The sequence below is a fragment of the Neoarius graeffei genome, chromosome 4 (genome assembly GCF_027579695.1).
Source record: "Neoarius graeffei isolate fNeoGra1 chromosome 4, fNeoGra1.pri, whole genome shotgun sequence".
Taxonomy (NCBI): domain Eukaryota; kingdom Metazoa; phylum Chordata; class Actinopteri; order Siluriformes; family Ariidae; genus Neoarius; species Neoarius graeffei.
In genome coordinates this window covers 40514301-40586389 of record NC_083572.1, presented here as the reverse complement: position 1 = coordinate 40586389, position 72089 = coordinate 40514301, and the positions used below count along the sequence as shown (strand labels likewise).

Sequence of the window (72089 nt, the reverse complement as noted above, 5' to 3'; positions counted from 1 at the left end):
TGCAGTTATATGGATCAATGCATAACACATGACCTGTCCTGGGTGCATGTTTTACAGTGAAATGCTTCGCCCCACTGAGCCCACCACAATTCTGCAGCACACACAATTTATCTCTCACTCACTCACACACACGTACGTACATTTCATTCTTCCAAGCCCACAGTGCTCTAAAGCAACAGGCACTAAAGTCCAAACAATGATTTCTCACTCAGGAGTGAAGGATCACTCCATACCAAAGTCAATATCTTATTGGATTTATCTCTGTGTCTAAATGCTACATCAATATAATTTTTTAACAGAAATACTGTACATATCCTGTAATTTAATTGGTATTATGTTGGTGAACAGCCAATCCAGTATTGAGTAACTAAGGAGAATATTTAAACCATAAATGTGCATGGCCCAAACCATGCTTTTTCTTTTTTTTTTATCACTATGCTCTGATAATTCCTCAAACTCCGCTACATCTCTCAAGTTGTTCATAACTGATCGCAGCTAAAGAGTTGGACAAATGCCGTTATTTGTGTTTGTACCAATCTGTGATATTTCCTCATAAATTGGTTCTATGACCCAAACAAACAATTAACCTTAACACCTACCCTGACCAGAGTTATCAATGTAATGCCCTTAACGATGCTGTAAACATAGTGTCTTGAAAAGTATCCATCCCCCTTGGTTTTTGTCTCATTACAAGCTGGAATTAAAGGGTTAGGACCATTTGATTTACACATGCCTACCACTGTAAAGGTACAAATTGTTGTTTATTGTGACAATAATTAAGATAAAAAAAAACAGAAATCTGGAGTGTGCATAGGTATTTACCCCCTTTCGGATGAAACCCCTAAATAAGAGCTGGTCCAACCAATTCACTTCATAAGTCACATAATGAGTTGATTAAGATCCACCTGTGTGCAATCAGTGTCACATGATCTGTCACATGATGTCTGTATAAATCAACCTGTTCTGGAAGGACCCTGACTCTGCAACACGACTAAGCAAGCAACATGAGAACCAAGGAGCCTCCAAACAGGTCAGAGACAAAGTTGTGGAGAAGTATAGATCAGGGTTGGGTCATGAATATCCCAGGGAGCACCATTAAATCCATTATAGCAAAATGGAAAGAATATGGTACCAATACAAACCTGACAAGAGAAGGCTGCCCACCAAAACTCACAGACTGGGCAAGGAGGGCATTAATCAGAGATGCAACAAAGACACCAAAGATAACACTGAAGGAGCTGCAAAGATCCACAGCGGAGATGGGAGAATCTGTCCATAGGACCACTTTTAAGCTGTACACTCCACAGAGCGGGGCTTTATGGAAGAGTGGCCAGAAAAGTCATCGCTTAAGAAAACATGTTTGGAGTTTGCCCAACAGCATGTGGCAGACTCCCCAAACACATACATGATTCTCTGGTCAGATGAGCCTAAAATTGAACTTTTTGGCCATCATGGGAAATGCCATGTGTGGCACAAACCCAACACCCTGAGAACACCATTCCTACAGTGAAGCATGGTGGTGGCAGCATCATGCTGTGGGGATATTTTTCATCTGCAGGGACAGGGAAGCTGGTCAGGACTGAAGGAAAGATGGATGGCACTAAATACAGGGCAATTCTGGAGGAAGACCTGTTTGAGTCGGCCAGAGGTTTGAGACTCGGACGAAGGTTCATGTTCCAGCAGGACAATGACCCTAAACATACTGCTAAAGCTACACTGGAGTGGTTTAAAGGAAAGAATTTAAATGTCTTGGAATGGCCTAATCAAAGCCCAGACCTCAATGCAATTGAGAATCTGTGGCATAACTTGATTGCTGTCCCCCAATGCAACCTATTTAACTTGAAGGAGTTGGAGCAGTTTTGCCTTGAGGAATGGGCAAAAATCCCAGTGGCTAGATGTGCTAAGCTAATAGAGACATACCCCAAGAGACTTTCAGATATAATTGCAGCAAAAGGTGGCTCTACAAAGTATTGACTTGGGGAGTGAATACCTATGCACACTCCAGATTTCTGGTTTTTTCACCTTTTAAAGTGGTCGGCATGTTGTGTAAATCAAATAGTGCTAAACCCCCCCCCCCCCCCCCCCCCAATCCATTTTAATTCCAGCTTGTCATGTGACAAAACGGGACAAACACCAAGGGGGATGAATACTTTTGCAAGATACGGTGTCTCACAGCAGGGCGGCACGGTGGTGAAGTGGTCACAGCAAGAAGGTTCTGGGTTCAAACCTCATTGCTGACGAAGACCTTTCTGTGTGGAGTTTGTATGTTCTCCCCGTGTCTGCGTGGGTCTCCTCTGGGTGTTCCGGTTTCCCCCACAGTTCAAAGACATGCAGATTAGGTAAAATATCCAGCCACTGGTGTTGCACAAACCAGTGCATTGTTGCACAAACCAGTGCATTGAAGGAGCTGCAAAGAGCCACAGCGGAGATGGGAGTATCTGTCCATAGGACCACTTTTAAGCTGTACACTCCACAGAGCGGGGCTTTATGGAAGAGTGCCGGTCCCAAGCCCGAATAGATTGGGGAGGGTTGCGTCAGGAAGGACATCTGGTGTAAAACCTATGCCAAATAAATATGCGGAACAGATCCGCTGTGGCGACCCCTAACGGGGGCAGCTGAAAGAAGAAGAAATGTATCTCTCAGCACTGTGCATTCATCAAAATGAACATGTTCTTTCTTTCTACACCCATTATCTGTTCATTCCTAATAATGTATTCATCATATTCAGTTACAGTTTTTAAATAGTGGAATTGCAAACTGTGACAAACTCTTGCACCTCGCTGCATTCATCAGTCATTTGCTTGAAATTCTGAATGGCATCATCAGGTGATGCCCTTGAGTTTACTACCAATAAAATGCACAAAGCGCCGTTCCATCGTGTATTCTGGCATGATGGAGTGCCAGAAGGTATCATTATGGACCAAGGACACCAACTTCACACTCCAGTTAAAAGACATCTGAGCTGCGCCTTAGGGCCAGGTTTCCATCCTGGACGTTTTCTCAGTAGAGCGTTTTCAGAGCTCTGTCTCTACTATCAGCTCATCACCTGAACTACTGTAGGACCCTGTAAATGCCTTACGTTTTTTCACAATACCTTCAAGTTGTGCTTATGCATACACCAGCTATTCGAATTCTCTCTTTGTGCTTTATTTTCCTTGTTTGTTTTATATAATCAAATTTGTTCTCACACCCTTATTTGTATATCCGCATTTCTCCTCATGCACTCACAGCCGATTTACTTATCATGTCAGAGTAAATATCTCAGGAAATTTCATGCAATTAATTTAAAGCATCTTAGTCTCATTTTTGTTCCTCGACTGAAACTGACTTTGATGAATTGCCATGTTTTATGAAACACAAACAGCTTTTTATCTCCTGTATAATGCTCAAATATGGCACAATCATGCAGAGAAGAGAACTCATGTAATTTACACCTTATTCCAAGGCTGAGGAAGAGGGAAACGTTTTTTTCAATGTAAAAAAAAAAGCGCCTTCCAGTGTCATTTTTCTCCAAAGAATGAATTTGATTATATTCTACCATTTCGTCAATCAGTTTTACTGTCAGGAAATGTAAATGTTTCCTGAGTGTAATCACCAACAGCACTGAAATCTCTTCTGAGATGGGAAAAAAAGCATGTTCTGTTCTGCTGTCTTTCTTATCTGCTCTTTTAACATTTGCTCTTCAGATGTACTGTACATTATCATTACAGCTGTAGAACTGAACATATCGAGACATTAAGACTCGAGATGCTTTCTGTGTTGTCTTTGTCTCTGAATTATTAGCATTTGAACTTGGACTTGTCTCGGTGTTGGGCGTTGGTCTTGTTAAATTTGGTCTTGACTAAGAATTTGTAAAAAAAAAAAAAACTTTAGTGTTGTCTTTTCTTTTCGCATGCACAAAGGTTGACGAGGTAATTCCTTCTTCGAGAAAACCTAGGCGCAGTTCACAAATGAAAGCCAACTCCGAGTTCAAGTAAAGGCTTGGCCTCGAAAAGGATTTGATGATATTCGATCTTGACTCAACTTTGCTTTCATTTGGACTCGAATTTTACTTGGTTTCAACCCCATTGCGGACTTGATCTTGATCTTGGCTAGTCCTTCTCTTGGAACTGGCTCGGACTTGATGGTAGTATTGTTGACTACAACTCCATTTTTCTTCTACATCCTTTTTGTAGGTTAATGGCGCAAGATTTATTTATTATTTATTTTTTTAAAAGGCTCTACTTGGAACAAAAAGGAAATTCTTTGCTGTAGTGGTCACAGGAAAAAAAAAAGTGATGGGGTGTATGTATTCTGATACTCTACACAGAATTTGACATTTGTTTTAAATGTATGTATAATATCCAGTAAAAGAAGGGTATTCGAGGTAAACCTTTCCCACTGATTTGAGACACATTTCAGAAACTCATTGCACTTCTTTTGACATTCAGAATTGATGCCTGAGGTTACCTGTTTGATCATGCTCTTAAACTAAATTGCTTTAATACCGCCATGAAAGGTTCACATCTAGTGCAAAAATGCCACTAAGCTTTCTATGAAAGCATGCTGCCTTGGTAGCCCTGGTAACCTCCTCCTCCCCTTTTTTCATCATTACCACTCGTCTTCCACACAACTCCATTTGTCCAAAACTCATTTTTCCCTCCTTACCTAATGCACTTTTGCTCTCCTTAGCCTTTCTCAGTCTTCAACTCTTCTGCTATTTAGTGCGGATTTACCACCCACATGTTCTTTTAAAGCCTCTCTCTCTTTCACTCACCTTAGTGAAGTCTTTGTTCATGGCATATTTAACACATTTAATTATCTGAGAAGATAATTATAAGGCATCTTGCTCTCGCGCACTACTGAGAATGAAGCCCAAGCGTCCAAGGAATTGGAGTGAAGAAAGGCATTGTTAGGGCACTTGCTTGTACCTGCCTGAGTGTGATGGAGACCAAGCGTGCTAGTTCTGTTTCAAGAAAGAGCAGGAGGGGGGAATGAAAGAGAGGGAGAGAAAAGTCCTCATTCACTGCGGTCACATGTTTAGTAGCTGAGTCGCCAGGGAGAGAAATAGTGTGTTTGGTTGATGGTGAGTGTACAAAGCTCTCTCTTTGGTTATTTTCAGACTAAACTTGGTAATTAATTAGCAAAATGAATCGGATGTCTTTAAGCAAGAAAATGAGCTAACTCTGGTAGACTCTGACCCTCAAGACTGGCGGTAAGCCTTTCCATAAATCAAATACACTCTCTCTCTCTCTCTCTCTCTCTCTCTCTCTCTCTCTCCAGGATTTCAGCAAATGCTATGCTCCAGCCCAGAATTTGTTCAACTCCAAGTAGAGAAATTGCCTCTGAGACACATTAGTCTCCACACTAATCAGTTAAATGGACTGCGTTCCATAGTACTGGATGAGATTCTATAGCATCATCCTGTCTCCACTTCTCCCATCCTTCTTTGCTGCAAAACCATTTCTATTTCTTTTATATTTCCTGCTCTCCAGAAGTGTAGCAGAACACTACAATGAAACTCAGTCCCTGTGCATGGCTTTTGTCAGCCCCAGATGGTTAAATATGCCAAACAAGAGTCTGTTCTGTACATTTTCTTCTTGCATAAAGCTTTGTGTATTCTTCCTGAGTGACGGCAGTTTTGTTAATGCCTGTAGGAAGCTGCTCAGCAAAACTGCAAAAGAAAAAAAAGAGCTGTTTGAAAGCGATGTTATTGAAAGTGAAGGTGGGGAGAACAAAACACTACTCGAAAGTGAGAGTTCGAGCTCTGGCAGCCAAAACACAGTATCTCATTTTCTTGTTTAAAGGTACAGTGTGCCTAGTTAACAAACCATGGGATTGGGTCACCCTGTCATGACATCTACAGACATGCTTGAACACATGCGCGTGCACGCGCACACTTCCACATGCTTACACACTCAGACATTCAGCTCCCGGGCCTTTGTTGAGAAATCTTTTGTGAAGGTTGCATTGAATCCAACAAAGCTCTGCACTACTGAATCACACTCCCGGTCGTCCTCTGTCTCTTGCATTCTTCCTCCCTGTCGGTCCGTTTCTGTCTATTGCTCTAAAATTCTTTTCATAACTTCTCCACTGCCTTTCTAAAGGGAGGTTCCCCCCGTCTTAGTCTGTCTCTGTCTTATTTTGCTCATTTTCCCACCAGCACCGAGACACTACACATGTACCACTAAGGAGGATAATCTGCCTTCCTGAAGCTCTTCCTGGAGCCTATCCATGCCTCGTCTTATCACCAAACACTCATCTGAACATAAGCAGCACTTAAGCTCATCCCAGCATATGATGGAGAAAGAGAGGGCTGCCTATCTAAACAGGAACGTACAGAGGCATTCCACGTGTGGAAAAGGAACCCGTGACCTCCATTCCCCCCCTCCTCCCCTCCCAGGATGCACGTGCGTGCACACACACGTCCGCTTATTCATGAAAATGCCACTCTAATTCAGTCCCAGAGGTCTTGGCCACAATTAAACCCCTACACACATCCATTTCCCTGTTAAACAGCTCAGAATTCTATCCAGCATAATGCACAGTGGCACCATAAATTGATATTAATGTAAATCCGAACAATAATGATGTAATACAATTTCACACCACTTTATAGACAAGGGCTTTCATTTCAAAATTGTAAATGTAACATGGCAAAGCAATTACGAATTGCTGTGGAGATGCATTAGATCATTAAAATGTCACATTTGGCTAGTTTTAAATATCTTTGCTAGAAAAGACTCAGACAATGTTTTATATTATTTTGATATTTGGTTATTTCCTGCATGTGAGTGGGTTTTCTTCTACAGACATGTCTTTACATGGGCAACTTTACATTGCCCCAGGTGTGACTGAGCATGCAAATGTGTGTGTGTGTGTGTATAAAGCCCTGCAATGGCCATGTACTTCTCCCTTGCACTCAGTCTTCTCTCCATCCATCCATTAGCTGTAGCTGCTTATCCTACTCTACAGGGTCACGGGCAAGCTGGAGCCTATCCCAGCTGACTATGGGCAAGAGGCAGGGTACACCCTGGACAAGTCGCCAGATCATGACAGGGCTGACACATAGAGACAAACAACCATTCACACTCACGGTCAATTTGAGCCACCAATGAACTTAACCTGCATGTCTTTGGACCGTGGGGGGAAACTGGAGCACCCAGAGGAAACCCACACAGACAACATGCAAACTCCACACAGAAATGCCCGTCAGCCACTGGGCTCGAACCCAGAACCTTCTTACTGTGAGGCGACAGTGCTAACCACTACACCACCATGCCACCAGAAAGCAACCTATATTGGAAACTTTAATCAGCTCTCCATCATCACCACAGCGCTGGGCTCGCACTGGTTTCCTATAACGTCCCAGATCACATTTACACCACCAGTGCTCACTTAGAAATTCTGAACCAGACCATCTCAAGCCCCTGTTCTGCACCATGCTCCATTTGAACCACTAGCACAGCTGAACTAGACCCACCATCCCTTAAGGTACAAGGAAGACATGCAGCAAGACTCTTCTCCAGACTGGCAACTCGCTGGTGGAATTTTCCCTGATTCTCTGAACTGCTGAGTCACTGGCTGTCTTCAAACAAAGACTGAAATTCAGACCTTATCTCCAAGCTCTTCATCTAAAGCTAGAGGGAAACAAAAAAGCTTGAGTCTGTACTTCAATTTAATTTGATGTAATTTGTACTCCTCTCTTCCAGAGCTTCTTAGTCCCGGACCTATTTGTGCTAGTATAAAGATATGGTTTATCTCCTGTATAGAGACTACAAACATCTTCTGTAAGTCGCTCTGAAAAAGGACATCTGTGAAATGCTGAAAAATGTTTAGATTTCCATTTAATCAGACAAGATGAAATGTACTGTTCCAACATTGTCGGTACAAGTAAAAAGTCCTCTCCGACCTTCTAACTTCCAATTCAACCCCTGTTTAGAGATTTAAACTTTAGAGAAAAACTATGGGATGAGGGTTGGGTAAAACTAACAAACCGAAGATAGCATTCATACTGTATCTCTGATGCTCAGGGCTCTAATGAATTAATTGGAACATATATATAATCCATTAGCTGTAGCCGCTTATCCTGCTCTACAGGGTCACAGCAAGCTGGAGCCTATCCCAGCTGACTATGGGTGAGAGGCGGGGTACACCCTGGACAAGTCGCCAGATTATCACAGGGCTGACATAGAGATAAACAACCTTTCACACCTACGGTCAATTTAGAGTCACCAGTTAGCCTAACCTGCATGTCTTTGGACTGTGAGGTAGAGGTCTGCGCGGGTCGGATTTTTCAGTCCCACTCCCACCCGCGCCCGCAAAGAATTATGATTTTCAGTCCCGCTCCCGCCCGCGCCCACAAAAAAATTATGATTTTCAGTCCCGCTCCCGCCTGCCATATTTTGTCCCGCTCCCGCCCCCGCCCGCAAATCCCGCATGATGCAGACGTTCGCGTTATTTCTCAGGAAAGTTCTTGTCTTGACACAGCGTGATGGTGCCCCGCCCCCTACTTTGAGTGGATTTCAGCATAAATATCTACAGCTCACGTTTGTTATTGTTTACCTTGTTTCTGAATTCAGCATGTAGTATCTCTGATAATAATAATTAGTGCTGTCAAACGATTAAAATATTTAATCGCAAATCACACATTTTTATCACATGAGAAACCATTGTAATTCTCTGATCAGCATAAAAAAGTGAATGGGCTTGCTTTGTACCAATGTTGTGGCTTTTTTTTTTTTACTAAAAGAAATGAATTGATTTACTGCTTGCGTTAGTCTACAACTTTAATCAGAGAGACAGGTTACACAGTGACGGTAGGCTTGACTCAATGCTATCCCAGAAATCCTTCCTGTAATATGCAAATTTGGCCGCCTCTGATTGGACAGCCAAATTTGCATATTACAGGAAGGATTTCTGGGATAGCATTGAGTTATGCCTACCGTCACTGTGTAACCTGTCTCTCTGATTAAAGTTGTAGACTAACGCAACAAGTAAATCAATTTACTCATGGTTCTCTTGCGAGCTGGGTGTGAACTGTGAGTCATTAGAGTGATCAAAGAATTTCCCCTTAGGGTGATCAATGACAAGTTTAAGATGCCATTTCTCACTCAATCTGACTTTCTCTGCAAATTTAGGTATCTTAAAATGTTTTTATTAATGCCAAATAAAATATCCAGCACAAATTATATATGGTAGACATAAATTAATAATTTATAAATTTTATTTCAAGCACATTTTTAGTTAGCGGGACTGCAGCTTAGCCCCGCTCCCACCCGCGCCGCATATGTGCACTCCCGCTCCCGACCGCGCGCGCATATGTGCACTTCCGGTCCCGCCCGCGCCCGCAATGAGCTTTCAAAATTTGTCCCGCGCCACACTGCTTTGCGGCGGGTCCCGCGAGTCCCGCGGGACTCCCGCGGGAGTGCAGGGCTCTACTGTGAGGGAAGCCAGAGCACCCGGAGGAAACCCATGCAGACATGGGGAGAACATGCAAACTCCACACAGAAAGGCCCTCGCCAACCGCTGGGCTCGGACCCAGAACCTTCTTGCTGTGAGGCGACAGTGCTAACCACGACACCACCGTGCCACCTCCTGTTTCAAAACCTGTAACATATGAACTGTATGAGCACACAATGCTGTACAGCGATAGAAAAATGTGAGTTTACCCCAAACCTGACAAGACAAAACATCTCCATTCTCAAGAAGGAAAGAAATAAGTTTAATCCTCAGGCAGGTACACACCCATATTTTTAACAAAAGATTTTACACAAGTTTATATTTGTAAACCACAAGAAAAAAAAAATCCTGTAACATGAACTGTCCTAACTCTCCCCATCTGGCCATTTTGAAACAGATCCTTAAATATTATCCCCAGAATTCATCCATCCATTATCTGTAGCTGCTTTATCCTGTCCTACAGGGTCGCAGGCAAGCTGGAGCCTATCCCAGCTGACTATGGGCGAAAGGCGGGGTACACCCTGGACAAGTCGCCAGGTCATCGCAGGGCTGACACATAGACACAGACAACCATTCACACTCACATTCACACCTACGGTCAATTTAGAGTCACCAGTTAACCTAACCTGCATGTCTTTGGACTGTGGGGGAAACCGGAGCACCCGGAGGAAACCCACGCGAACACGGGGAGAACATGCAAACTCCACACAGAAAGGCCCTCGCCGGCCACGGGGCTCGAACCCGGACCTTCTTGCTGTGAGGCAACAGTGCTAACCATGGCATCACCGTGCCGCCTCCCCAGAATTTAAGTTTAATAAATAATACTATATATGGTAACTCCAGGCTACAGACTTTAATTCCTAATAAAGCTCGAATTCACCAGTGTACATTACACCATAGAATGAAGGTGGAGGCGAAGTAGAAAATACAAGTTTTGATTCATAAAAATATTCAACTGCACAAACCTTACTGCAGTGTCCAGCTTCGTGGCTCCAAAGGAAGTCTGTTACTCTAAAGCCAGTATCTCACTGGGCTGCGACAGCTTGCGACAAATCGCGAACATCATTCGCGAGAGAGTTTCAAAAGTGTCTTGAAACATTCGCGGGGCTTCTCAATTTCCTCGCATGAGTCGCAAAGTGTCGCTCCTTCGTCGCTGAAATTTTGAACGTGTTCAAAAAATTCGTGTGACAAAATTTCTCTCAAAATAGCCGCAAATGCGTCGCTGGTGTCACAAAGCCGTCACGAACCCTTCTCAAGTCAGTTTCCGTGAGACAGGAAGTGAGAGTGTATCTCACTGGGCTGTGACAGCCTGCGACTAGTTGGAGACACAACAATTGCGATAAAATATGGGAATATCAATTCGGTGTGATTCCAAGTGAAATTGTTTCTAATTCGCATATTTTATCGCAATTGTTGTGTCTCCAACTAGTCGCAGACTGTCGCAGCCCAGTGAAATACTACCCTAAAGAGCAACATCTAACTAGTCTGGCTAACGTGACTTCAAAGCTCTGCGAGCATTTGGTCTGGCAAAGATATTAAGCCCAACCGTTTCCCAAAGGCGTGGTTGACCCGCCTCCCTGAAATGCCTCAGTTTGCTACTGGTCGAAGCCAGAAAAGGCTGTGACGAAGCTTAAACCAATCACATCACTCTTTCCTCTGACGTATGTGACGCGACGGAAACTGCTTGAGTAACAGGAAGAAGATAAATACCTCCAGGGCTGCTCTTTGCTCCGTCTTCAATGAGAACTTCCCGTTGAATGCTTTCAATACAGCATCTACCGCTGTGTCAAAGGCTTGCCGCTGCTCCATGTTCATAATGTTTCTAGTGAATGAAGCGCTTCTGGCATAGCTTCTGTAAACAATCTATGGCTTCCGGTCGCAGTTCTACTACGTCACTGCCTTGAACACACCTCTACCCAGGGCCGTTGGAGATGCTCAAAGTTGATTGGCTCCCGATTTTTCGGGAGCTTGGAAGAGCTGTAGATAGCTTGCCTTGCCAGACTAAGCTCGCAACAGGCCCTCGTGTTGCGTCACACTTAGGATGGGTGGGCCCAGGCAAACATCTAACTTCTGATGTCATCTAAAACCTGATTGGTTGAAATTAATTAATGGCAATACAAACTTTCCTAAGTCTCCCTTGTCCCAAGTCTCCCTGCTCTCCCCTACAGTGTGTTGAACCACAGCACTGTTGAATTCTCTATTCTGCCAAGGTGAAGGTGTTGATTAATTTCCTCTAATAGCAGCTCTGATAGTAATGCTGGCTGTAATTCAAATCACAGGGTTATATTAAAGTACTCATTCTAACACATCTATCATTTTCAATAGTAACAACTAATTCACAGGGACACATTATAGTGGACACGAAGTATAATCTCGGTCCACAGGGATTAAAAATCGGCTTTCTGTAGACATTTATGAAAGAAGTCTCCTTTTTTTTCCTCTCGTAGGAAAGCCTTCAGGAGGGAACACTGTAACACAGTTCCTCTGTAACATGACAAGCTGTATTTATAATGATTATTTATACAGTAGTTGCTATGACATAAGTGAGAACAGAAATCCATTACATTTCAACACTACGTTAAACCTAACTATATACTGATTATAGTTTGTGTTGTTTCTTAATTAATATTTATTTTTAATCGTTGGCAGATTGCTGTGGTTTCTGTGGAATAAAACAATTTCGACATGCTGTTACAGGAAAATAATCCACTTCAGGGTTTTAACAATAACTCAGCTTAGTGACAGGCTACATCGTACACCCCTGTCACTGATTACTTCCTATAAGTGCTCTCTCCAGTGTGTTTTCTTCCTTATATAGAAGAGTAATAGATAGTTCGAAGTCTTCAGATAGTTTATAATGTACTTTGCCAATAAGGAGAGAGAGAGACACTATGCATCACCGACTATCGCCTCTGTGTACTGATCAGTCCAAGCATCTTTGAAGTCTTACACACACACACACACACACACACACACACACACACACACACACACATACATGGTGTGTCAGCCAACAACAAGCAGTCCCTAGGGCAAGCAGCCAGATGTGTTTTATCTGCAGGGTGAAAGGTCAAGTAGAACAAATCACACAGAGTCATTACCAATAGCAAAACAACTCTCTTCAGCCCTGGAGGTACACAACTCATCGTTTATTTTGGATCTGATAATACACGTCCATAACTATCAAATCAAACTTTTCTGATTTGTTTTTATGATCACACAGATCATTAACAGCTACAGTATACGTGGAGTTGGTTTATTAGATAGCATGCATACCGGTATAACACAGTGGCAGATAACAGATGAAGGAGCACACCTTTTTTCCCCTTTTTTTTATACAGTAATTGGAGCAAGTGGAAAAAAAAAAAAAGGAAGAAGGTTAATGATCCGGCAATGCTGAAAAGCTCTTGACCTTTGCACCAGAAATAGAGCTTACTATACTGATTTTTTTTCATTCAGTCTTCCACCTCGACACCATGTAAAAAAAATTTTTCCTTCTGATAAAAGCATCATCTGAATGAATAAATAAATAATGAAAATAAATAGCTACCGTTTAAGGAAGCTAGATCAATGAACACGAGCGGAAAAAGAAACCGAGTCACGTCATTGAGAGGCCCACGTTATATAAGACTGTGTGCAGCGAGGTCTTTTCCTCTGTTATAGTATCCATTTCAGACACTAACAAGGTACTTCCTGTGGGTCCACAAGTAATAGCAGAAAGATCCTTTTGCCCTAAAATGTGGTGGTGTAATATACTGTATAGTCAGTAGATTATCTGGTGTAATGTATTAAACATTTTTACAGTAAAAAAAAATAAAGAAAAAAATTTGAATCATTGAGTGTTGAAATCACGATGCCTTTAATCTTCTTAAAGGCCCCTTAAGACTACTAGCTGCAAAAGAGCCCTCATTCATCAATGATTCACTGGATTTTGCATTTATATGGGTTGTTTCCTCTTACTTATACTATGCACGCTCTTTTTTTTTTTTCCAAACATATAAACTGTTTTTAGGCGGCACGGTGGTGTAGTGGTTAGCGCCTCACAGCAAGAAGGTCCTGGGTTCGAGCCCCGGGGCCGGCGAGGGCCTTTCTGTGCGGAGTTTGCATGTTCTCCCCGTGCCCGCGTGGGTTTCCTCCGGGTGCTCCGGTTTCCCCCACAGTCCAAAGACATGCAGGTTAGGTTAACTGGTGACTCTAAATTGACTGTAGGTGTGAATGTGAGTGTGAATGGTTGTCTGTGTCTACGTGTCAGCCCTGTGATGACCTGGCGACTTGTCCAGGGTGTACCCCGCCTTTCGCCCGTAGTCAGCTGGGATAGGCTCCAGCTTGCCTGCGACCCTGTAGAAGGATAAAGCGGCTAGAGATAATGTGATGTGTGATAAACTGTTTTTATAATCACTCAGTTTGAGTTTTGTCTCGCCTGACCAGAAAACACCATTGAATTGTATTTCCAGTGAGTCTTTCCAACATTAATAGTTGACTTTAAAACTTGAAAACACCAACAATCAACTAAACTGTGCCATTCTGAAATACATCCTGGTCAATTTTTAACTGTTCCAAACTCTTTTTGGAAAGTTTTATTATAGCCCTAAATGAGCTCAAAAGAGTTTAAGCCACTCACCAGCTGGCCACTTTTTTAGGAACGCCCATCCACCTGCTGGTTTATGCAGTTCTCGAATCAGCCAATCCCTTGACAGCAGCACAATGCATGAAATCATGCTGATACAAATCAAGAGTTTCAGTTATTAATGTCCACTTCAAACATCAGAATGGGAAAAATTGTGATCTCAAAGTGTGACTTTGACTGTGGCATGGGTGCTGGTTTAAGCCAGATGGACTGGTTTGAGTATTTCAGAAACTGCTGATCTCCTGGGGTTTTCACACACAACAGTCTCTCGACTTTACACAGAATGGGGCGAAAAACAAAACAAAAAACACTGAGTGAGTAACAGTTCTGTGGCTGGAAACATCTTGTTGATAAGAGAGGTCAGAGGAAAATGGCCAGATTGGTTCGAGCTGCCAGGAAGGATATAGTAAATCATATAATCACTCTTTACAACCGTGATGAGCAGAAAAGCATCTCAGCATGCGACAGCAGAAGAACATATTGGGTTCCACTCTTGCCAGCCAAGTTCCTTTTAAAGTGGCTGGTGTGTGTGTGTGTGTGTGTGTGTGTGTTCTCTCTCTCTCTCTCTCTCTCTCTCTCTCTCTCTCTCTCATGTAATCATTACATAATCATTTTTGCCCATTCTTTCAGTGGCTGTAACTGTATACCCTATATTTCCTGTGAAATTTGTCTCACTTTGGATCCAGAAAAAGTCCTTTGTTTTTGTAATTTTAAGAGGGAACATTTTCTGAACAATAGCTAAGTATATTTTCTTCTCTATCCATAGTAAATCCCTGCACCCTTATCTAATATGTGTCATAGAGAAAAATTCATGACTTTGAGTTTAGTAGGCACCTCAGGACACAGGCTAATTACAGAGTGACATTGTAATAATTAAACTAAGCACACATATCATCTCTAGCTCAAGTAAACTGCCTTGTTTTAGTATCATTAAACCAGTAAAGCTGATGTGAAGGAAAAAGTTGAGAAATTAGGCAATTTATTGATCAATGTTGATGCAGAGTTTAGTGAACACTTAATTTGTGGGCTGCTACTATTAGCTGTATAAGCAGGCTTCCTGTGAGTACACTATAGAGCCAAAAGTTTGTGGACACCTGACCAGCACAGCATGCTTTATGAGCATTCAATTCCAGATCTTGCACACCCCCTCCATCCATTGTTGTCTGCTTTTCTTGGAAGGATTTCTAGATTTTGGAGTGTGGCTGTAGGGATTTGTACTCATTCAGCCACAAGGGCATTAGTGAGGTCAGGCACTGATGTTGGACAAGAGGTCCTGGTGTGCTGTCAGTGTTCCAGTTCATCTCAAAGATGTTTAGTGGGGTTGAGGTCAGGGCTCTGTGCAGGCTATTTGAGTTCTTCAAGACTGACCTTAGCAAACCATGTCTTCAGACCTCGTTTTGTGCACAGGGGCATTGTTATACAGGAACACATTTGGGCCTCTTACTTAAAGTGAAGGGAAATTGTAATGCTACAGCAAACAAAGACATCCTATATAATGTGTGCTTCCAACTTTTTGGCAAAAGGTCTGCATATAGGTGTGATGGTCGGGTGTCCACAAACCTTTGGCCATATAGTGTATTACAATCCACTGTTACTGCTTTTCAACCAACAAGGAACGGGTATTTGAACTGGTTCTGTTCAGAATTCTTTGAACTTTGGAGCCAGCTAGTTTCTACCAGTTTTGAGTGGACGACTGTAATCAAGGATGAGGCATCAATGGAAGTCATTGCACAATGCATAACAGAAATAAATGGTGATAGTAAAATGGCAGCTCACACTGATTACCTGAGAGCTTTTGATCTGTTATTGCAGATAATTGTTTTCATCCAAAAAGCAAGCATGGACCAACTACTAATGAGAAGAAGATGTAGAAACTCTCCAAACTAATGACAGGCCCACCAATATCTTAAAAAGAGCTATCTTTTGGTTCCAGCTTGGAACCAATGTTTCAGATTCCAAAGCAATTTAATTTTTTTGGTCCAAGTGCTCCGAACGGTTCAAAATTTGGTGCAGGAACCAGAACAAAACCCCTTCGCTGTTGGTGGAAAAGGAGAATGTATGGCAACACGTACTGTACAATATCATTTGGGCACATATTTATAATTTTTCTTTAGATTCAGACTGGTGTTTCTAGGTGCCTCAACTACGAGCATCTATTTTTCATCCCCCTTGGTGTTTGTCCTGAAACATAGTGCTGAAGCTACACTGGAGTGGTTTAAAGGGAAACATTTAAGTGTCTTGGAATGGCCTAATCAAAGCCCAGACCCCAATCCAATTGAGAATCTGTGGCATAACTTGAAGATTGCTGTACACCAACGCAACCCATCTAACTTGAAGGAGTTGGAGCAGTTTTGCCTTGAGGAATGGGCAAAAATCCCAGTGGCTAGATGTGCTAAGCTAATAGAGACATGCCCCAAGAGACTTGCAGCTGTAGTTGTAGCAAAAGGTAGCTCTACAAAGTATTGACTTGGGGGGGGATACCTGTGCACACTCCAGATTTCTGTTTTTTCATCTTAAATGGTGTTTGTGCCACAATAAAACAACAATTTTGCATTTTTAAAGTCATAGACATGTTGTGTAAATCAAATGGTGCTAACCCACCAAAAATCAATTTTAATTCCAGCTTGTAATATGACAAAACAGGACAAACACCAAGGGGGATGAATACTTTTGCAAGACATTGTAATTGCAGTACAATCTGCAACTAATTATATACAAGTTCCTTAGGATTGTCTCTTCTCGTCTTCTTCCGCTTATCCGGGGCTGGGTCGCGGAGGCAGCAGTCTGAGCATGGAAGCCCAAACTTCCCTTTCCCCAGACACCTCGGCCAGCTCCTTGGGAAGAACACCGAGGCATTCCCAGGCCAGCCAAGAGACATAGTCCCTACAGCGTGGGCCTGGCTCCAGGGTGGGGCCCCGGCTGCGCCATACCGGGTGACGTCACGGTCCTTGATAGATTGTTATCCATAAGGGGTTTTGGTGAACTGCTCTTAGTCTGGCCTGTCACCTAGGACCTGTCTGCCTTGGGAGACCCTAACAGGGGCATAATGTCCCCGACAACATAGCTCCTAGGATCATTCAAGCACACAAACCCCTCCACCACAATAAGGTGGCAGTTCTAGGAGGGGTCCTTAGGATTGTGAGTCAGCAATTTTTTAACTAAATCATGGGATCCGTTCTCTAAACTGAACCAATAAAAGATGTGAAAGATGGAAAAGTCCTTGTCTTTTCTTGTTTTGAACAACATATTTGCCTGTTCAGCATGTCAGTGGATCCCCTCCTGGGGCAACAACCCCCTCCCCAGTTTCCCTCTGTTGACATACCTGGGTATGGAGGGGAAAAAAAGTCAAGGCTTTCTTCATTATCTTGTACACTGGGGACATGTATAGAGATTTTAGTTCAAGAATTTCTTATCATTTGGTCCCATATGATCTATGATTTCCCCTTTTATTAAAGCTCAGCTGTGACCATCACTGAAATAGTGATCTAATGCAGTTGAGTCTCATACTTTTGTGTCTTGGCTGCTCTCAAGATTTGTAACCTTTTACGACGTCAGGGAATTTTTCTTGCCACTTCCTCATTATGGGCACAGTTGTGCATTTCTCTAAAGACGCTTTGTGGCTATATCTATTATTAAAAGTGTTAAACAAACAGAGTTTAAATGAAATAGATTTAACTGAAAAAAAAATTATGGCACATGGCCAAAGTCAGCAGGTTCTGTGCATGTTGAGTTTCATGTTGGATCAAGCATGAAGAACAAAGGCAGCATCTGGGTTTGATGTGGGGAGAAGTCATCTTGAGCTCCTTTTTGCATTCTTTCAGTTTTTGATTGCAAGAATCATTTGAATCATCACTTCTAATTTGCCTTACGCCCACATGTATCACATTTTAAAAGGCAGGAAGATAAAGAAATTGGTAGCAGCAGTTTATCTGTAGGAACTTTTACAGTCAGAAATGTCACTGAGCTGATCATTAGTGTTATTTACTTGAACATCAAAGGTTTATCTCTTAAAGTAGAAAATTATTCTCTAAATAATTCTTAAATAACACTTCTGACCAACTCATGAATACACTTTTTGTTGAAGACAATCTTGAAGGTAAAGATGGAGATAAATAAAATGATTGGCAGTTTGGACATACCAGAGCATTTCATTTATCACTTACAAGGCATGACAGAGATGAGGGCAAATCGAATAACAATGATCCAGTGGTACATCCTCTTGTCAGCATGAAAGGATGGGCACAATGACATGTAAGTGACCAGAGCCTGACTAGTGAGACTGATGATTCACACTTCACATCCCCCACAGAGTGGCCCTTGTCTCTGACATCAGGACGCCTGTCAGAGTCATATGCTCTTGCCCCCTTACAGCTTTGCACTGGGGTGAATCAACAAGCGAGGAGTTGAGCTACTGGAAAAATAATGACATAAATGTGGTCAGCTTTAGCCCTGGACACCCACTGCCATGCCATGCACACATTAACGTATTTGAATCAATCCATCTAATTGTTCATAATCTGCGTGAGACAGGTGTGTTAGGGCAGAGAACACCATGTGCTGATGGAATACTTCAGGCATGTTCAACATCTAACACTTTTCAAGGATTTCAGCACCACCTTATGAGGCGTATATATGTGTGTGTGTATTGGAGTTCAATCCTGAGCTCAAGCAAGTTACAGGTTTTCATCCCATGAAAACGTGCCTGTATTGGACTTCTGTTAAATTCCTATTGAATGTGAGTGCTACTACTGAGGGTGTATTCCTGCCTTGCTCCCAATATTCCCAGAATCCCAGATCAGATTTTGATCCACCAGGTGAATGAGTGCACTCTGTGAGACTTTGAAGATAGATCTCATCTCATCTCATCTCTCATTATCTCTAGCCGCTTTATCCTTCTACAGGGTCGCAGGCAAGCTGGAGCCTATCCCAGCTGACTATGGGCGAAAGGCGGGGTACACCCTGGACAAGTCGCCAGGTCATCACAGGGCTGACACATAGACACAGACAACCATTCACACTCACATTCACACCTACGGTCAATTTAGAGTCACCAGTTAACCTAACCTGCATGTCTTTGGACTGTGGGGGAAACCGGAGCACCCGGAGGAAACCCACACGGACACGGGGAGAACATGCAAACTCCACACAGAAAGGCCCTCGCCGGCCCCGGGGCTCGAACCCAGGACCTTCTTGCTGTGAGGCAACAGCGCTAACCACTACACCACCGTGCCGCCCTGAAGATAGATCAAATGTGATATTTGATTTCATTTATTTGTCAAATAGATCACATAGTTTGTGACTGGAGAAGAATACAGGGCTTTCACCGTAATTAATTTTCAAACCCTTTGGTATAGATTTTTACACCAGATGCCCTTCCTGACACAACCCTCCCAGTCTTTCCACTGCCTGGGTATTTTTACCGAATCTGCATGTCTTTGAACCATGGGGGGGAACTGGAGCAAACCTACACAGACATGGGGAGAACATGCAAAGTTCACACAGAAAGGCCCCCGTCAGCTGTGGGACTCAAACCAGGAATCTTCTTGCTGTGAAGTGACAGTGCTAACCACTGCACCACCATGCTGCCTTCGGTGATTTGGTGATACATATCCATCCATCCATCCATCCATCCATCATCTGTAGCTGCTTTATCCTGTTCTACAGGATCACAGGCAAGCTGGAGCCTATCCCAATCAACCTGTTCTGGAAGGACTCTGACTCTGCAACACTACTAAGCAAGCAACATGAAAACCAAGGAGCACTCCAAACAGGTCAGAGACAAAGTTGTGAAGAAGTATACATCAGGGTTGGGTTATAAAAAATATCCCAAACTTTGAATATCCCATGGAGAACCATTAAATCCATAATAGCAAAATGTAAAGAATATGTCACCACTACAAACTTGACAAGAGAAGGCCACCCACCAAAACTCAGACTGGGCAAGGAGGGCATTAATCAGAGATGCAACAAAGACAACACTGAAGGAGCTGCAAAGATCTGGGCGAGAGGTGGGGTACACCCTGGACAAGTTGCCAGGTCATCGCAGGGCTGACACATAGACACAAACAACCATTCACACTCGCAGTCAATTTAGAGCCACCAATTAGCCTAACCTGCATGTCTTTGGGGGAAACCAGAGGAAACCCCCACAGAGACGGAGAGAACATGCAAACTCCACACAGAAAGGTGAACATCTTTGCTTCTGATCCCTCGTCGGCCACTGGGCTCAAACCCAGGACGTTCTTGCTGTGAGGCAACAGTGCTAACCACTACACCACCATGCCACCTTTGGTGACTTGCTGAGTTGGTGAAACGGTGATACATATCCTCTCTTACTTTTTCACTTTCTGTAACATCACTTTATCTGCATCATTGCTTCTGATCCCCAACCCTAAAGCCACACCTTGCTCAAGTATTTAGATGTTCATTGCATGGAAACCTTGTTCAACTGGCTCAGGTACATTACTGGGCATGACTCAGGTTTCAGAAGTGGTTGGAGCATGAGGAATAGAAAATGAGGATAACTGTCAAGTGTCAGCCCTGTGATGACCTGGTGACTTGTCCAGGGTGTACCTCGCCTCACGCCCATAGTCAGCTGGGATAGGCTCCAGCTTGCCTGCAACCCTGTAGATCAGGATAAGCGGCTACAGATAATGGATGGATGGATGGATGGATAACTGTCAGGTGTCAGCCCTGCGATGACCTGGTGACTTGTCCAGGGTGTACCCCGCCTCTTGCCCATAGTCAGCTGGGATAGGCTCCAGCTTGCCTGCGACCCTGTAGGACAGAATAAGTGGCTACAGATAATGGATGGATAACTGTCAGGTGTCAGCCCTGCGATGACCTGGTGACTTGTCCAGGGTGTACCCTGTCTCTCGCCCATAGTCAGCTGGGATAGGCTCCAGCTTGCCTGAGACCCTGTAGAACAGGATACGCGGCTACAGATAATGGATGGATGGATGGATGGATGGATAACTGTCAGGTGTCAGCCCTGCGATGACCTGGCAACTTGTCCAGGGTGTACCCCGCCTCTCGCCCATAGTCAGCTGGGATAGGTTCCAGCTTGCCTGCGACCCTGTAGAACAGGATAAGCGGCTACAGATAATGGATGGATGGATGGATGGATGGATAACTGTCAGGTGTCAGCCCTGCGATGACCTGGCGACTTGCCCAGGGTGTACCCCACCTCACGCCCATAGTCAGCTGGGATAGGCTCCAGCTTGCCTGCGCCTCTGTAGAACAGGATAAGTGGCTACAGATAATGGATGGATGGCTGGATGGCTGGATAACTGTCAGGTGTCAGCCCTGCGATGACCTGGCGACTTGTCCAGGGTGTACCCCGCCTCTCACCCATAGTCAGCTGGGATAGGCTCCAGCTTGCCTGCGACCCTGTAGAACAGGACAAGCGGCAACAGATAATGGATGGATGGATGGATAACTGTCAGGTGTCAGCCCTGCGATCACCTGGCGACTTGTCCGGGGTGTACCTCGCCTCATGCCCATAGTCAGCTGGGATAGGCTCCAGTTTGCCTGCGACCCTGTAGGACAGAATAAGCGGCTACAGATAATGGATGGATGGATAACTATCAGGTGTCAGCCCTGTGATGACCTGGCGACTTGTCCAGGGTGTACCCCGCCTCTCGCCCATTGTCAGCTGGGGTAGGCTCCAGCTTGCCTGTGACCCTGTAGAACAGGATACGCGGCTACAGATAATGGATGGATGGATGGATGGATGGATGGATAACTGTCAGGTGTCAGCCCTGCGATGACCTGGCGACTTGTCCAGGGTGTACCCCGCCTCTCGCCCATAGTCAGCTGGGATAGGCTCCAGCTTGCCTGCGACCCTGTAGGACAGAATAAGCGGCTACAGATAATGGATGGATAACTGTCAGGTGTCAGCCCTGCGATCACCTGGCGACTTGTCCAGGGTGTACCCCGCCTCTCGCCCATAGTCAGCTGGGATAGGCTCCAGCTTGCCTGCGACCCTGTAGGACAGGACAAGTGGCTACAGATAATAGATGGATAACTGTCAGGTGACAGCCCTGCGATCACCTGGTGACTTGTCCAGGGTGTACCTCGCCTCTCGCCCATAGTCAGCTGGGATAGGCTCCAGCTTGCCTGCGACCCTGTAGAACAGGACAAGTGGCTACAGATAATGGATGGATGAGACTGACTTGTGTTCCAGTGTATAGTGGCTCCAACCTGAACTTCTATCCTGCTCCTTTTAGCCCTTCCCTACTGACTGACAGCGAGTCTGCTGACTCTTACAAGGACTCTTAGAGGAAAACAGAAGAAGAAGAGGAAAAGTGGAGTTATTGCTGGATCTATTTTCAATTTCCTAGCGAGACTTTAAAGCGAAGGCGGCGCTGATTGGGCAGCGCGGAGTCACGCGGTGTTCACTCGCTTCGCCTCGCGCCCGTCTGCGAACGCGACTCTGCCTGATCGCCTGCCTGCCTTCCTGCGCGCGCGGCTTCTCGAGCTCTGTGGATTATTAATTACCGAACCGGTTTCTTCTTCAACACCGTTTTAAACCCGTTTTTCTTTCCGTGAGGCGGTTTCTCCCCATCATGGGCGACAAAAAGAGCCCGACCAGGTAAGAAACGCCACCGTTTGGACATCCTGTTGGTTCGGCTGCTGGGTTTTATTTTCTCTCTCTCTCTCTCTGTGTGTCTCTCTCTCTCTGTGTCTCTCTCTCTCTCTGTGTGTCTCTCTCTCTCTGTGTCTCTCTCTCTCTCTGTGTGTCTCTCTCTCTCTGTGTCTCTCTCTCTCTCTCTGTGTCTCTCTCTCTCTTGTGGCTCGCGCTGCGATTCAGACGCGTTTTTTTCCCCTCGCGCAGTGTTTGTGCTGCTCCTCGGTTCGTGAGAGAGAGAGAGAGAGACACACACAGAGAGAGAGAGAGAGAGGGGGGGAACAGTGCAGCTATGGCGGCTTCTCTTCTCTTCTTCTCTTCTACTCTTCTCTTCTCCGACTGACTCGAGCAGCTAGTCACTCACAGACAAAGGGAGATTTACAGGAGGACACACCGGGCCTCGTCAGCGGGGGAAAAAATGTATTCACTGCTTTTTCCGGCTGTGTCGCAATTTTTTAGCCAGAAAGGACGTTTTTGACGTTTAGTTGAACCCGTGATATCGTTAGCTTTAGCCTGGAAGCGCGCTAACGCTAGGGCACAGTCGGACGGGTAGTGTGTGTGTGTGTGTGTGTGTGAGAGAGAGAGAGTGTGTTGGTTGTATTGGAGGAAAAAAAAAGAGAGAGAGGGAGAGAGAAAACCTGTGCTAGTTAGCAAGCTAGTCCGGATTTCAACCAGTGTCGAGTTTGACATGTCACTTTATATTACTGTAATAATAATAATAAGCGTCCGTGAGTTGATGAAAGACGAGTGAAGTTGACCTGATAGAAATGTTTTTGTTTGTTTGTTTGTTTGTTTGTTTTCCAGGCCGAAAAGACAAGCCAAGCCGGCGGCGGAGGACGGCTACTGGGACTGTAGTGTGTGCACATTCAGGAACAGCGCCGAAGCGTTTAAATGCAGCATCTGCGATGTACGGAAGGGCACATCTACTAGGTAGGGCTTTAACCCTCTTTCTTTCTTTCTTTCTTTCTTTCTTTCTTTCTTTAATGCAATCCTGCTGCTGCTGTTGCACATCAACTTCTAACACAGCCTTGTGAAGCTCCTTTTTATGCACTTCTTCTTTTTTAATAGAGAAACCGCTTTGGGACCCAAAGGTTGCTGGTTGTTGGCTTGGATTAGAACTTTTATTGATCCCTTTGGGAGGGTTCCTTCAGGGAAATGAAAATTCCAGTCGCATCGTTATAGGATAAACAGGATAGGATAGAATCTCATCTCTAGCCGCTTTATCCTGTTCTACAGGGTCGCAGGCGAGCTGGAGCCTATCCCAGCTGACTACGGGCGAAAGGCGGGGTACACCCTGGACAAGTCGGCAGGTCATCACAGGGCTGACGCATAGACAACCATTCACATTCACACCTACGGTCAATTTAGAGTCACCAGTTAGGCTAACCTGCATGTCTTTGGACTGTGGGGGAAACCAGAGGAAACCCACGGGGAGAACATGCAAACTCCGCATAGAAAGGCCCTCGCTGGCTACAAGGCTCGAACCCAGAACCTTCTTGCTGTGAGGCGACAGCGCTAACCACTACACCGGCGTACCGCCTGAGAATAGAATAGAAAAAAAAGAGAACTTCTGGATAAATTAAGTCTTTAGGAAACTTCTAGATAAAGTATTTACATATACAAATATTAAAAAGATATGAAAAAAAGTCCAGCAGGAGAGGTATTGCACATTGTCCAGTGTTGCTTTTTTTCAGGTTAGATTAGAACTTTATTGATCCCTTTGGGAGGGTTCCTTCAAGGAAATGAAAATTCCAGTCGCATCATTATAGGATAAATGGGCGGCACGGTAGTGTAAGTGGTTAGTATGGTTGCCTCACAGCAAGAAGGTTCTGGGTTTGAACCCAGCGGCTGGCGAGGGCCTTTCTGTGTGGAGTTTGCATGTTCTTCCCGGACTCCGGTTTCCCCCACAGTCCAAAGACATGCAGTTAGGTTACTATGGGATGGCCTTGGGCTGAGGTGCCCTTGAGCGAGGCACCGAACTCCCAACTGCTCCCCGGGCGCTGTTAGCATGGCTGCCCACTGCTCTGTGTGTGTGCATGCTCGTGTGTGTTCACTGCTTCAGATGGGTTAAATGCAGAGAGGAATTTCACAAGTGTGTGATGAATACAGTTGTGCTTTCTTTCTTTAAATCAAGTCTTTAGAAAACTTCTAGATAAAGTATTTTACATATACAAATGTATTAAAAAGATGTATGAAAAAAGTCCAGCAGGAGAGGTATTGCACATTGTCCAGTATTGCTTTTTTTTTTTTTTTTTTGTCAAGCTAGATTAGATTAGATTAGACAGAACTTTATTGATCCCTTTGGGAGGGTTCCCTCAGGGAAATTAAGATTCCAGCAGCATCATTACAGGATAAACAGAGAATAGAAATAGAGAAAAAAACTTCTAGATAAATTAAGTATTTACATATACAAATATAAAAAGAATAAGATATGGGGAAGAGAGGAGAGAGAGCTGCTCCTTCCCATCCTCCTGTTAGAAGAAGAGGAGAAACCTTTTATTTGTCACATGCACAGTGAAATTCATCCTCTGCATTTAATGCATCTGAAGCAGTGAGCACGCGCACCCCAGAGCAGTAGGCAGCCACACCAGAGCGCCCGGGGAGCAGTCAGGGGTTAAGTACCTCGCTCAAGGGCACTTCAGCCCAAGGCCACCCCACGTTAACCGAACTGCATGTCTTTGGACTGTGGGGGAAACCGGAGCACCCGGAGGAAACCCATGCAGACACTGGGAGAACATGCAAACTCCGCACGGAAAGGCCCTCGCCGGCCGCTGGGTTCGAACCCAGAACCTTCTTGCTGTGAGGTGACTGTGCTAACCACTACACCACTGTGCCTCCCCGTGTTACCCCCCCAGAGAGGAGCTGTACAGTCTGATGGCGTGAGGGACGAAGGAGTTTTTAAGTCTGTTCGTCCTGCACTTGGGAAGGAACATTCGGTCACTGAACAGGCTCCTCTGGTTGCTGATGACTGGCATCATCCATGATGTTCAATAGTTTGTCCATAGTCCTCTTCTCTGTCACCGTCACCAGTCTCCAGCTTCATGCCGACCACAGAGCCAGCCCGCCTGATCAGTTTGTCCAGCCTGGATGTGTCCTCCTTGGATGTGCTGCCCCCCCCGGGACACTGGCGACCACAGACTGATAGAACATCCACAGGAGTGTTGTCTGATTAGCTAAAGAAAAACTGATGATGTGATTATCAGTTCAGGCAAGAAAGAAAGAAAAAGCACAAATTTTTAAATTCCTCTCTGCATTTAACCTATCTGAAGCAGTGAACACAGTATACCCAGAGCAGTGGGCAGCCATGCTTACAGTGCCTGGGGAGGGGTTCGGTGCCTCGCTCAGGCGCACCTCAGCCCAAGGCTGTCCCGTATTAACCTAATCTAACCTAATCACATATCTTTGGACTGTGGAGGAAACCCACACAGGCAACATGCAAACTCCACACAGAAAGGCTCCCGCCGGCTGCTGGGCTCAAACCCAGGACCGTCTTGCTGTGAGGCGACCGTGCTCACCACTGTACCGCCCAACTAACTGTTTTTGTTTTATCTGTAACCGCTTATCCCGTGCTGGAGCCTATCCCAGCTGACCATGGGCGAGAGGCGGGGTACACCAGCTCATCGCAGGGCTGACACAACCAACCATTCACACTCATGGTCAATTTAGAGCCACCAGTTAACCTAACCTGCATATCTTTGGACTGTGTGAGGAATGCAAACTCCACACAGAGAGGCCCTCGTCGGCCACTGAGTTTGAACCCAGAACCTTCTTGCCGTGAGGCGACAGTGTTAACCACTACACCGCCCCTGTAACTAACTAACTAATTTGTTTTTCAAGAGCGAGCAGAAGTGTATGGTGTAAAGTTGCACATCTTTCCATGTTCTGGAGAACACACACACACACACACACACACGCGCGCGCACAGCTTCTTGCATGTCTCTCGTCCAAAATCCACAGCTGTTTACAGTGTGATTATGAATGTGTATTCTCCAGATGTTTATTATTCCAGTGTATGGCCTGGAGTCCTCATACAAGGCATTAAAGTTGCCAGGTGTTCATTATATCCTGTTTTTACCTCCCTGACAAGTGCGAGACGAGTTGGTGTGACATGAGAGTTCTTGTCTGGTCGAATGCTGCTGTTAGGGAGTCTATTAACCGTTAGGAAATCTTGTGGTTCTCAGTCGCTTCCTCTGCTGTAAGTGATGCGTATTTGTCAGCGATGATAAAGTGCTTCTCTGGTACAACTCCTGTGTGACGCACAAGTGTGAAACCAGCCTGCCTGCCTGTGTTTGTTGTTAACTTGACGCAGAGTACCCTAATGGCAGCTGACAGTTTATCGGGGTGGTGAAATTTTTTTTTTTTTTTTTTTTCCCCTCTTCTTCTTCTTCCCTAAATTACTGTTAAAAGCCTAAATGCTGCTTTTTCAGAGAGGTTCGAGTTTGTATATTGTTTAGAGACTGTGGGACGATGTGAATTTCGTGAAACCCAGTCATCTTGTTGTTCTTGTAAATCGAATTAGCCCCGCGTGTCAGTGCGTCGCAGTGTTAATGTTGTTGTGTGAGTGTGAGAATCTGCCAACACTTCTCATCAGCTGACTGATGTGGTGTCTACAGCTATGAGTAAAGTGGAGCCCAGGTCAGGAATCCCCATGCGCTAACCTTTTCATCTGCGGTTTTACACTCTGTGCAGAACTGACATCTGAGGGGAAAGTTTGTGTGTGTGTGTGTGTGTGTGTGTGTACCTTGTGAAGGGGAATACAGCTGTCCTGCAACGTAAGTGTCGATAACAATAACATCTTCCTTCCAGAGTTGAATGAAGTTTTTTTTTAAAAAAAGGAAAAAAAAAAGTGATTTGCAGGAAGTAGATGAGTAGGATTTATGGTAATGGAAGAAAGTATTACCACGCACGTCAAAACACCAATCTGTCTCTCCCCAGCAACTGCCAAGCCCCTGTCAGCTTGGTGAATAAAAACCTTTAAATGTTTCAGAGAAAAGAGACACAGCCCTGTTTGATCGGAGACATTTAACCTTCGATGGCCGTGATTGTTTGCTGATGTAAGAAATCTGGCTCTCGGTTTAATGAGCACTAATTAGCCACCTTGTGCTTGTTTTGATGTGTTCCAGCAGCGTATCGGGGAGAGTGGCTTGCGCGTGCAGCAAAATGACACGCACTTGTGCTTGTTGGCAATTTATCTTCTACTCTCCTCGCCTTTTATCTAGGTTTCCCTTTCTGAATGAGCCTTTGTGTAGCTATAACACATTTCATTTGCCAATTATTTCACCTTTTGATGGTGTCGAGTTCAAAGAAAACCGTCCGCCCTCAACTGATGGAGCATGCGTTTGTGCTCTTTTATTGTCTGCGTTTCTTAATGGAGATGGGGTCTGAATGTTTAGTAGTTTTGCCTACTTTTTTTCTTTTAAAATTCATTGCAGTTCAATCGAGTTTAAGATGTTTGGTCTTGCCATGGTCTGAAATATCATACAAAGGTGATCAGTGATTTTAAAAAGGGTCATACACATTTACAGCACTCAAAGATTATACGGCAACACGTTTTAAGTACATCTAAGCTGACTTGCGACACATTTGGGTGACGTTTAATAACTAAATTTATGCTGTGTTCACACTTATACTGGTACAAAAGTGGTATAACTGTATCGATACAAAGTACACCGGTACAGTTTAGTGCATCTGTCCACACTAGCGAGAAATGTTTGCGGTTTTCTTTCACGGTAGTTGAAATGCGCGTGTGCGAAATGTTTCCGTGGTTACCGAGTAACTTCCTTCCGAGAATATGGCGGATGAAACAACGTGTGTGTGCTTTTTGTCGTCAGTGTACAGTCTGTATTTCTGGTGGTCATTTATTCAGTCGAATCGTATAAAACGTGCGAGGCAGTTGAGAAAGAAACAAACGAATCTCCGTTCTTCACTGTTTTATTCAGCGAAGACATCGATTGAGGTGTGTGACTTTGCGCATGCGCATTATATTTGTATCGATACAGAACCGCTTCGTCTGTCCACACTACGCGAAGCGCTACTGTACCGGTACGAAACCCATACATTTGTACCGCTACAGTACCGGTACAGTTGCTAGTGTGGACAGGTGTTGCGGTACGAAAGTAGTTTCGTATCGGTACAAAATCCCTAGTGTGGACAGGGTACAAGTCGATCGCACACTATGACTGAGGTGTCTTCAGCGGCCGGAGCACTTCGGAGACCGTCGCGGTGTGTTAGCGTTAGCCGAGGTCATAAGTCCTGCCACGTCACCGATGCCAAAGGCAGAGAGGTCGATTCCTGACGACTCCTCACGGAAGGCACACGGATAAGGATTCCGCAAAATGATACAGGTCGTTAAGAGACTCAAAAGTACAACTGAACCCGTTGTGACCTTTTTTAGAATTGCAGTCTCAATCAAGTTAACCAACCCCTAATCGTACTCGTTTATCACGTGCCGCCACTTCTTCTCGGTCTCCTGATTTTTATCGATTCCAGTGCGTTTTAATCATTCCTCAGCTTCCACATTTTACTCGTGCACCGTTTCCTAACCTCCTCACAGCTTGTATGGTTATAAGAGGGGCGTGTGAGACTATAACGACCAAATATCTATATCTGATTTGAAGTTTCGTGTTTTATCAATGCCGTGGGTTTACTAGCCTTGCTTCATATACCTACCGTATTTTCTGGACTATAGAGCGCACCTGTATATAAGCCGCATCCGCTCTATTTTAAAAAAAAAAATTAAAAAAGATATACAAGCCGCACCGGGCTATAAGCCGCAGATATCTATGTTGAAAAATTAGATATTTACTGCATGTACAGAACGATTTTGTACTGTAAATGTACATGTATGTACCTGAACAGATTCTTTCCGAACAGTGCCTTTTAACACGGCAGCAACTTTGCTGATTAAAACGGAACAGAACCAAGAGAAAATAACCGGTATTTATTTACCTTCATTTCTCCTGTGTTTGAAACCACAAGTCACTTTAATCATCTTCGCTGGATTTGAAAATAATTACCAGTTAGTAATTTGTCGTGCGTGTTCTATCTGCTAAAGATCTGCTAATTCTTCTTTGCATTGATTTTTCGTCTATCTTATTTTTGATTCTACTTCCGGTTAGAGCGCCCCTAGCGGTGGAAGAAAAATCCACAGAATAGCCGCACCTTTGTATAAGCCGCATGGTTCAAAACCTAGGAAAAAAGTAGCGGCTTATAGTCCAGAAAATACGGTAGTTGTTCATGCAAAATGGGGAAATGCAGCGTAGGATCCGCACCAAAAGTATACGAAGTGCATTCTCGCTGTTCCGGAGCAGAATAGATTTGCCGCCGCTGACAGAGAGGCTGTGTTATTCTGCATCCATACAACATCTATTAAAGCTACGACTCAAACACGGTAAAACGGAAGACGTGCCGTCTCTAAAGACTAAATGCGTAAAATATTAAAGTGCGTCATGAGTCATTTGCGTATTAAGTAATAGGACTTGTTCCATGCAGCAGTGTAGACTGAAACCTGAACCACAAAAAAGCAGCGCGCAAACACACTCCAGGCAGCCCTCAAAGAAAATTCAACTGTCCATTTGCATGTGCTGCCGAATTGAATTAGTTTTCCTGCGCACCAACCTCAGACGACCCCAAACCACCATGTTCTAACACTGCAGCGAAAAGCCTGAGAGCAGAGCCGCAGAACGCGACACCTCGTTTCTGTATCAGCTTTCACGCTGGCCGTTTCTCTGTACACGTATCAGCCTCTCGCAGGCTTCAGGAAGTGTCCATTAGGACTTTCTTAAGTTGATTGATGTGTGGGATCGGAGGGGAAGTGCCAGGCAGGCTTTGTGTTACCTTGATCTTCGGTGTGGGTGTATATTACTACTACTTCTCCTGCAGATTCCTGCTGGCCGGGCTGCTCTGCTCTGTACGTTTTGGAAGTTTTATGTTTGTTTCGTGCTCGAGGGGAGTGTTTGAAGTATCGCAGTAGTCGTTCTAGGGTTACGTTTTGGGTTTACTTTCTCCTCCCTTAAGACCTTGTACATTCTTGTATAATCTGAAGGTCAACTTTGCAGCGATAAATGATTGATGCAGATTTGAATAATAATCCGTGGAGGCAGTGTGAACTTGACCTTTATCTAATGTAGTGCTATCAGTTAATCACAGCAAAGCCTCCACGTTGGTTTATAAGCAGTAGGCTCTCCTTCAGCTTCCCTTTCGAAGCTGCCACACACACTTTCCAAGCAGGTCATTCGAATGCTATCAGTCTTTGACGAGTGTGATGTGTTAAGCTACAGCACGCAGTTGAACATAAGTCTGAAATTGCCATTTGTGGGCGACCTGCTTCATGTGTCAAGCCAACCAGATGGAATATTAAGTGTCTAATAGCGTGTGAATTTGTTGCAGTCTGCTCAGTTGAAGTGAAGGGTTCGTTTATAATTTGATGGGAAATTAAGGCTTTAAGTGCTTAATTCCGGATGGAGTATGCTAATATTGTGTTTAAACGCTACCTGCTCATGCAAACGGTAAGGCGACGGGCACAGATGGGGGGGTGGGGGTCTCTCTCTGCCCGTGTTTGATATAAAATGATTGGAGAGATTTTTATAATCCAGGGATTTTCCTCACTGTCACTTAAATTCAAGTTGTGCATAATGGAGTTACAGAAGCCGTTTGTGCTGCCTCCTTTTTATTTTTATTTTTTGGTCCGTGTCCCTCATCCCCTGCATCGTTAATCTGCCCTGATGTGGTAATTGGGGGGGATTAATTTGTTAATAAGTTGTGCAGATTTCTACGAGTGTATGAGCACAATAGCTCTTTCAAAATCTTGCTTGCTGGACTGTACAGTATGCGTACACAATTTTTGCAGCCTGTTTTGTAGTGTGACGCTACGCAAACTACAAGCAATCGCAGACGAGGCTAGCGATCTCTCGCTTGGAGAGATCCCTGCTGAAGTGTGCCTGATCGCCAAAACACGGGAGATGTCAATCATGTGACTTTTTTTTTTTTTTTTGGCTGTGGTGATTTGTTTCTGCACAGTTTTGTACAGAAAGAAAGGGGGAAGAAATGATCGGAAAAACATGGTGGAAGGAATAAGGATCGACTTTGTTGCCGAGCCCCAGAATTAGTCTGTGACGGGAAAATTGGGGCTGAAATTGTGTAGTGTGTGCGTTCAGCATTTTGAGAGGTTAACATGTACTTTGTTACTGCGCCTAAGGTTTTAACAATTTCCACAGATTCAAAGACCTCGGTTTCTGAATATTAAAGAAAGAAAAGTAGTTAAAGGGGTACCAAATATAATATACAGTTGCTGATGTGACAAAGTAACATATTCTTAAGTATTCTATCAAATTTATATACTAGAAAACAACGAAATATCTTGGTAATTGTAAATATAATACTTTATACGCTAAACCGCACAAGAGTCGCCATTTTTAAAAGACCGTGACGTCAGCGCTACCCACTGCACTAGCGGAACTCTCCGGAATAGAGGAGATAAGCGTGTAATCATGGCGTCGGGCGCATCAAGTGAAAGCGACAGCTCTGTCGAATCATACGAAGAGATCCCGCAAGACACACTGCAAGCAGGCTATGGCTTAGAAGGGTACCAGTTTGAACCTAGGAGAGGTACTCTCGACTCCGGTGATGAAATAAGAGAAGAAAGCTCGGATGATGGCGAGGATGAGACTGATGCTGACCATGGGCATGGCGAGCGTGGGGCAGAGCGTCTGCGTGCAGGTGACACGGCGTGGTGCTCGTGCAGAAAATGTAACGTGGAGTTGCTCACGAGTCCAGCAGAATTTATTTGCTGCAATGAGATAGGCGCCACCCGTGGACTTGCGAAATCGTCGCAAGAGGCAGAAACGGGTATTTCACACGTGCTATTCCCAACCTCATTGAGCCAACACAACTGGGCACATACATGCGTCATGAGTGTTACGCAGAGAAAATGAACGTGCATTCTGATTGGATAAAATTAATATCATGGCGGGCTGTTCAAACTGCGGAAATGGTTTGCTCGAGCTACTTTCAAAACACTAACTTTCCAACCTTAGAACAAAAAACTTTTGTAAGTCTTGAATAAGGTTCGTTAATGTGTGTGTTATTGTTATATTTACTCTATATATTGCCCTCTGTTCCCCTTTAAATTAAGGAACTGTTTTTTGAATCGACCTCTGGCGACTTGGAAGCACTATAGGGCAGCGTTTCTCAACCACTACTGGGCTGCAAATAATTTTTTTTTTTTAACAAGTTGAAGCTCATTTTTACTTGTACAAAAAGTCCTTCCCACGCCAAGTGGCGCACAGGGCGGTGCCGATCTCAGTTTCCGTAGCCCTCGGCTTCTCGCCTATTATATAGCTAGGGTTACAGTGGGGGGCTAGTCCTCTGGTAACCGCGAGAGTTTGACTCCCCACTCGCATCCGTATTGTAGTGTGCCTACACGCGGACCACTAGGCGGACACGCTAACCACTAGGCCACTCGCCGGTCAATTTTACTTGTAGTAGGGTACAATTGCTGGGTTGCATCTGACGTCCCATCCGTCTCATTAAGTTACGGTCACACTACAGGTCACGATGGGTTATTGATGAAAGTGAAGCATTTTGGTGGTGATGTAAAGGTGAACTAAAAGTCACACAACAGGTGAACACTTGACTGTCACGCCTTTGTGCACTCGAGTCTGGCACAGCTCGAGTGGCCGCACACGCTCGCGTAGCGCATTGTGCTTGGGACCCAGTCGTTACGGAAAATACCCGATACTGATTTGAGTGCAGTCAGCATGTGAAAACAGCTTTCGTATTTGCACAAAGACTTTGCGAAGTATTATCATTATCACTGTCACGTTTGTTTCTACCCAGGTTTATAATGCTGTTTAATTACTCTGCTTTCATTTGGGTTTTGTTTTTGTAAATATCACGCCTGCTAATAAACACTCTTCCTGCACTCAGGCCATTATTAAAAAATGTTCTGTTTCCGGTCCACCGGCCGGGTGAGTGCCGTTTGTGCGGGTGAAATTTTTTTTTTTTTTAACGCCGGTTTTTCGACATTTTTTCGGGTTCGTAAATCTAAAATCGTACTTGACATTTCCGCATTCCCAGGGCTTTCCACTAAGGCTCATACTAGCCAGCCATGACAAATAAGTAGCCAGCCGGGGGGGGAGTTAACACAAAATAAACTTCTGTGCACGCAGTTCCCAGGATTAAGTGTATTTTCCACAGACCATTTATTTATTCACTTTACTCAAATACAAAGTAAAATGGCAGTAAATCTTTTCTTTTCTTGCGTATTGCATCATGAGGCGTTCCTGGCTTGTAAATCTCTTATTTTCGGTGCATGACACATTCACGCAGCTGAGCATGCTATGAATTAACAACGACAACGGTCTGCAGTGGTGGCTACACAATTAAACACTCAGCGAACATTTCTCCATTTGTGTATGAAAATACACTCCAACCACTCAGTTTGGCTTCATTTACAACCAACGGTGTCTTTTGATGCCAGCACGTAATTGAACGAGAGAAGACTGGTTTACCGGAGACAAAATAAGTGTCATCTCTGCTTCTGTTCCCTCCCCGACACACTACTGCCTCCGCCGAGTGCGCGCGCACTCTGAACTGAATCAGCTCTGCGCATGCGCCGTGCGGCACAAAAAATGGCAGCCACCATGAAGGAAGGCGATCCGGAGTTTTCATCATTTGCTTAAGTGTGAAATTGCAAAATGGTATTCTAGCGAACAACAAAATAGTAAAGATTCAAAAAAACAAATCATTCAGTGATCATTTTAATAGTGTAATTTCATCCGAACTAGGCCTAACGCTCGATTTAGAACTACAAAAAGTCCGTGTGTCGGACATTTTAAGTACCTTTGTAAAAGTTTTGCAAATGTTGCAGTCAGCATTTAAAATGCTAACTTAGTTTTTGTACAAGTTTCAGTTGATTAAACTGTCATTTTATTAAATGTGTCTGCTTTTGTAATAAAGTACTGAAAGAAAAAGCAAACACAGCATTGCGATTTCTTATCCATCCATATATAATAAAAATAAATTAAAAAAAAAATTCCTCCCTCCCGACTGAAATTTTTTTTGCTTACCCGGTGGACAGGAAACGGATTTTTTTTTTTTTTAAGGATGGGCTTAGATCCGTCCACCGCCGTCTATCTCAGTGTTCTGATCCCCAGATCTTTAACCCAGCCACGTATAAAAAGTTGTACGCCTCCGTGCTCTTCCAGGTTTTCATCTGTGTTTCCGTGTAGAACGATGTCTGCAGCGCCAGGTAGTTTGAGATGTCGGGGAACTCAACGGATAGATGACTTTCCAGCTTGTAGGAAAAATCCTTTTGTTAGTGTGTAAGGATCTCATCCCATTGAGTGGTTTCTATATCCACTTCTTTTGAGTGTACGTCTGGGTTTTAATAACTTGCTTGTTTGCTGGACACAAACATGGCAATAAGTTCTTGTGTTAATGGACCAGACTCCACTTTTGGATCATGAATCCCTTTTGACTGAGAATGCCCTGCATGCATGGGTTTGGCTTCTGGCACATCCAGACAGTTTTAAATACAATACCTACAATTAAAAACGGTTTGTTTTATTGCGTTTATTTAATTCCTGGGCTCCCATCTGTAACAGGGAGTGATGTCGCATCCCATTAATACACTTTACACTAGATTATTAGATTCTAATAGAAAAGATGAGCCAAAATAATTGAGGATCTTTTTTTAATGGGCCCCGACTCGTTACAAGTCTGAATAGGTGGGCCTGAAAGCGGAAAAGGTCGAGAACCCCTGCTATACGGTACTTCTAAAGTTAAAATTGTTGTGCAAGAATGGAGTTATGGTTTGTGTGAGGGAAATGTTAGACTTCAGCCTTGTGTGTTTTGGTTCGCTAAAACAACACACCCAAACAGACAATTTTTTTTTTTTTTTTTTTTTTTAAATGGAAAATTAGGTTCTTAAGGCTTTTCAGTTGCCTTTTTCGTTTAGACAAATGGCTAAAACATGGGCTTCACCCGTCAGCACAGGTGGGAGTCTCGAGTGTGGGTTTTTGTCGAGTGTGAAACTCGAGATCAGCAGTGGGAAAGATTGTTGGCAGAGGGACCCTGTAAAAGAGTTGGAGCCACAACGCGCTCTCTAAACTGCCCCGTGAATCGGAACATTGAGAGCGAACCAGATGACAAGGCACAGGGGAGAAGAAGGAAAGGGGAGAGGGACAAGGAGAAAGGGAGAGTGGGGGGGGGGAGCAAGTGAGTGAGTTGGACCATGCTGTGAGAGTGAGGGGAGCGGCGGTTTGATGGACGGCAGTGCAGGGATGTGCTCACTCAGCCGAGAGGCTCCCAGAGGGAAGGCAGAATGGAGCACATCATTACGCAGCGAAGGGAAGTGCTTCTCTCTCTCTCGTTCCCTCACTTTTATTCCCCCGTGCACCAGCGCCATAGCACTTCAGTCATTCAGTGGAACAGAGGGTGGGTGTTTATCTGAGCCTTGTGCCAGTGAAACCACAACATGCAGTGATCAAGGTTAAATCACGTAAGTGAAACCATGCACAAACAGTAGTTTTATGCTTGAGTTTGTCTGTCAGTTGCCTGGAAGACAGTTATTTTTCGGAATGGATAGCGCAGTGTTGCACTTTCAGTCCTTCACATGAGCCAGTTTAACACCAATATACAACTTTTAGAATCAGTCATCACTTATGTTGGTTACAGATCAGTCACACAGTGTATTCGTGTCTCCTCTGGTCTAAGTGTACGTAGGCGTGGTTTTCTGGAGTTGGTAAAACCAGCTGTCTGAGATGCAGTACTCCAGGGCTCGTTCAGTTACTGCTTAATACCATTCTGTTTACTCTTGGTTAATCGGTTTGTTTTGGTTTTTTTTGCTTAGACGTGTTAGGAAATTAAATTCATCACGGCCCATGACCCATGAAATTGCTGGACTGATTTGCACTCGGTACAGTTTCTGGCTGTCATTAATATATAACCCTGATACAGCAGTTTCCCAACACCATTCCTCCATGTGTGATAAAACTCCTGCTCAGTACACTCGCTTCAGGCTATAATCCTTGTGTGGTGTCACCAGTAAGAGGATTATCACTATTGTCTTATTACATGCTGACATCTTTCTGTGTTTTGCTGTTAATATGCTTAAAGGCCTCGTATAATGCAAACCTGAATTTTCCTCGGTTTTTCAAATTAAAAGAGCTTAATATAGTTGAAATGTTGTTAAAGTGCCACTCGTTGCACAGTCCGTAATGTTGATTTGGCGAACCTAAGCAGCGAAAACGGTCCATTTTTGGATTAGTTTTTTTTTTTTTTTTCTTCGTCAGAAACTAAGACGTTAAAATGAACCACCCGTTCACCTTGCAGCAGGTTAGTTCTGCCTGTTTACCTTGCAGCAGGTTAGTTCTGCCTGTTTACCTTGCAGCAGGTTAGTTCTGCCTGTTTGCTTTGCAGCAGGTTCTCCATGCCCAGTTACAACAAGCTCTTAAACTTTTTTTTTTTTGTGTTCTATTCCTGACTGCAAGAATAACACTGGGGAACACAATTTTTGTTGTTAGGTCTGACAGCTGTTTTTAACTAACTTTTGGGTGCGGAATCCAAAACTGGTCTCAGTTTTTCTCTATCACATCAAGTTTTTGAACTGTAGGATCCCCGTTTTCTTAAAAAATATGAAAAATACTGTACTTAAAGCCTAGGTCACAACCGGATGTACGTTTTTTTTGGCCGTGCGATTTTTGCCGTTTCCCAAATCGCTGTGTGGGTTTTTTTTTTTTTTTTGGTTCGTGGAGAAAGACACACGTTGGCCGTAAGTTTGTCTTGCAACCTGAAAAAAACGTAAGCGCCCGTAGTGCGTGTTTGACATGACAAAGAACCTCGTCGGCCAGTCTACGGCTCGAAAATCAGCGCGCCCTCCGTGCGTTTCTTGCGTTTTTTGCACGTAGACCGGCCGTAGGAGCACGTACGGCCGGTTGTGACCGAGGCTAAACAGATATGTGCTTGTTTTATAAAAATTTACAAATATTGACATACAATGAAATACGAAAGAAACAGGCATGACTGCAATGTTTATTTAACACTATGTTTTTACAAAGGATATGGCTACTGGAATTATAATTGTGTGCAAGAAGAAGAAACCTTTATTTGTCACATGCATACTTCAAGCACAGTGAAATTCATCCTCTGCATTTAACCCATCTGAAGCGGTGAACACACGCACGCACTCAGAGCAGTCACACCAGAGCACCCGGGGAGCAGTCAGAGGTTCGGTACCTTGCTCAAGGGCACCTCAGCCCAAGGCCGCCCCATGTTAACCTAACCTGCATGTCTTTGGACTGTGGGGGAAACCGGAGCACCCGGAGGAAACCCACGCAGACACAGGGAGAACATGCAAACTCCACACAGAAAGGCCCTCGCCGGCCGCTGGGTTCGAACCCGGAACCTTCTTGCTGTGCTAACCACTACACCACCGTGCCGCCCGTGCAAGGAGTGTTCAACTTGAGGACTATCGCGTTTGATGCTCCAACAATAGTCAGCCATCATATGTACATCCCATCTACCCTGATAACGTTCTTCCATAACCTTCAAATAGTCTTACTACAGCTAATCAGTGGAATTTTGCTTATCTGGAGGGTAAGCTGTGGAGAAAAAACTTGACGTGCTAGAAAAAAAACTGACTGCAATTTTGGAATCAGCATGCCATAAAAACGTACTTTTTTTGGTTTCATTATGACTCTGGCTCCAGCAGACAAGGCTGTTCTACACACGTTATGTGCAGTAGCTTGATCCTCATTTCACAAGCAAGGCAACAAAAACAGAAAAATGTGGGATATGGAACCTTTTTAGAAGCGAACACGCATTGTACTTTCTTATCTTTGAAACGCTGGCACTTGTAATTTCATTGACACGATGTAATGTATTAAATGTTCCCAGCCTGATAGTTTAGAGAGATTATTTGGCTTTATCCCTCCTGTCTTTTTTTTTTTTTTTTTTTTCTGAAAGGTTTGTGTCAGTAGCCTGTGGTGATCTGTTGCGGTTTAAAGAAGAACTATACCAGCGCAAAGTATCTTGGCGTTCTTAAATGCAAATCACTAAAGCCCCGTTGAGTGTTTTTTCTGTTTGAGCCTCATACATGAAGAGCTACTTTATTGCATTTCTCCTCATTAGTTTTGCAGACCGGTCTGGTCTAGACATAAAAATATCCCGTGAAATGTTGTCTCTGCTTAGCAGCATGCCGTATTGCCCAGAGCCTACTTCAGCTAATTCGAAACAGGTTCTGTTTACACAAGATGGGAGAAGGAGAAACAAGTGCGCAAGGCAGTTGTGGTTTGTCGCGGATCGTGTAAGAAAAAGGGAGGAGAGGAGAAGGTGCAAGCATGTAGCACACGTGGCACGTCAAAGAATGCGGCGGGCTTCTGCTGACAGATGAAGCTACAAAGCGTTTAGCGCTGCCACACCACCTATCTGTCTGTCTCAAAGAAGTCAGGCAGCATGTGGCACGAAAGGTCAGCTGGGGGAGGAAACCCTCTATTATGGACAGATGATGGAGTCAGCTTTTTGCCTCCGGAGACAGAGCACTTACTGTCAGTGAAGCATTGACTGACTTGGCACAAGGTTCATTGTGTGTGCTTTCTTTCTTTCTTTCTTTCTTTCTTTCTTTCTTGCTCCCCCCCCCCCCCTTTGTTTTAACTCTTGGCTTTCTAAAGTTGGTTCTGTATTCTGGCAGCACTTTAGGAAGGTAATCCTTATCTGCAGTGTTTCTCATCACGCACCATGGGCTGGAAATTATACGTATAATTTTTAGCGCTTATATTTTGGGTTTCATTGCTATGACCAGGCATTACGGCAGCAACACTAAGACAAAGACTGGTATATCCGATCACGTCCATCAGCTCAACCGTACTGGAGACTTCCAAATAGGGATGTTAACCGATGACCGATGGTTGACCGAATCAACGTCAACCGGTTAATTTTTTTTTTTTTGGTTGTCGGTTAAAAAGAAAATCAGTCGTTTTGAAGCTGCCGATTTTGGAGTGGAGAACCTGGAATTCTGTGTTGTAAATGCTTGGGGCATGCCATGCTGTGTAAGGATGACAGCTGACAAATCAGAAACACCCATTCAGTCATGTCCCGCCCTCCCACACCAGTTGAAGACAGCTGCCACTCGGCGAAAGAAAAGTGTAGACACAGGCTTTTTAGCTTACAAATTACTATTTTTTTTTTTTTATTATTATTATTAGAAGGCACATGGAGGCACATCCTGCCTTGGCCAGTGCATTCTGAAAGTATGTTTCGGTCTGTAGCCAACAATGCATGTTACTGCAGATCATATCTCTCCACACAGACTAAAGGCGCAGATGCCGACTTTTTCACGGCTGAATCGTGCAGATCCGATTATTATTTTTTTATTTTATTTTTATTTTTTTTGGGGGGGGGGCATTGGAGTGTCTGAATAATTTAATCAGAGTAAATTCTGTATTACAATTACTAAATAAGCAAATGCCGTTACAGTCCATGAAACATAGGAAGTAGGGTATTAGGCAGAAAAAGAAATTTACCAGTCAAAAATAATATTTTATATAATCCTGATAAGCGCCGCAGGTGCGAAGACGAGCGCCGCAGGCGCGAAGTCCCTCTAGGGGGGTCTGGGGGCATGCCCCCCCAGAAAATTTTTGAAATTTAGACTTCATTTCCTGCATTCTAGGACATTTTCAGGGTGAAATGGCGTGTAATTTTTGATCAGAAATATTGCATATTTTTACTTTGTATTTTTTTCAGTTTCACTCCTGAATGTATCAGATGTATGTATGGTGTTTGATTTGGTAACAAAAGTGAAAAGAAAATAAACAACAATGAATTGTATATAATCTTTTGATCTAGTTACAGTATTTAATAAAAAAAAAAAAACAACAGTATTCTATTTTACCATACCCCAATGAACCCCCCTTGTTAATCAATGTATCACACATACCTTTTCTGTCTTTTTGTGGAAAAACGAATCAGTTTTTGTCACATTCAATTTGGGGCGTTTGTTGGGATTCATCTTGATCCAGAAGAGTGAGTCAGCAAAAAAAAATGCGGTTCTCCCGCCAAGAAAGAGGAAACTACAACGCAGGGTGTTTGGCAATTTTCGACCAATCAGAATTCGCGATTTATTCAGTCCGCATGTTACAAGATTCAGTGCGGGCCAAAATGGCGGAAACGATGAAATATTCTGATTTTTCATTTCAAGTTTTCAGTATTTTTCGTATTAAACTGTGTTTCTTACGATTTGTAAATGATGGCGGAACCACACACGGACTGGCCATCGGGAGTAGCGGGAGTTTTCCCAGTGGGCCGGTGGTTCAGTGTGGGCCAGCGGAGAAAAAAAAAAAAAAAGTTGCGCGCTGGCCTTTAATATGATAAGCAATGTTAACAGTTTCTTTAACAAACTGTTAACATTGCTTATCATATTAAAGGCCAGCGCGCAACTGTAATAAGCAATGTTAACAGTTTGTTAAAGAAACTGTTAACATTGCTTATCATATTAAAGGCCAGCGCGCAACTTTTTTTTTTTTTTTTTTTCTCCGCCGGCCCACGCTGAACCACCGGCCCACTGGGAAAACTCCCGCTACTCCCGATGGCCAGTCCGTGTGTGGGCGGAACATAACTGGATTTATCGGATGACATGTGGGAGTATTCATGTGCGAAAATTTTCGGCATTATCGTCCGTTTCAGTATCCGTCTGTGTGTATACTTGCCCGTTGAAATCGGCAATTGCCCGTCAAATTTACGGGTGGACGGGTCTCTGCCTAATACCTTAATAGGAAGTATGAGAAGAAAACAGTAAATCAGAAAGCTGCGCACATTTGCGCAGCTTCCGTGAAAACGTGCGCAGCTTTCTGATTTACTGTTTTCTTCTCATACTTCCTATGTTTCATGGACTGTAACGGCATTTGCTTTAGTAATTTTAATACAGAATTTACTCTGATTAAATTATTCAGACACTCCAACCCCCCCCCCCCCCCCCCCCTTAAAAAAAAAATCGGATCTGCACGATTCAGCCGTGAAAAAGGCGGCATCCGCCAAAAGGCGCACCGTTTGCATCCCTGTTTAAACTCATAGGTTAACCGTAGTTATGTAGTTTTCGCCATCCCTACTTCCAAACGACAGTCACACTGAATCCAGAGCTCCAGACTCACTTTTTAAAGAACCGTCCCGAAACTTTGTCTCCGCCATCCCCAGCTGAAACCTGACCATCTTATTTATTCAATTTCTTTCGTTTCTGATGGTGTTGGCTTTCTTGGGTGAATTATTTGTACTGCTATAACAATCGGCTGTTTTTGGATTAACCTGACGATGTGTTTTATATACTAAAGACTAAATAAGCATGAGCATTGGTAAGAACATCACAATTATGCAGACCGTATTAGCAGAAAACGTATGTTCTGAACACCCAATGCAATTCTATTCAAAAGACGCAGTGGAGAGATAAAGGGGGTGGGGGGAAAAAACAATTTAGGTTGCAGATTACTTTTTAATATGCTACAGTAAAAGCACGCCACTTTAGGAGATGCGCGGTTTCAAACAACTATTTTATGGTGTTTTGATAATGCGTTATGTGTCTGGTCACTCAAATGTACTAAATAGCCTTTTTGTCTTTGAATGCGCTGTTACTGCTGTGTAATAACCGATGGTTCTCATTTTACACTGAGCTAGGTTAACCTAGGCTAAAAATAGTTGAACGTAGGAACCATCTGATAAGGTTAGCCAAGTTAATCCTCTATAATTTAGGGATGATTCTCCGCAATCATGGGGAAAAAAAAAAACACGGAATCGCTTGTCTGAAATGGGTTTTTGTTTGCATCCAGTTTCAAAACGCAAGAAATTCAGTCTATGCAGCTATACAGCGACGTGGGGGGGGGAGAGGGTTTGTTTTTTTTTCCAGAAAGAAATCAAATCTCAGTGTAAACTAGGTTGTCCACAAACTGTCAACATCCCACCGTGTTGTACATGACATGATCATCATAGCTTATGATCAGTGTGCATGCTGACTGGATAAAGACATCCGGGGATTACAAGCGGGATCACCTCACCCCAGACAAAACAAAGCGGCTCACGATGTTGATATTGAGGCTCGGTTTCTGTCCGTTTCTTCATCAGTTCGAGTTCATTGCGATTTCTGTGACTTGAGTACTTTGTGAATTTATGGTGACATTTCATCATGCACATGCAGGGTTCGACCTTAACGGTAGTCCGACTGTCCGGGACAACCAGATGTTTGGTTCGGACAAGTCAAATCCGCATCTGCCTGTCCGACGGGACAAGTTGAATATCTGTTGAAAATCACCATTTTTATAGTCATTATTCAAGAGTTACGTCAATAAAGTTCCAACAGAATTCTTGCAGTCACCTTGATCTGGCCGTATTATCATTTATGAAATTCCATGAAAGCAGAGGTGCGTGTGTGTGTGTGTGTGTGTGTGGGGGGGTATATTTAAAAAAAAAAAAAACACTTTGTAATATCTAATTATGGATTATTAGAATTTGGATTCATCAAAATTGGAGAAATGGCAATCGGATACCACAATGAAATAAATAATCTGTGATGAATCATTTCATTTGTACTTTTTGTATGGTACACATTAACGATTGCAAATGTCGTAAAATATTTCGGGGGAATTTTACGACAGTGCTGAACTCGCTCATGGTTTTTCATTCGCAATGTCATTCTGTCCCCCTTATATCCAACTCGTTTTCTTTGTTTCATTTATTTAACTTTAATTTATACTCCAAGTTTTACTGGATTAATCAAGATTTTAACTTTTATTTCCTTAAAGCTTTGAGTTTAGATGAGTCTAACTCTTAAAACTGTAGATCAAGTAATGGGTTAGAACGCCACATGCACCATAATGGGGCTTTGGATAGCTTTTGTTTGTTAGTCTGAGTTTTATTGAAAAATTATAACTCATTAAAGCCATGATGAATATCATAACTATACCTGCTTTTTGACCAACTTTGTTAATTACTTTCCTTTCATTGAACTAGTAAATCCATAGTAATAAAAGGGTTACGGTCAGGACAAGTGAAGAATCTTGCTGCTTGTCCGACTAGACAGGTGGATTCAAAAGTTGATGTCGAGCCCAGACATGATGTCTTATTTCATTCTGTCGTCTTTCAGTGCAGCTGAAGCCAAACGTTTCAACTTCTTTCTTCTACTCTCCCAAAATTGAACCTGAGAATCTATAGTTTTGTACAAATTGAATTAAAACTTGAGCGATTAGTTTTGTTTTTATGGATTTCAGAACTCCAAAACTGCATCATCGGTACATGGAAACTTTTTTTTTTTTTTAAATCTTATTACAGGAAACGGGGGGGAACAGAATTGGCAAAATTGTAAAATGGAATTGGCAATTTTCTGAAATGGAAAATCCTCATTCCTAATAATTGCACGTATATACTTGGTTATCTAGCAATGTTTGTACCTACACTGGGTGGCTTCTTTATTAGATATGACCTATAATTAATTATCCACTACGGTATGACATTTCGACAGGTAGCCAGCACGTTGACTGCTGCTTCAGGTCTTTCTAAAAATCGCCGCGTTGCTGATAGTAACCGGGCGGCAGCTTTCCTTTGCCATGGGAATCGGAGGAGAGCATGACATTTTGAATCCTCACAGCTGACTGACGTGATCCACCAACCATAGCTTTGAAGTAAGCTCATCACAAAAAAGTGTCCCGCCTTCCTTACCGCAATCTAACATTCATCTACCGGTTACTTGAGAGATTTTACAGTAAATGCATGCAGTGTTATCGCCGTGAAACTGATCCGACGGCATCCCCTCCCCTGTTTTTACTGTCCCTGGGATAACGGGATGGTGCTAGTTTGGGGCCTTGGTGTGTTTGTGTGTTGCTCTGTCGCGCTGCGTCACTCTGTCTGTCTTTCTTTTGTCCTGTGTCTTTCTATTGTGTTCTGTCGGTTAGCCTACGTTTCTGTCGTGCTCTGTTTTCTGTTAAGCTGTCTGTTGCTGTGCCTCTCTCTGCAGCTCTGTACTGCTCTGTCACACCTCTCTCTCTCTCTCTCTCTCTCTCTCTCTCTCTCTCTCTCTCTCTGTGTCTGTGCGTGTGTCTTGTTGCGCCATGTCATGCCAAGTGAGTTGGAGTCCTGGAACTGACAATACCACTGTGATAGTAACTTCGTAAACAACAAATAATTAAACATGAATTTCTGCATTCATATGTTACTTATCAAGACATTTGATGTTATATTATAACTTCATTAAACTTCTGGTGTTCCATCTGTAGGAGGGTTTTTTTTTTGTTTTTTTTTTAATTTTATTTAAAAAAGCTGATCTAACTACAAATTAATCAGTAAACTTTTTGGAGGTGTTTTCAGCTCCCAGTAAGGAGTGCGAGCTGTGTGTCCCTGAACTACTCCTTACTAGGGATGTTAACTGATGACCGTTTGACCGGTGGTTGACCGAATCAACGTCAACCGGTTAATTTTAATTATTTTTTTTTGGTTGTCGGTTAAAAAAAAAAATCAATCGTTTTGAAGCTGCCGATTTTGGAGCGGAGAACCTGGAATTCTGTGTTGTAAACGCTTGGGGCATGCCATGCAGTGTAAGGACGACAGCTGACAAATCAGAAACACCCATTCAGTCATGTCCCGCCCCAGTTGAAAACAGCTGCCACTTGGCGACAGAAAAGTGTAGACACAGGCTTTTTAGCTTACAAATTACTTTTTTATTTATTTTTTTTTTAATTATTATTAGAAGGCACATGGAGTTTAGTCCTGCCTTGGCCAGTGCATTCTGAAAGTATGTTTCGGTCTGTAGCCAACAATGCATGTTACTGCAGATCATATCTCTCCACACAAACTAAAGGCGCAGATGCCCACTTTTTCACGGCTGAATTGTGCAGATCCGATCGTTTTTTTTTTTTTTTTTTTTGGGGGGGGGCATTGGAGTGTCTGAATAATTTCATCAGAGTAAATTCTGTATTAAAATTACTAAATAAGCAAATGCCATTGAAATTATTCAGACACTCCAACCCCCCCCCCCCCCCCCCCCCCCCCCCAAAAAAAAAAAAATCGGATCTGTACGATTCAGCCGTGAAAAAGGCGGCATCCGCCAAAAGGCGCGCCGTTTGCATCTGTTTAAACTCCTAGGTTAACCGACTTTAACCGGCTAATGAGGCTCGGTGGTCAGTCAAGATTTTTTTTTTTTTTTTTTTTTTTTTAAGTTTTCACCATCCCTACTCCTTACTAATTATTCAAGTGCAACTCCATTATAAACACTCTGAGACTAAAGAGCATTTAAAGTGTCTGCACAGGTCACTGGCAAAAGGTGATTACTATTGATTTGAATTATGTTTATCTACTAGCCACCTTCCGTCACTCATTAATTTTTTTATATATATATAATATATACGCAGTGTGTGACCGAAGTGTCTGAATGGTGAGCAGGTGCCTTATGCACTCAATAAATGCAAACTAGTGAGGAACAAGTTGAGTCCCCGTCTATTTTAGCACATCAGTTCAGGCTGTGTTGATGTTTTAAGCAACATTTACTGTGACCCCTTTTACGCGGTCTGTGCAAGGCAGGAATCTTGCGCCTTTTTCTGCCTCACGTTCTGTATAAAACGTCCAAATGCAGAACGGGCGGTCTGTGGTGTTCTGCTTCTGAGCCGGAAGGATCGTTAGTAACAGAGGGGGAATCGGTGCCTGTGTGAAAGGGCCAGGTGTGACGTTTTTGACCTCCTTTCGGAGGCCAGCACAAACTCGGAACCTCTCCTTCCGCTGCATCTAAGGTCCGCGTGCCTTTCTGCCGCAAATCGCGTCTTATTTCTCTTCAATGTCTCCTCCACATATGTTTGTGTGATCAGAATATTACTTGCACGAGTCTCTTGCTGCACGAGTCTCTTGCTCCGCGAGCACGGTTTTCTGTGACCAGATTTTTAAACCCCCCCCCCCCCCCCCCCCCAAAAAAAGCCGGCTCAGCTAAAGGCTGTCGGTTCCCTTAAATGTGAATTACGCTCAGCAGCTTTGTGTTTGAAGAACGGTATCAACACTGAAGTCGCTGGCTGTCGTTTTGAAAGCTGTGGCGGTATACTTGTTGCATTCATATTTCCGACACATCACTAGACGCCGATGCTCCATTGTGACGCGTCATGCCAGCTCGCGATGTAAACACACGCACCGGTGCAGCTGCATGCCAGCTTTATTTCGTCCGGTGTAAATCACTAAAGCTGGAATATTGAGGTGCCGCCTTTACACCAATCTTACAGAGGATCTATGTGAAAAGGGCTCGCGTTCCAGCAGACTGCCTTCTGTTTGTCATGTGCTCTAAAGTACACAGGATATGAGAGCTGAATATAATGCTGCTTTTCCACTACCAACGCGGCTGAGTCGGGCTGAGCCGTGCCGTGCTGAGTTGGGCTGAGTCGAGCTGAGTGGGGCTGTTGGAGTTGCATTTCGACTACAACCGCGCTGAACCGTGCTGGCTGGAAGTGGGTGGACACATTGGGTGGAGTTAGCGAAAGTGGGTGGATGTCACGTGATGTCGTTAGGCGGCGCAAACAGTGACATCAGTGAGCTTTTAAGCGGTAGTCTCACGACCCGGATAGTAAACAATAAACATGGAGGACATGGAGTCGTTAGTGTTGCTGGTCTTGGTGTTGTGGCTTGTTGTCACCGACAACGCCAACAGATACTGGCAAGAGCGTATAGATGAGGCGAGGCGCATAAGGCTTCAGAAATTCTCGTAATTCGTAATTATTCTTCCGGGTTTGCGGTGTTTACAGATCCCAGCGCGCTCGCGGGGCGTGTGTGGGCATGTGAGGACACTCCTCCTCACCAATCAGTGCACAGGGGAGTGTCTGCTCACGCCCCTAGCCCCACTCGGCTCGGTTTGGCTCACTTCAGCCCCACTCCAAAACCGTGCGAGTTTTGGGTGCTGAGTAAGGCTGAAGCGAGCCCAGTCGCGCCGCTCTGAGGTAGTCGAAACGTGAGCCGTGTTGCGCTGAAGTGAGCTGAAAAAGGGTAGTGGAAAAGGGCCATAACTGACTGGTGCTGCACCATTAAATGACCAAGTTACTGGCTGGCACCGAAACTCGCAGCTAATTCCCGTTTAAGCATTACCAGGGAACTGCTTGTTCTCGCAGTCTGTGGTGCTGTCTTTCTGCTCCTCCTTCTCTCTCTGACACTGCTGCCAAGCTGGAAATAAGGCACGTTTTTGTTTTCTTGGAACGGGTTAATAAATCATTTTTGAGTAAGATAAAACGTATTTGGGTGGTTGTTTGTATACCTGGGCAGCCGCTCACATTATGTATGAGAAGCATTGCTCGTCTGCGTTTCCCCTTTTTTTTTTTTTTTTTTCCTGCTTTTTCTTTGATTTGTCAGTCTGTCCTTCATCCAGTCTGTGCTTGCCATCTCTCAAAAGGCGAATCAGAATTTGTCTGAAACGAGGGGGAGGTGAACGTACGTTTGTTTTGTCTTCAGTCCAGTCTCTGGAACCCAGGTGTTCTCTGAGGGCTTGCGTGCTCCATCTCTGCTTTGGCGAACAGGCACGGTGCCACTAATCGTTTAGTAGAATGGCTTATGGGAGCTGAATCCCAAAGCTTGTTTAACACTCACTGAAAAGCAGCGGTGCCATCATCCCCCTCTGCTGAGGGCTTAATATGCCTGTGCTAGAGGATCAGGCCTCTCCGCTAACTGTAATGCTGATGACGTGCCATGGCACTGATGCGAGTCGCTCTAATAGAGGAGCAATTTTGGATTGCGTTCTACCTGAGATTTTAGAGCAGGGTTTTTGTAAATGCGAAAGGAGCAAAACATCTTCAGCTGCACTGTGGAGGGAATGGCATGCAGTCATTATTCTCTCTCTTGCTTGCTCTCTCTAACATCCAAGAGATTTCTGCTCATGAGGTTGATTAATGTAATCCTTATGGTGCGCGTTCACTCTGCAGGGAGAAATGGTAGTAGATAGAGTTTGGATTACAACTGCCCATTCCAGCACAACTATTTACATTCTTGTAGTTCAGGCCTGTGCTACTGCCGTCAGCGTGTGATTTATTTGCATCTTTGACGCGTCGACCATCTGTCAGTACACTTGGACTGCCGGGGTCCATAGAGGCGACTGCCAGCAGCGTCTCTGCGCTACACTTGCATTGAAGAGCTGTTTTAATTGAGGACTTTTTCTAGAGCCTCTCTTCACTCAAGTACTCTTATTCTGCCACCCCACATTGGAAGTGCTGTTTCATTTATCTCTGTCTGTAACCTGGCGCTCCACTATCGCCTTAATCTCAGCGTCCATAAATCTCCAGTAAGCGACTCTGAGCACTGTTTGTCTCATAGGTGGATGTTGGTGCATACCATGAAGGAACTTGCTACCTGCCGGAGTCAGTGGTTGCGTAATTTAAGGCCAGATCTTTTATATAATTTTTATTTTTTAAAGCGTTGTCATGCTGATTGATCTTTGTGTAACCTCCTTGTTGCTTGGACTTTGAGTCTAGTGTGTCAGTGACGGTCGTTTTATAGCACTTGGCCACTTCACTGAAGATTGAAAGGGTGGTTGGGAGGAGGAGCTGTCAATCACGGTCTAAGGGCCTCTGCATGCTCTTGCGACAAGACTTTGGCAGATAGCTTTTCGCAGACAGTTGTAATTTATCGTTGAGTGGGGAGTAATGGGCGTGCATGATGTTATTCACCGCCACAACGCAAGGGGGCGCGAAGTCGCGAAATCACTAGGAGTAGTTGGTGGGTGTGGTTAGTGGAGTGTTTATCCTCCGGTTACTTATAATGACTAGAACTGGAGTCGTATAGATGTACGTACTTCCTCGATCAACCGCTCTTCGTGCTGCTCCATCTTCGCTCGTGTTTTTAAAAATGGCGGTCGTGAAAACAAACCAAACCGGGAAAGTAGGGAAGCGGAAGTGCGTGTACAGCGGATGTAGAGTGGACCAATCGGAGTCCTTTTGTCTGCGACGCTGTCTGCGAGGCTTCTGCGGTGGTCACAATTTTTGGGAGGTGCGCGCAGAGCGTCTGCGAAGGTGGGGGGGCTACGCAGACACCATCTGCGACACCGTCTGCGAGGACTGGGTTGTCAGCATAAATTGGCCTTAAGAAGGTGGTGGAAAGCAGCTGTCTGTGCTACTGGCTTGTCCAATCTGAAGAGGTTGCATTCACTGATTTTTGTTTTTCTAGACCGGTTGAACAGTTTGTCTGTCTGACATCCTGAGTGGTGGTGGTTTTGTCGCCGTTCGCACCCAGAATTATTTTGGTTTTCCACACAACCGCTTCTGGGGAGTGCCGTGTCGGATGACGTTCTTAAACCTTTTTATATACCGTAAGTTTTATGTTGGACAAGGATCCGTTTCCAAGACTTGTTTGCATTTGGTAATCTGATCAGCTCCCTGGAGAGATGCTGTCTTGGTTAGTGAACAGAGCACCGTTCTGCTGTTTATCATGTGCTGGCCGGTAAATAATGCATTGTGTGGCTTTTGCCTTGTTGTGGCAGGTTTAACAGTGGTCCTGACATGCCAGAGAGCATTCATGGCTGAATTACAGCTGGCATTGAATCACGGCTTAACCGCCTGGCCTATTTCTTCTCCTCTGATCTACGCATGATACAAATCTCGCTGCTTGGCAGCAGGACCTGAGTGAGAGGGTGGGTTTGAGCAAATCAGTCACAGCCCTGTCCACCTCCAGCACTGCTCCTGGCCTAACCTCAGGTGGGAAGCTGTTTCGGATGCCTGTTAGAGGTAGGCTCAGCCGAGCAGGCATTTAGCAAGGCCTCGGTGCACGCTACTGACACATCCCTCAGCTGGATCAGAGCAAATACCTCGAGGCTCTCCTATAGTGGTTAGACTGAATTATGCCACTTACCCCTTAACCTTTCTGTTGCCTTATTTTTGCTTCTGTAGTGTATCTTGTGCTCGGAAACCTCTCTCTTTAACACGCACACGTACAGTGGTGCTTGAAAGTTTGTGAACCCTTTAGAATTTTCTATATTTCTGCATAAATATTACCTAAAACATCATCAGATTTTCACACAAGTCCTAAAAGTAGATAAAGAGAACCCAGTTAAACAAATGAGACAAAAATATTATACTTGGTCATTTATTTATTGAGGAAAATGATCCAATATTACATATCTGTGAGTGGCAAAAGTATGTGAACCTCTCGGATTAGCAGTTAATTTGAAGGTGAAATTAGAGTCAGGTGTTTCAATCAATGGGATGACAATCAGGTGTGAGTGGGTGCCCTGTTTTATTTAAAGAACAGGGATCTATCAAAGTCTGATCTTCACAACACATGTTTGTGGAAGTGTATCATGGCACGAACAAAGGAGATTTCTGAGGACCTCAGAAAAAGCAGTGTTGTTGCTCATCAGGCTGGAAAAGGTTACAAAACCATCTCTAAAGAGTTTGGACTCCACCAATCCACAGTCAGACAGATTGTGTACAAATGGAGGAAATTCAAGTCCATTGTTACCCTCCTCAGGAGTGGTCAACCAACAAAGATCACTCCAAGAGTAAGGCGTGTAATAGTCGGCGAAGTCACAAAGGACCCCGGGGTAACTTCTAAGCAACTGAAGGCCTCTCTCACATTGACTAATGTTCATGTTCATGAGTCCACCACCAGGAGAACACTGAACAACAGTGGTGTGCATGACAGAGTTTCAAGGAGAAAGCCACTGCTCTCCAAAAAGAACATTGCTGCTCATCTGCAGTTTGCTAAAGATCACATGGACAAGCCAGAAGGCTATTGGAAAAATGTTTTGTGGACGGAGGAGACCAAAATAGAACTTTTGGTTTAAATGAGAAGCGTTATGTTTGGAGAAAGGAAAACACTGCATTCCAGCATAAGAACCTTATCCCTTCTGTGAAACATGGTGGTGGTAGTATTATGGTTTGGGCCTGTTTTGCTGCATCTGGGCCAGGACGGCTTGCCATCATTGATGGAACAATGAATTCTGAATTATACCAGCAAATTCTAAAGGAAAATGTCAGGACATCTGTCCATGGACTGAATCTCAAGAGAAGGTGGGTCATGCAGCAAGACAGTGACCCTAAGCACACAAGTTGTTCTACCAAAGAATGGTTAAAGAAGAATAAAGTAAATGTTTTGGAATGGCCAAGTCAAAGTCCTGACCTTAATCCAGTGGAAATGTTGTGGAAGGACCTGAAGCGATCAGTTCATATGAAGAAGCCCACCAACATCCCAGAGTTGAATCTGTTCTGTACGGAGGAACGGGCTAAAATTCCTCCAAGCCGGTGTGCAGGACTGATCAACAGTTACTGCAAACGTTTAGTTGCAGTTATTGCCGCACAAGGGGGTCACACCAGATACTGAAAGCAAAGGGTCACATACTTTTGCCACTCACAGATATGTAATATTGGATCATTTTCCTCAATAAATAAATGACCGAGTATAATATTTTTGTCTCATTTGTTTAACTGGGTTATCTTTATCTACTTTTAGGACTTGTGTGAAAATCTGATGATGTTTTAGGTCACATTTATGAAGAAATATAGAAAATTCTAAAGGGTTCACAAACTTTCAAGCACCACTGTACGTAACTGTTAAATTTGTTTGACTTCACCTTTGAGATTTCATATGAAGTTAGTTTAATTCAGGGAATTGCTATAATGGCCAAAATAATTCACTGTTCTTGGCTGTATGATGTTCAAAAAAAATTTAATAAAAAAAACCCCCTGACATTCCTCCTACAGATGTTCCAGCACTAATTTTTTTTTTTTTTTTTTTCTCCCCCCTCCCCGTTTTAGTGTTTGGCATTTTTCCCAGCGGTTCTGTAATTCCCATAGCTCGGACTCATCTGGGTTGCTCACAGAGATGGTATTGATTATAATGTTGTACTGGTCCCTTCGACATGATTCCCTATTATGAGGAGATTGATTGTCTTGTGATTGGCTAGTCCCTGTGGGACAGGATCCTGCAACCCATCTGCTGTCATGGGGCAAAAAGAGACATCTTAGTGATGCTCGGCTGCTTCAGGGCCCAGATTTAGAGAGACAAGACAGGCAGCCGTTTTATTCCATAGTGTTGTCTGTTGCATCACTATTGAGCTGGATCAATAAGCCTGCTCTGGTATTTCCTGTGTTTGAGTCATGTTTTGATCCTGCTCTTGTCTGCTAGCTAGCATTTGGCTGTAGCTGTATGCAAGTAAACGTGAGCGCTAACTTGCACTTGGAAGCTGTCTCCTGTTTAACGAGACTGTAAAGTAGGGTGGTCCTCAAATATCTCATCTCATCATCTCTAGCCGCTTTATCCTGTTCTACAGGGTCGCAGGCAAGCTGGAGCCTATCCCAGCTGACTACGGGCGAAAGGCGGGGTACACCCTGGACAAGTCGCCAGGTCATCACAGGGCTGACACATGGACACAGACAACCATTCACACTCACATTCACACCTACGGTCAATTTAGAGTCACCAGTTAACCTAACCTGCATGTCTTTGGACTGTGGGGGAAACCGGAGCACCCGGAGGAAACCCACGCGGACACGGGGAGAACATGCAAACTCCACACAGAAAGGCCCTCGCCGGCTACGGGGCTTGAACCCGGACCTTCTTGCTGTGAGGCGACAGCGCTAACCACTACACCACCGTGCCGCCCTTTTTCCCCCAAGTGGAACAAGAAAATGAAGTAGCACCTTTTTTAAAAAGTTGAAGTTTGTTTTTGGGGACCACCCTACTGTAAAGTTTAGCACTTTGTTTCTTCCGCCTCCCTCCTCTTCCAGCAGCTATTTCAAATCATTCACAAATGAGGTGTTAATGTTGGTAGACCGATTTTAAAGAAGACTACTTGAAGAAATTGTGTAGTCGGCTCTTAAGTTTAGATGCAAGTGATTTTTAATGCCTTTCTTTAATTAAAATGAATAATATGGAGTCTGCCTTTTCTACCGAGGACAGTCCTCAGATTTGAGAGGTTTCAGTTTGACCGAATAATCGAATAGCAAAATAGCTGATATTTGCAGCCTTACTTTGAAATGGACAAGACACGACTTGTTCCTAACTGCGAGCTTCTAAACGATTTTAAAAGTTGGCCTTCAGCAAGTTAGCAGATGGAAGATAACGAAGGCAGGTTGCAGAGTCAAAATGTTTAGACGGCGTTAACCGTGCTCGTGGGCTCTCCGGCTCTCTTCCCCCATTTCCACCCATGTTCAGTCTCGTTGCTTTGTTACCCCCAGCTGCTGCCAGATGTCTGCATTATACTCGAGGAGCATGAGCCGAGCTGGCTTGGGCTCTGCACGGTTCTGCCTCCGAGCTCAACCAGAGCCCCCCGGCTTTTAATTAACCGTGCACTGAGAAGAGGGAAGAGAGAGAGCCTGCAGCACATGGCTGCTGTCTGGACTCATTGTGGGCTTGTGTAGAAGTGAGGGGAGTATTTGCGCAAAAAAGCGAATAGCCACAAGGCTTTCTCCATGTCGTCGGACAACAAGGAGTGGGTGTAATCAGATCGGTCCACCTGTGGTGGAGCTTGGCCTCATGTACTAGTAGGACAGATTGCGAAGCACGATGCAGTCCTCTTTTTGTTGAATGAGGCCAACCCCCCAGGCCATAATTAGATTAGTGCCTGTCATTGTCCCACACCTGTGATCCTCACATTCATTTGTTAAGAGAGTGGAGTAATGGGATTAGGCTTGTAACAGGCACACACAGCTGGAAGACAGCGGAGCATAGCGCCTAATAATAGGGAGGCTAAGCCCACCATAAGCACACACTACGAACCTCTCTGTAGGTTTTTAGAGCACAGATGTCCGTAGAATAAAATATCGTATGTCCTTCTGTAAAATTGTTTAGCTGCGTTTTTATAAAGCTGTTATTTTTGCCTTCTCACTGTGACCTGGTAATGAGCTTGATATTTATGCAGGACCAGGTTTTTTTTTTTTAAATGGGTTATTTTTTCATATAGTTTACTCTAACAGTTCTAGCCTATTCCTTGAACACAGCAGCTACAAATCTAGCCTTAAGCCTTAAACGAGCACGCATGAAGCCAGCAATCGCATCTTTTCAACAATAGGGTGAGCGCTTTAGACCAGTTTACACTGCCACATTAGTGATGTGTCTCGCAGAACAGTTGGGCTTTCTTTTTCAAGCAGCGTTTTGATCCTCACCCTTTTGGTTAACCTGTGACCCGGGTCTGTCCACTGTGTTTTCACTTTCACAGTGATGCACAAACTCTCTCTCCTTGTTAAAGTGCATATCCTGGACCAAATTTTATTTTTTTAAATATGAAAGTATGTCCCTTTACACACTCATCCAGAAGGGTAATTTTGCACAAGGCTATCTGTCTACAGCAGAAAAAAATGAAATAAAACGCATCTGGAAAAATCCCAAGAGAGTCTGGAGTAGGGCTGCACGATTATGGAAAAAATGATAATCACGATTATCTTGATCAAAATTGTAATCGCGATTATTAATCACGATTATTCTTGATGTTAGGGAAATCACTTAAATTTTATTTCACTCTATTCAAACAAACAATATGAACAGCTTTCAGTGCAGAATGAAATTTAAAAGAGAAATTCTGATTTCCAAATGACAAATAAATGAAATTTATCCAAGAAATTACCAAAGGATGAAGGAACTGAAAACTCAGTTGCAACAATTACATAGCATTATACTGAGGCCTACAAGTTTTAGCTAGAAAGACCAGCCTATCAACATGCTCTGGCTTTAAACATGAGCGAAGGCAGGTCACAACATTGCCTCCAGTGCTAAATAGTCTGTTGTTCCGACATGGTTAGCTTTTCTCTCTCACCTCAATCTGTTACCTACTCTCACACGATCACCCCTTGAAGAAGATACCACTGCACTGAGGCTCTGCGCACTTGGCCAGTGTTGCCAGATGCTGCTGACGTTTTCCAGCCCAAAATATGTTCAAAACCCGCCAAAAAGCACTTAAAACCGCCCAATCTGGCAACACTGCACTTGGCTTACTTGCTTATTTAGGCGGAGTAATGAAACCTTACATGCGTCGGTTCGCCCCCTAATGGTTTGGCGGAGTATTGGTCAAAAAGTGCTTGATCAGATATACAGCAGAGCTCGCATTTTAAATGGAAATAAATCGCTATTTTCATTTAATTTAATCATGGCAGCCAAAATCGCGATTTTCGATTAAATTCGATTAATTGTGCAGCCCTAGTCTGGAGCCAGATTCGTGACATCACCTGCGGAAGCGCCAGCAGGCTGCGAGAGCTTTGCACGGTTTCAGTGCACAGCCTGTGTAGACCAAGTTTAGCAGCTAGCAATTTTGCATTGAAATGTGGCCACCTGAGCGCAATGTGGGAAACGATGAGTACTAATCCCATCATGATTGGTGTTGCTACACCCTCCTATGATACATCTGTTAACCATTTTAATAATTACGCGATAACGAAGAAATTTGCAGAAAACCACCAGGTCATTTTCTCACAAACAAACCAGCGCTGACATAGGATTCAGAAGGAGGCGTCCCGCACGCGACGTCACGAAAATCAATGTTTGCCGGTAAATCCAAGTGCCAAGTTTTTTCAGAGGCGGACCAATTCGCCTCAAATGGCTTGATGTCAACTATATTTTTCTGGTATTGCGCAAGGTAAAAAAATTGCACAAAATGTGACAGATGTTTGACCAAAGTATAATATAAAATAGGAGAATTACATTGATCTCGCTCCTGAATTTACCCGTGATATGCACTTTAATCGTTGTGGATTCCGGTTCTAAAGAACAGTGTCAGTTTTGTATAGTAGTAATTCAATAGAAATCCTCACTCTATTGCCCTGTTTAACCCCACAGCATATACTAGTGCATCTCAAAAAATTAGAATACCATGAAAAAGTTCCTTTTTTTTCATAATTTAATTCAAAAAGGTAAACTTTCATATATTCTATATTCATTACATGTAAAGTGAAATATTTAAAGCCTTTTTTGTTTTAATTTTGATGATTATGGCTTATAGCTCATGAAAATCAGAAATCCAGGATCTCAAATTATTAGAATATTCCCTAAGCTCAATCAAAAAAAGGATTTACAATACAGAAATGTCCAACTTCTGAAAAGTATATTCATTTATACACTCAATACTTGGTTGGGGCTCCTTTACCATGAATTACTGTATCAGTGCAGTGTGGCCTGGAGGTGATCAGTCTGTGGCACTGCTGAGGTGTTATTGAAGCCCAGGTTGCTTTGATAGTGGCCTTCAGCGTATCTGTATTTTTGGGTTGGGTGTTTCTCATCTTCCTCTTGACAATACCCCATAGATTTTCTATGGGGTTCAGGTCAGGCAAGTTGGCTGGTCAATCAAACACAGTAATATCATGGTCAGCAAACCATTTGGTAGTAGTTTTGGCACTGTGGGTAGGTGCCAAGTCCTGCTGGAAAAGGAAATCAGCATCTCCAAAAAGCTCGTCAGCAGATGGAAGCATGAAGTGCTCTAAAATGTCCTGGTAGATGGCTGTGTTGACTTTGGGCTTGATAAAATACAGTGGACCAACACCAGCAGATGACATGGCACCCCAAATCATCACAGACTGTGGAAACTTCACACTGGGCTTCAAACACCTTGGATTCTGTACCTCTCCACTCTTCCTCCAGATTCTAGAACTGTGATTTCCAAATTAAATGCAAAATGTACTTTCATCTGAAAAGAGGACTTTGGACCACTGAGCAACAGTCCATTTCTTTCTCTCCTTAGCTCAGATAAGACACTTCTGACATTTGTCCCTGGCTCAGGAGTAGCTTGATATTAGGAATGCAAAAGTTGTATCCACTTTCTTGATGTCTGTTCGTGATGGGTCTTGATACAGACACCAGCCTCAGTCCACTTCTTGTGAAGCTCTCCCAAGTTCTTGAATCAACTTTTCTTGACAATCCTCTCAAGACTGCAGCCATCCCTGTTGCTTGTGCACCTTTTCCAGCCACCCTTTTCAGCGATGACCTTTTGTGGCTTACCCTCCTTGTGGAGGGCATCAGTGATCATCTTCTGGACAACAGTCAAGTCAGCAGTCTTCCCCATGATTGTGGTTGTGTGCACTGAACTAGACCGAGAGATACACTGTGTTCATACTGTTTTACTCAAACTCGAAATGAAATTCTAATATTTTGAGTTGTTTTTTTTTGTACTGTATGCCATACTGATTAAAATAGAAAAATGCTTGAAACATTTTAGTTTGTGTAATGAGTCTATAATATATTACATTTTCACTTTCTTAAATAACTGATGGAAAATATTGAACTTTTTCACAATATTCTAATTTTTTGAGATGCACTAGTAGACGAATCAGAATTTACAAGACTTGCGTTCAAGCAAGGTGTGTTGAAAGGTTGCTCGACAACGCTGCACTCTTGTTTTGATGACTGCCAACAGTATTATGGCACCCATTTGGCAATGACTTGTGCTCATGAAATGTTAACTTTTGATCATATTTCAGTTTAATTATTAATCCTGCAAGGCACTTCAGCACCCATGACTTTGTTTAATGTGAATACACTCACGGAGCACTTTTAGGAACACCTGTGCACCTACTCATTCATGCAATTATCCAGTCAGCCAATGATGTGGCAGTAGCACAATGCATAAATCATGCAGATACAGGCCAGAAGCTTCACATTTCACATCACCCATTAGAATAGGGGGGAAAAAAATGTGATCTTGGTTGTGTGGGGGGTTGGACTGGTTTTGAGTATTTCTAGAACTTCTGATCTAGGATTTTCCTGAACTCTAGACTTTGTTCAACTTGGTGCAATAAACAACAACAAAAATAATCCAGTGAGCAGCAGTTCTGTGGGTGGAAAAGCCTTGTTGTTGAGCGAGAGAGGCCAATGGAGAACGCCCAGACTGGTTTGACAGGCTACGGTAACTCCGAAGCTTGACTTCAAGGACCCAATCTGCCTTGTGTCAGTAGTCCAGGCTGGTGGGGGTGGTGTAATGGCAGGGTTCTCGCCAGCGCTTTATATGGTTGCGGCCCGCTACGCTAAAATTTCAGACTGCAACGGTAATTTCCCCCCGCTACGCTAAATTTTTAATATAGCGTAACGGTTGTTTTCAGTTGTTCATCACCATCGCCAAAAGTTTTTTTTTTTTCCTGCGCACTTGAGCAGTTTTCAAGGTGTCAAAATCAGCCTACGTTTGTTAGGAAACCCATGCCTGGAAATCAGTTCCGAGAGAGAGAGAGAGATCCTGGCTATAACTTTCTCTTGAGCTGGACTTCGGTGAATGACAATGGATGACGGACCCCCTCGCAAAAAAAGAGACATTCGCTCTTTCTTCACAGTTAGAAATGTAAGTGCACCACTTCTACAGGTTTTCCATCACGCTTGAAAACTTAACCCAAAGCCCTTTGATGAATGAAAACGTCTACTTTGTAAGCAGGTTTAGCAATATGACAGGGCGCACGTATCGGATGATTAGCGCTAATTTACTGGATCCCACTGTGGCTAACATTAACACACTGGTAATCTGCCTGCATGCCATCCATCGTTATATTTCTATAAGGAGACAGGCACAAGAGAGGTTGGAGGAGATGAAGGAAAGGACATAGGAGGCAGAGGAAAGGAGGTAGCAGATAAACGGGCAGAGGATGGAGGTAGGCCTAGTGGGGGAGAGCCCGCTGTTGGAGATAGAGGAGTTTTAGATTATATATTAATTATTTATTAAGGGGGCTGGGTGTATGTTATGCCTGAATGAAAATGCAATTTGTTTTATTTTTATGTGCTCAGGCATTTCTTAATTTCTTAATACAATAAAACATTCATTATCTCTTTGGTTGTGTCTGAGTTTACATATCTTTTGACAACACCCTTTGTAGTTCAGTGAAATACAACAGTAGGTAACACATTGCCAAGATCCAAAGATGTAACAATTTTCCATCAAGGATATACAACATAAAAAATGCAATTTATCCCCTCCAGGAACGTCAAATATGGCCAATTTTGGGCATGATTTTTCAAAATCTCCGCACCATCCCCCCGCTCGGTCGCTACGCTCCCTCGCCATAACCCATTACGCTAAAAAAAAATCCTGGTGAGAACCCTGAATGGTGCGTGGAATGTTAATACCAATCGTCTTTTGAATGCTACAGTCTATTCGAGTATTGTTGTGACCGTGTGCCAGAGACTCAGATTGTTGGCGCGCCTGCCAGCGCTCGAAACTAACGGTGTCCCGACGTCCCGGGGACCATAAAAAATGTCATCGGGACACAAAATTATCATATCTGGGACAATCCCGGGACAATGGAAAAAAATAGATCTAGAAAAAAAGTTGTACATTAATATTATTTACAAAGCCGTAACACATACGTAGACATTCACCTAATTTGTCAATTTTAATTTTAAAACGTTAACAGTGAAAAATACATAGTAGCTACACTTTCGATGCACCTGCATCCGTAGGCTACAGAGCAGCGCATTCTGTTCTAGAATCTTCGGCCGGAGTCCGCATTATACGGACTTGGAATGGAATTGCTACCGCACACGCTGCGCCGACTCTTGCCAGAACAAAAATGCTGAAGTGGTTGAAGCGGACCGACCGCGGGGAAGAAACTGAAAGCCCAGACATAACGTCTCCGGGACCTTCAGGATCCAAAGTTCCATCGCCTGGTCTGCAGGCAACGCTAGCAACTGAATGAACTTAATGAACACTGTTAGACACGTTATAAAATACAACAGGAATGATGTGGATGATATTGACGGAAGATACCGTTCAACAGAATAAGTGAGTTTTCTTGGTGTCTTTCTAGTTCAGAAAGTTTAGTCAGTCAGCAGCACAACTAGGCTCGGACCTGGCACTATGTTGATGTTGCTAATATTTGCACCCACGTTTCGGCAGCGAAAGTTCATAAAAATGGATAACGGAAAGTTCATAAAAATGGATAACGGAAAGTTCATAAAAATGGATAACGGTAATGGTGAAAATAAGTTGGCCTTATAAATGCCAACAGATATTCAAGGTATAAGTAGATGAAATGAACATAAAAGGGGTCTTATTTTCAACTAAAGTGTACTGCAGATGTAGGGAGTTGAAACATTTTCTGAATGAGCTAGTTGGCCCCTTTAAATAAACGGGTATCTAATCATACAGTGAGATCGCCAAAGTTTAATAAACTGAAAATGCAATAACTAATTTTGAAGTAGATGATGCATAGGACATGTGTCGCTTGTGTCTTGTGACTTATTGTAAAAATGATATAAAGGGTTCAAAATCGCATAGTTACAAATATAATAGTAACTTCATATGATAATATTAACCACTGGTTATTTCAGAGAGGAAAAAAATGGGGACACTATTGCTTCCATTCGGGACAATACAACACAGAATTCGGGACCACTGGGGGACACAAAGAAAAAAAAGTTAATTTCGAGCCCTGGCGCTTGCGTCTAAGACGCACCATTTCGAATAATGAACGCATTGTCGAGAGGGGCAGGGGCCAATATGGACGCGAGCATTTTATACCCTATTTGGAATGTTTCGTGGCGTATTACTTGACTTCATGGTCTCAATATCGAAAATCTTGCACAAATATGCAACTTCCAACATAATTATCAGGATATTCAACAGATTTCAGCATCGGATGAATTTGTTTTGACCGCCACCATATTGAATATACGTCGGACCCGTTCATGTATTTACGCCGCCCCGTTTGTAGCGTCCCAAGCGAGTAAAACTTGATCCAAGTCTTTCGCTAGGTGGCGTCTTACGGTCTAATGTACGAATATTCAAAAGAGACAAGAAAACATGGATAAGAAAAAAAAAGAAAAATACATCTATTTTGTCATTCTTCGGCAGAGAGAGAGGGTGCATTCACCTGAAAAAACTGATACCCCTGATACCCAAGGTAATTAGTCATACTAGATTTACTACTACTGCAACATCAACTACTACAACAGCAACCACTACTACTGCCACTACCACCATCACTGGTGACTACTACTACTACTACTACCACCATCTGATTCTCTGAAATTAGAAGTAGAGATGATTAGAGACAAGCAGAATTAGACTGTCACAGCATGCAAAAAACAAACCCATTCTTGTGCTATACTGTAATTTACAAGGAGGAGATAATATAGATGTGATATATAGTGGCCTGTGGTTGAATTCCAAAATATTGCCACTGATTAGGGATGTTAACCGATGACCGTTTGACCGGTGGTTGACTGAATCAACGTCAACCGGTTAAATTTTTTTTGGTTGTCGGTGAAAAAAAAAAAAAAAATCGTTTTGGAGCGGAGAACCTGGAATTCTGTATTGTAGATGCTTGGGCCATGCCATGCGGTGTAAGGACGACAGCTGACAAATCAGAAACACCCATTCAGTCATGTCCCGCCCCAGTTAAAGACAGCTGACAAATCAGAAACACCCATTCAGTCATGTCCCGCCCCAGTTAAAGACAGCTGACAAATCAGAAACACCCATTCAGTTATGTCCCGCCCCAGTTAAAGACAGCTGACAAATCAGAAACACCCATTCAGTCATGTCCCGCCCCAGTTGAACACAACTGCCACTCTGCGAAAGAAGAAAGTGTAGACACAGGCTTTTTAGCTTACAAATTACTATTCTTTATTTTTTTTTAATTATGATTAGAAGGCACATGGAGTTTAGTCCTGCCTTGGCCAGTGCATTCTGAAAGTATGTTTCGGTCTGTAGCCAACAATGCATGTTATTGCAGATCAGATCTCTCCAAACAAACTAAAGGCGCAGATGCCGACTTTTTCACGGCTTTTTCATGGACTGTAACGGCATTTGCTTATTTAGTAATTTTAATACACAATTTACTCTGATGAAATTATTCAGACACTCCAACCCCCCCCCCAAAAAAAAAATCGGATCTGCACGAGCCGTGAAAAAGGCGCGCCGTTTGCATCCCTGTTTAAACTCCTAGGTTAACCGACTTTAACCGGCTAATGAGGCTCGGTGGTCGGTCAAGATTTTTTTTTAAGTTTTCGCCATACCTACCACTGATTAAATAATATCTCAATGTATTTGGTTGAAGCATTGATTTTTGTCATCTACATTGCTTCATATGGCTTCTAATACCAAAAAAAAAACAGAATTGAGAAGAAAAAAACAGCCCCTGGGCTGCCCCGGCTGTTCATTGGGCTCGCTTCGCTCACTAGGTTCGCTTCAACTGAAGGATAATCACTGGGCCCCCCATTGTAGAAATGGGCCCCTGTTTTTTCCCCAGGAGGGGCCCTGTGGGCCCCTTGACCTGCAAAACAATCTGAGTCTCTGGTGCGCATCCCTTCGTGGCCACCATCTTCTAATGGCTACTTCCAGCATGATAATGCACCATGTCACAAAGCAATGCTGTCTCAAACTGGTCTCATGAACCTTGACAATGAGTTCAGTGTTCTTCAGTGACCACTTCGCTCACCGGCTCTGAATCCAGAAGAACGCCTTTGGGATGTGGTAGAACAGGAGATTGGCAGCACGAAAGGGCACCTGAAAAATCTGCAGAAATTGTGTGACGCAATCGTGTCAACATAGACCAGATTCTCAATGGAAGGTTTCCAACATCTTGTGGAACAAATGGAGGCCCTACAAAGTATTAGTGTAGTGTTCTTTAATAAAGTACTCTGAATGTATATCTTTTTTTTTTTTTTTTTTTAAATATTCCCTCCCCCCTTCCCTGTCCCAGGGTTGTTTTTGTACTTGATGAGATATAAATACTGGCATCTCATCTCATTATCTGTAGCCGCTTTATCCTGTTCTACAGGGTTGCAGGCAAGCTGGAGCCTATCCCAGCTGACTACGGGCGAATGGCGGGGTACACCCTGGACAAGCCGCCAGGTCATCACAGGGCCGACACATAGACACAGACAACCATTCACACCTACGGTCAATTTAGAGTCACCAGTTAACCTAACCTGCATGTCTTTGGACTGTGGGGGAAACCGGAGCACCCGGAGGAAACCCATGCGGACACGGGGAGAACATGCAAACCCCGCACAGAAAGGCCCTCGCCGGCCACGGGGCTCGAACCCGGACCTTCTTGCTGTGAGGCGACAGCGCTAACCACTACACCACCGTGCCTCCCCACCTCTCATGATGTAGGTGCTTTTATCCGTCTTTTGATGTGTAATTGATTTCATTATGTTCCGCTTTGGTATATATACGATAATTGTTGTTGATTTCCCCTCCAGACTGGGACATGCATGTTGCCCAGTGAAAGTGTTGGTATGCAGTTTAGGTATTGAGGCAGAACCGCGTTCAGTCAGGTTAGGGGTAATTTTGATCCGTTGAGCACGTTCCCTCTTTAACATGCACTCTGTGAACTCTGAATGGCCCCACAGGAAGCCCAGGATAAACTCCCAGCTGGTGGCTCAGCAGGTGGCGCAGCAGTATGCCACCCCTCCCCCTGCAAAGAAAGAAAAGAAGGAGAAGCCAGAGAGACCCGAGAAGGAGAGGGCTGATGGCGAGCGACCAGAGCGAAACCTGCCTGATGGTGAGCACCCAGCCAAGGACAAGATTGAGAAGGATCATGCTGACAAAGAGAAGAAGGACCGAGAGAAGGAAATCACTGTTGCCCTCCCAAAGAAACCCAGCAGCAAAAAGACCAGGTACAGAACATTGTCTGCATGTTACTGCGTTAATATGAATCTTTTCCTTACGCATATTAACTGCTCCTTGTCGTGTGTGTGTGTCTCTCTCTCTCTCTCTCTCTCTCTCTCTCTCTGCAGGCCCAAGATGGACAACCATCAAAGCCCACCAAGTGAAAGGAACAGTATACAATCTGGGAAATCGACCACCAAGACTAAAAACTCTCACATCTCAAGGTGCTTCAGTTTCCATCTTTAGTTGTGGGTTTTTTTTTTCTTTCAATTGTTCTAAAGGACCAATAGTTTCTTGTCTCCTGTCTTATTAGAATGTTTAATGCCATCCCATTTTTAAAAAGAGATGGTAGTATATTAATAACTGTAGTCGGAGATGCCTTCCCTCAGCTTGAATAGCTACTGTTAGTCATTCTGTCACTGAACAAAGCTGGCAGACAGCCACAGTGCATCTCAATGTAAGAGCTGCTCTGATTCACAAATGCAGCGCCCCCCTGCCCCCCCCCTCGCTCTACCCTGTTCTTTCTCCTTCTCCGTCTCTGAATGAGTGTTAGTTGTGGGCTATGCTCAAATGAGCAGTGCAAGGTTTCACTCCCACACACTTTCTGCTGGCTGTTTTCCCACTGATCTGTCTAGGCCTGGCTGATGGGACGATGTAATCGGATATCGGCGATGTCTAACACATGATTTGCCATTAATCCTTCATGCATAACGATTTGGTTTTTGTTTGGAAGGAAGAGCTATAGAGGGTTTTTTTTTTTTTTAAATAATCATTTTATGAAATGCTACCAAATACTCACTTATGAATCCAGTGATTTGCTGTAGGCTTAAAGTAAAGGCAGCAGGCAGGTTAGATAAATTTACATGTGCAAGATCCCAGATTGGGTTCATGGGGCGAGGAGGATGATGGTTTTCTTGCTCCCTTCAGAAAGGCTGTGACCTTTCGTTGAGTCCCCAGTGAGACACCATCCATGGCACTGTGATGCACAGCAATGGCCACCGCATGTACCTTCATCATAGACTGGGACTTTCCCTTATTTAGCCCTCCCTGTAGGGCGGCTAGGACTGGGGTATAATCCGCTCCGTCACAGACGGCTCGATGGCTCAAATGCACGCAGCAAAATGGAGTCAGTTCCTCTCCATTTCTCTAACCGTACACTACCGTTCAAAAGTTTGGGGTCACTTTGAAATGTCCTTATTTTTGAAAGACTGTTCTTTTCAATGAAGATCACTTTAAACTAATCAGAAATGCACTCTATACATTGCTAATGTGGTAAATGACTATTCTAGCTGCAAATGTCTGGTTTTTGGTGCAATATCTACATGGGTGTATAGACCCTTTTCAGTCACGTGACCTTCGTAAACGCGACCGCCATTTTGGACATGTAGTGGACTTCGGCTCGAATCGGTTTGAATGCGAGGAAGGCGACAAACATAAAAGAAAAAGGAGCGAGATGCAGAAAACTGTATTTACTAGTTTACTGTAAATTATGATCTGGCAGCTATTTACACCGGATCCAGTGTAAATAGCTGCCGGAGCCAACGTCCGAGCTTGCCGGAGCGCGCTCCGGAACCTCGGACGTTGGCTCCGGCAGCTATTTACACTGGATCCGGTGTAAATAGCTGCCAGATCATAATTTACAGTAAACTAGAATGGAATGTTAACAGCAATGTAATGCCTTTTCTGGCTAATTTTATTCGTCTTGCCTCCAACAAAGTGGTCACTACACAAGCGTTGGTATGCCGCTATCCATCTTCTCCGTCGGTCAGCATCTACCGGGATCCGATAAAATGATAACCCTTGCCTTGTTTGTTGATGGTTACTACATCCAGGTGCACAACAATATAGTGGCATGATGGAAGTCTTGCTGAAAATAAACACTTTCTTTGCTGCCGTTCCTCAATGTTGGCTGTGGTAAACTACTGGTAGTACACGTCCAAAATGGCGGCCGCGTTTGTCGTGACGTCACGTGAAAAGGGTCCATAGAGGCCCATTTCCAGCAACTCTCACTCCAGTGTTCTAATGGTACAATGTGTTTGCTCATTGCCTCAGAAGGCTAATGGATGATTAGAAAACCCTTGTACAATCATGTTAGCACAGCTGAAAACAGTTGAGCTCTTTAGAGAAGCTATAAAACTGACCTTCCTTTGAGCAGATTGAGTTTCTGGAGCATCACATTTGTGGGGTAGATTAAATGCTCAAAATGGCCAGAAAAATGTCTTGACTATATTTTCTATTCATTTTACAACTTATGGTGGGAAATAAAAGTGTGACTTTTCATGGAAAACACAAAATTGTCTGGGTGACCCCAAACTTTTGAACGGTAGTGTAGCTCTTCATCCAATAAAACGAGGGTTATGTATATAACCGCGGTTCTATGAGTTTCGGATGACCGCCAGAGGCGGTGCTTTCAGCACATGGATATCCATGTGCTGAAAGCACCGCCTCTGGCGGTCAGTAGAAACGAAATAGAACCACCAGTGACCCAATGCAAGTGTCAACAGCAGGCATGCAAGCCAGGCCAACCTGTTCATAATCCTGTCACGATGGCTAATCAGCCCATACCGCAGTGCTCAAAAGTATAGCAGACGATCTCCTTTAATGCTCTGTGACCTGACGTTATGCAGACGTCCACGTTTATTTAAAAAACAAAAACCGTTGGAGTGAGAAGGAAAACCTCTGCTCCAAATCCAGTGTTTTGTTAGTAATGTGGATAAGGCCAGCTGTGAGCCCAGGCCTGATGGTTGGCAGCATGGCGAGGCGTTCAAAGACCTCCTGTATCGATATAGCGGATCTGCGCGTGGCGAAATTGATGGAGACCACTCAACCGCGTTAGTGTCTGAAACATAATGACGTTATTATGTTCAGCGTTCATATCGCTAATCGTACACGCCTTTTAAATTACTGTGTGTTTTTCTATTTTGCTTTGCGCACTTTTATACCCTATTGAATGAGAAAGACGCTTGGACGTCCCGTACGTGCAAATAACAGTTGTGACTTTTTTTTTTTTTGCTTCTGGTCAGCAGACCCAAATTGAAGAACGTGGACCGGAGCACGGCCCAGCAGCTGGCCATCACCGTGGGGAACGTGACGGTAATCATAACGGACTTTAAAGAGAAGACGCGTTCGTCCTCGACATCCTCCTCGACGATGACGTCCAGCGCGGCCTCTGAGCAGCAGCACCCGAGCTCGGGCTCCGAGAGCATGGACAAGAGCTCATCACGTGCCTCCACTCCTAAACGAGACCTCTCGCTCGGCCACGACGAGTCATTCTGAGCCTTCAAACTGCTCTTGGACACTGGAGATGCTGGCTGTTCCGCAGTTCTCCTATGCCCTGCTCTCATTCCACCCATCTGCTTTACCAAAAGAGGGACGAATGTTTGTCACATCCCCCCCCCCATTTACACAAACGCTAATGCGTGCGCATACATTTCCTGATTTGGAGATAATCTCATCTCTCTGGACCCTTAGCAGTGGATTCTCAGCATCACACCTTGGTAGCACTGGAGTGACAGCAGGGCTGATGAGATGGCATCCCCGCTCTTGTATGTATTGTTTTATACTTGTAAGTGAACATCTGGCTGAATCAAATTTTTCTTTTTTTTTTTCTTTTTTTTGTATTAAAGTCTGCTGTGCACAGTAACCACCTACACTTTAACAATTTCCTGAATGGCTATGACACTTATTTATTATCTGTTGTATCTTTTAGAGATTTTTTCCCATTGAAGCTTCGCTAAGTAGCATGGCTGATGGTTCCATTTTACACTTTTAATGAGTTTTTAATGAGTTTGAATTGTTTTCCTGGAGCCCCCTGAGAAACTCTTTCATATTGGTGCTAGCTACACTGTGAGGTTTATTTTATTTTTCTTTCTGTTCCCTACTCAGACTTTCTTTCACACATCAAGGCCCTTAAGCTTAAAGCCAATTTCACTCATTTTTCTGCCACTCCACCTCAGCTGTTCTATTTATTTTATTATTTTTTTTTTCTTCCATGAGTGCTAGGGGAACGGCTGTCTGCTCTTCATGGTGGCATTTTCAGCCCTCATTTTGCCAGGCAGGTCTGACAGTTTTCTAGCTTTTCCACAGTCCAGACTTTGTACCCCGGGTCCTGTGATGCCTGACTTTTTTTTTTGACATCTGTGAATAGAACCTCATTTTACACTTGCAGTGGCTCTCGGTCGACTATATGAAGAGGCATCTGGGTATAATATTTGGATTAGAAATCCTAAGAGAGTTTCCAGTTTATTCTTCTGCCAAGGAGTTAACTGGGTATGCGCTCATGGTTTGTTGTTACTGTTTATATTAATTAATGGCATTGTTTGGTAGAGTTATTTGTAACTTATTGGTTATTTATGGCATGTAGTACAAACACTAAATGGGTTTTTTTTTTTTTGGGTTCCGTCGAGTAACTAGTCTGGTTTTAAATTCCGCCATACCAACCCACATCGTCATTTTCTTACAGAATGCATTCCAGCGTACTTGAATCACAGTTACAGCTTCAAACGTTTGTTTGGTGAAGGATTAAGAAAAAATGAAGATGTAGACTGTAACTTGGCACTCGGATAACTTTTACTAATCGTGTAGAATCACATGATGTCGCTGAAGGGAAACAGAGAACACAGTAGGGGTGTTCACACGGCACATATTTGCACCGATGCATTTTGTTGCAATATATCTTACACCGGTGTAAATTTTGTGGCGCGTTCGCACGTCACAAACCTGCTTACTAGAGAGAAGCGTGTTAGCACCGGTGCAGCCCCACTTGCGTTCATACGGCAGTTTTTGCGACCGTGCTATACGATATGCGCATGCGTGAAAATGTACTTGCTTTTCCCGGTTGTCATGGCATCACCAAGCGCCGGGAAAACAACGTGGATGAAGACACCAGTGTTGCCAGATACTGCTGACGTTTTCCAGCCCAAAATATGTTCAAATCCGCCAAAATGCACTTAAAACCGCCCAATCTGGCAACACTGGAAGACACGCAGTTCTGTTGTTGTTGATATTCGCCATTTTGGAAGCGCAAAATACCAGGATGCAAATTATGCAATGCCCGTATGTAATCAACTCTCCTCACGCGTAGCGAGTCTACCCCTGTAGCATTCAGACGTCCCATTTTATATCGGTGCTGCCCCGCAAACTAGCATTTACTCCGGAGTAAATTTCTTAAACCACCTCCCGAGCAGGGTTAGATTTGCACCGGTTTAAGCAGCGTTCAGGGGCGACACCGGGATAACTTTGTACTGTGTGAACGCTCTACCGGGGCAGCCCCGGTGCTACACCGGAGTAAAAGTTGCCGTGTGAACACCCCTAATAAGGGTTTTGTTTGGGTTTGTTTTAAAAAGTCTTCAGCTGTGTTTCAGACTAACTCTTCCAACCCCCCCCCCCCCCCCCCCCAAAAAAAAAAAAAAAAAAAACAATGATGGCCAAAATAAGAGTAGTAATACCTGACTATCCCTAAAAATCCACCAAACTTCCTCTTGAACTGTATTAAACCTGTATAAAGTATGTGTATATGATATGAGTTTTATTTATTGAAGGACCAAAGGAATTTGATATTGACATGATAGACAAATAACAATTCGAAATGTAATGATCATGTGTGTGCTATATTATAATACATTTTTAAATAAAGTCTAATATAATCCATATCTAATTCTTACTGTCTAATTTTTGTCCACGATATACTGTGAAATTCATCAGTTGTTTTGGAATCAAACCTGTAAAGACCACATCAGCGTTAAATGTTGTACATTTTTACTGTGTTGGTTCTTGCAAGACATGGTCAGTTAGAGGGTCACATCTTGTACAACAGTATTGCAATATTTTAACTTTTGGTTATTAAACGAGTCGCTTAATGCTAATGTTCTAGTAACTGGTTAATGTTTAGAATCAGAAGTGTGACCAGTTGTGAAAGTATCACTTGTGTATCACTTGCAACAGAATTGAAGACTTGGATTTGCCTCCAGTGACACGATGAATTGAAGTTTTATGCTTTCTCTTTCCTCCAGTGGCTTTGGGATAATTATGTTCTGTTGAGACTGCAGTAGTGCTCTTGTGTTCTGTACAAATGAAGGCTTTACTGGGTCCGTTTGTGAGACAGTAACCATGTCTTGTTTGTGTATTTGTGATATTAACCAGTGATTGGGATTCCGAACGCATCAAGTTGTAACCGCCCTCGACCATACGCATCACCTGATCTGCGCTTAATTTAAAAAAAAAAAAAAAAAGGAAAAAAAAAAAGTGAACCACATACATGGCAGTTGTACTGAATTGGTATGACTTTTTTTTTTTTTTTTTGAGAATATGCAATGTGAACACATGAAGAAAACTACATTGGGTAAATTACAAAAAAAAAAAGGGATATTAATGTTCCGAACGCTTTGCCACATTTGAACCCACTTGTAGTTGTTGGCGCTTGCTGAGCACTGTATAGCCTACTTTACATTTCTTATGAATATAGCCATCTTTTCACTTGCCTTACCCGCTATCATAAGCAGTTAGCTAACTTTTTTTGTAAAATTGTAAAGAGAAAAATTAATTATCTTAATTTATTGGGATTTTTAAAAAAAAGGAAATCCATTTAAATAATGCTTGTATGTGTATCTCAAAAATGGTGCAAATGTCAACATAATAGGCTACAAATGGCAATGGAGCTGAACATTTTTTTTTTTTAATTTCATTATTATTATTTTTTTAAACACGCAAGCAGTTCTGTTCTTGTGTACGACCAGTAACCTTAATTTACTGTGTAAAGATGGTTACGTTTTTTTTAGCTTCCTTTGTCAGAAACCCACTTATTAATATGCTTATTTACTTGTGATATACAGTAGCATTAACTGTGTGAAATTTCAATATAAATGTACAGTACACCCAGTTGTTTAATTTGATCCTAATCAGATGTTGTGAAGCGCTTTTACAGTTTGTTTCGTAATAGCGTAGGGTCTGTTAGTGTATTAATCCAACCCTTTTATTATTTTTTTTTTTATTTTTTAAACTTTGTCATGCTTTGCGTTTCTTGCTGAGTGTTATTGGTAATTTTGTGTGATGGTTGCTTTAATTTTCCTTGTGTAAATGTGTATATATACAGTATATATATATATATTTTTTTTTTATTGAACATTTTTGCTCCTTGTCTATAGCTTACTACACTTGTTCAAATACTACAGTTTTCAGCATGTGCACGACTTTGCTCTTTAGAGGCTATCTTTATCATTTTGTTTGCTTCAAATAGAAATGTCTATTTATGCATTTTTGGCTTGTAGTTTTTCACAAATAAAATGTTCAATTTATCTAAAGCGCTCGCTGTCTGTCTCATTTTCTCCTTTACATTTCGTTGGGAGATTTCAGGACATGCTGAATAAACATGATACAGTGGGGCAAAAAAGTATTTAGTCAGTCACCAGTTGTGCAAGTTCTCCCACTTAAAAAGATGAGAGAGGCCTGTAATTATCATAGGTACACTTCAACTATGAGAGACAGAATGAGAAAAAAAAAATCCAGAAAATCACATTTATCTGATTTTTAAAGAATTTATTTGCAAATTATGGTGGAAAATAAGTATTTGGTCAATAACAAAAGTTCATCTCAATACTTTGTTATATACCCTTTGTTGGCAATGACAGAGGTCAAACGTTTTCTGTAAGTCTTCACAAGGTTTTCACACACTGTTGCTGGTATTTTGGCCCATTCCTCCATGCAGATCTCCTCTAGAGCAGTGATGTTTTGGGGCTGTCGCTGGGCAACACGGACTTTCAACTCCCTCCAAAGATTTTCTATGGGGTTGAGATCTGGAGACTGGCTAGGCCACTCCAGGACCTTGAAATGCTTCTTACGAAGCCACTCCTTCGTTGCCTGGGCGGTGTGTTTGGGATCATTGTCATGCTGAAAGA

The 72089-nt window shown here is 43.5% G+C and overlaps 1 protein-coding gene across 3 annotated transcripts; it reads left to right on the top strand.

Moving 5' to 3' along the window:
• The first annotated feature begins 22451 nt into the window (after window positions 1–22451).
• On the top strand, window positions 22452–69576 carry rybpb (RING1 and YY1 binding protein b). 3 transcript variants are annotated; one of them, XM_060919250.1, is made up of 5 exons: window positions 22452–22661; window positions 23502–23627; window positions 63939–64205; window positions 64326–64421; window positions 67221–69576. In XM_060919250.1, exons 1-5 carry the CDS (start codon window positions 22636–22638, stop codon window positions 67471–67473), a joined length of 768 nt encoding a protein of 255 aa, XP_060775233.1. In that variant the 5' UTR covers window positions 22452–22635; the 3' UTR covers window positions 67474–69576. The 3 variants fall into 3 exon arrangements, with proteins under 3 accessions (XP_060775233.1, XP_060775234.1, XP_060775235.1); XM_060919251.1 differs by having other exon boundaries at window positions 22456–22661; window positions 67224–69576; XM_060919252.1 differs by lacking the exon at window positions 22452–22661 and adding an exon at window positions 22791–23117.
• Window positions 69577–72089: the final 2513 nt, after the last annotated feature.

What these genes read in the sequence shown, in the direction of transcription:
- rybpb (XM_060919250.1), top strand. Translation starts at nt 22,636, where the DNA reads ATGGGCGACAAAAAGAGCCCGACCAG. An exon ending in GACAAAAAGAGCCCGACCAG is followed by an intron (nt 22,662 to 23,501) that starts GTAAGAAACGCC and finishes TTTGTTTTCCAG; the next exon opens with GCCGAAAAGACAAGCCAAGC. An exon ending in CCCAGCAGCAAAAAGACCAG is followed by an intron (nt 64,206 to 64,325) that starts GTACAGAACATT and finishes CTCTCTCTGCAG; the next exon opens with GCCCAAGATGGACAACCATC.